The sequence below is a fragment of the Carica papaya genome, chromosome 3 (assembly GCF_054855325.1).
Source record: "Carica papaya isolate Zhongbai chromosome 3, ASM5485532v1, whole genome shotgun sequence".
Classification (NCBI taxonomy): domain Eukaryota; kingdom Viridiplantae; phylum Streptophyta; class Magnoliopsida; order Brassicales; family Caricaceae; genus Carica; species Carica papaya.
The window spans coordinates 26,485,755-26,549,769 of NC_142311.1; the positions used below are offsets into that span (position 1 = coordinate 26,485,755).

At 35.0% G+C, this 64,015-nt stretch overlaps 2 protein-coding genes across 3 annotated transcripts; both read left to right on the forward strand.

Moving 5' to 3' along the window:
• The first annotated feature begins 8,274 nt into the window (after positions 1 to 8,274).
• On the forward strand, positions 8,275 to 46,832 carry XEG113 (xyloglucanase 113). Its single transcript, XM_088216364.1, has 13 exons — positions 8,275 to 8,593; positions 9,361 to 9,648; positions 9,795 to 10,000; positions 10,655 to 10,760; positions 14,474 to 14,730; positions 15,638 to 15,773; positions 17,085 to 17,179; positions 17,270 to 17,323; positions 24,163 to 24,276; positions 42,264 to 42,359; positions 42,440 to 42,559; positions 46,316 to 46,402; positions 46,499 to 46,832. Exons 1-13 carry the CDS (start codon positions 8,422 to 8,424, stop codon positions 46,664 to 46,666), a joined length of 1,899 nt encoding a protein of 632 aa, XP_088072490.1. The 5' UTR covers positions 8,275 to 8,421; the 3' UTR covers positions 46,667 to 46,832.
• A 4,086-nt stretch (positions 46,833 to 50,918) lies between these two features.
• On the forward strand, positions 50,919 to 58,748 carry ABCE2 (RNAse l inhibitor protein 2). Of its 2 annotated transcripts, XM_088216366.1 has the most exons (14): positions 50,920 to 51,164; positions 51,357 to 51,438; positions 51,714 to 51,835; positions 52,120 to 52,205; positions 52,289 to 52,386; positions 52,488 to 52,605; positions 52,683 to 52,772; positions 54,381 to 54,685; positions 54,779 to 54,974; positions 55,056 to 55,241; positions 55,357 to 55,626; positions 57,383 to 57,628; positions 57,967 to 58,087; positions 58,188 to 58,748. In XM_088216366.1, exons 3-13 carry the CDS (start codon positions 51,733 to 51,735, stop codon positions 58,084 to 58,086), a joined length of 1,818 nt encoding a protein of 605 aa, XP_088072492.1. In that variant the 5' UTR covers positions 50,920 to 51,164; positions 51,357 to 51,438; positions 51,714 to 51,732; the 3' UTR covers position 58,087; positions 58,188 to 58,748. The 2 variants fall into 2 exon arrangements, with proteins under 2 accessions (XP_088072493.1, XP_088072492.1); XM_088216367.1 differs by lacking the exons at positions 57,967 to 58,087; positions 58,188 to 58,748 and adding an exon at positions 56,549 to 56,652 and having other exon boundaries at positions 50,919 to 51,164; positions 57,383 to 57,521.
• Positions 58,749 to 64,015: the final 5,267 nt, after the last annotated feature.

Consider the following 64,015-nt stretch of genomic DNA (forward strand, 5'->3'; position numbering starts at 1 on the left):
CGCACTACTGGTACCTGCACGTGTTCCAAAAAATCCCAAATTAGACCCAGGGTCCCTTTCGACCAATATCACAATTCTGGCACGGCGGCTCCGCCGTGCTCCGGCGACGGCGACGGCGCCGCCGCTTACGGCGGCGATTCGCCTCGGGTTGGCCGTTTTCGGCTGTTTCTGGCCGAACTCGGCCACACTTACATCGGTCCCTGTGATAAAACAACCCTAGGGCCATCGGGAGGCCAAAAAATTACGAAAAACCGAAGCTTACCTGTGGCGGTGCTCTCGGGTACGGCGGCTCTCCGGTGAGGTTCGTGTTTTGGTGATTCAGCTCCGATCAACCTGTAGAGAAAAGAATGGTGATCACGGTGATATAAAAATTGCATCAAACGGAGGCCGGGAAGGGCCTCATCGGAGGTAAAAACCGAAGAGGGACGCGGCGGCGCCGCTGGGTTTCGACCATATTTTTCGGCCGTTTGGCCGGGATTTTGGCTCCGATTTGGCCACAGGGGAACTCAGCGTGGAAAAACGAGTCGGGGGTATGAAATTTACCTCGATCAGCGGTCGAAAATCTCCCCGGTGCGGCGGCGGGTGGCGGCGGCCGGCTCCTCCGGCGTCTGGTTCGTCTTCTCCGGCGAGGGCAGGCGGCTAGGGTTTTTGTGGTCAGGTGTGGGGGTTCTATTTATACCCTTTTGCCTTTTGATCTCAGCAGTCCATTTTTGATTGAATCTGGGCCGTCCGTGCGCGTGCATCTGGGCCGTCCGTGCGATTGCATCTGGGTCGTCCGTGCGCACGCTTGATTTGGGCCGTCCATGTGCGCGGGGATGCATCTGGGCCGTCCGATCGCGCGCACGCGGATCGCCCATGTGGCCTGTCCCCGGGTCGACGTGGTCTTGCCACGCGGCAGGTCCTGGTTGGCCAGGGCTGCTAACTTGGCCGCTGACGTGGCTGCTGTCGTGGCGCTCTCTTTTTTTATTTATTTATTAAACTTAATAAATAAAATTAATAATATAATAACAAAAATGCCCAATTGTTTGGGCGTTACATTAAAGTAAACGTTCATTTTGTAAGGAACAATGTTCTTGAAAGGAAGCTGAAGGTAAGATATATATCATCCCAAGACCAAATTATTGATTGCTTAATAAAAGTAGTAAGAGCGTCTTAATTTTATAGCTTACGAGCTAAACTTAGAGGGGTGCCAAGTTTGAAGGGGGATGTTAAGACTCCTCCTATAATTAAAGATAATCACAAGAATAATTACAACATTAACAGTGTCAAATGAGCTATTACTAGTTGTGATTGGACCACATAAATGATGAACAAATGATTGCAACTGTACAGATATTTTTACAGATTCTTAGGGAGTCGTTAGTTATAATTTTTTTCCTTTTTGTTACTAATTATTCTTGTCATCTTCGTACACTTGTAAAACATTGATTTATTACTTAAGTTTATAAATAAGAGGCTCTCCTATCTCAGCATTATTGAGTTGAGAAATTATTAAATATATCTCTTTAAAAGTTTTACTTTTACTGTTAATTGTATTTGATCACTCAACATTTCTCTCTTTTTCTCCCACTGTAGTTGATTCTCATTCATCCTTTTTCCTTTAAATTTCTCATGTTTCTAATCTTTTTTTTGGAGTTTCTAACATTAATAATTATGTAAATGAGCAACTTGATTTCACCGATTATTTAGTTTGAAAATCTTTCTTCATTTTGATTTTTCAAGGCTATGATATTCTCAATCATATCGACAGTATTGATCCATGCCCGATTGAAACTATTATCAAAGACAGGAAGTAAGTATAAAATCTAGAGATAATTTATGAAAACATGTTGATGCTTTTGTCCTTTTACGAATTCAAGTAACCATTTTTCCAACATCCCTTGAAGCTTTTTTAAACCCAACATCCTTTTCACTATTCAAGATGTTTAGTATCCTATTCAATGACTATTAAAGATCAAGCTCATGTTTGACCTCTTTAGCTCAAATCAAAATTTTATAGTACCTCAAAGTTTGCTTTATTAGTTAATGCATATCTCCAAAAGATGAAGACTTTGTCAAACTCCCTAGTGTTAATTTATCATGAGCTATCTGAAGATGATTTGGTTTTCAAATCTAGTGAGTCCTCCTGTTGATTATGAACGTCACGAGTATAAGTTTTTGAAAACCATACCCTCCTAGATTGAACTTCAAACTGCATTTTATCTATAAAAAATTTAACTTGTGCAAATAAAAAAGATCTTCCTTGGCAGCCAATTCTTTTATCTTAATTACTATAAATGCTTCTCAAAACTCTCATTCCAGCATGAATTAATCTTCTCAAATTATTTGTGAATAATTTCCTTCTAATTACAGGGAACGTGGTTGATCATGTGGTAGAGGTCGTAGTGAACCTATTAATAAATTTATAGGCTCTTATCAATAGTTTTCACATGGAACTCTTAGTCTCCTTTCTAAAGCTTAATCATTTTTTCACTTCCAATGTAATTATCTTTTTGTATATAATCATGAAAAGGAAAAGAAACCAACAGGGTATGGAAGAAAAAAAAAATCTACGAAAGGGAAAGGGGTATGAATGAAGAAAAAATAAAAAGATGGAATAAAGCGAGAAAAATAAAAGATAAAATTGGGGTCCCTTAAACCACCTCCCTAGAACGCCGTTGTTATGGGAATCCTCAAGGTCAACGAAACAAAGGGATGAAGGTTACTTAAGTTTCATTTTTTGTTCTTTCATTTCTTCTCTTATATAGATTTTTCTTCTGGGTTTTATATGTTTTGATGGAGGCAGCTAAGAGGAAGAATGACTGGCTAGATGTTTGACTCTCCAAAAGAGAAAGATGAGAGAGAGAGAGATCAATAGGGAGAGCAAGAGAATGAGGGTAAAACCTTGCCATGGGAACACAAAAGAAATCTCTACTTGGAAGTGATGACAATGTCACAAACCTACTCATACCATTCTTCATCCAATAGGCCTACAAAACATACATATGTATAGCTAAAAAATTTAACACAAAATCTAATATCCCATGTGATATATATAATATTTATATATACGTAACATGAGATCAAAATATAGAGTTTAACAAAACAAGATAATAATATCTAGTTTTCTCCCAGCTATTTCTATTATACAACTTTTATATATAACATTAGAAAGTAATACATTCGCACCTTGTGTGAATATCATCAAAATATTCTTTAAGTAAATAGCTATAACCCTCATTCATGTCATACAAATTATAATTCCACTGCATATTTAATATTTACCAGTTTCACTAGTTGAAAATATTATGCAAACGTCCGTACCCACCGATATTGGGGTTCGGGCTATTACAATTGTACCTTATGAAGAACAAAACAGAAGCGAGGAAAATAATGATTGATTTTTTTGCTTTAGTTCAAACATAATTTAGTAAAAGAATTAAATGTATACAGACTAACAATGGAAAAAAATTCAACATAGATGAATTCTTGCATCAAAATATATAATACATTAATGTTCGTGTCCATATACACCTCAACAAAATGGTATTATAGAAAGAAAACATCAATACATTTTAAATGTGACTCGTTCCTTGTGATTTCAAGGTAATCTTTTGATAAAATTTTGGGTTGACTGCGTACTACATGGAGTTCATTTTATCAATTATATATTTTCATTGGTCATCAATAAGAAAGCTTCATTTGTGCTTCTTTATAATTCAGTTTCTTAGTACAAACATCTTAAGGTTTTTGGATGCTTATGTTATGCTTCTAACTTAGCACCGAAAAAATACAAATTTAGTTCCACATTACACACGAAATGTGTATTTCTTGGATATTCTTATCACATTAAAAGAATATCAACTCTATAATCTAGATACTCAAAAAATATTTGTTTCGCATGATATTGAATTTGTTATGTCTTTCCCTTTTCTTCTTATTCACTTGAGTCTTCAGATGATTTTGCAATCCCCAACATCCTTGATTTTATAACATATTACAACAATGCCGCTTGGTCTGCTGGACATCAAGTTAGTTCAACCTCAGATCACTCTCAAGCACTAATCAGCCTTGATAATGCTTACTCTCCCTCACCTTCTTATAGTTTTGTTTCATTACCCAATAATGCACTTGAATTTTCTGCGACTATATATGATATATCACTATATCACAAGCTACAACAAGTTAATATTCCCCTTAGAAAATCTACTAGACTTAGGAAACATCCATCTCATTTGCATGACTACTTATTATATGATCATAAGTCTCAGAATCAGTCTAATTCATCCACACTGCACTGTATTTCTAAAGTGATTTCCTACAAAAACCTTTACCTTTCTCATAAACCATATATTCTTATAATGTCCCAAGAAATAAAACCTAAAAATTATTATTAAACTATTAAATTTCCATGCTGGAAAGAGGATATGAAATCTAAAATAGATGCTTTGGAAGAGAATCATACATGGGATATGGTCACCTTACCCAAGAACAAAACTCCCGCTAGTTGTAAATGAGTGTTCAAGATAAAAAGGAAAGCTGATGGTTCCATTGAGTGATATAAGATACGATTAGTTACCAAGGGTTGTACTCAGCAATCTAGAGTAGATTATTTAGATACATTCTCTCCTGTCGCTAAAATAACTACCATTCAGACCTTACTTATTGTGGTTATAACTAAAGCTTGGTATTTGCATCAACTTGACATTAACAATGCATTTTTACATGGAGACTTGAGTGAAGAGATCTATATGACTTTTCCTCCTTTTCAAGCTATTCAACATAATCAAATTTATAAATTGAAAAAAAGCTTATACAGTTTAAAGCAAGCTAGCAAATAATGGTACTTTAAGCTCACTACTGCATTGAAAGTCAGCGATTTCTTGAGGCACATTCCGATTATTTGTTATTTTTGAAGTCTTCTGGTACAAGCTTTATTGCTCTTGTTGTGTACGTGGATTATCTTATTCTCACTAGTAATGATATGTCTCTCATTACTTTTGTAAAAGCTTTTCTTCATGAAGAATTTCATATTAAAGATCTTGGTGAATTAAAGTTTTTCTTAGGGTTTGAGTTTGTTTATTCTCCTGAAGGCATTAATCTTTATCAAAGGAAGTACACTTTAGATCTTTTGCAGGATACGAGTTTTTTGGGCTATAAGCCAACATCCACTCCTATGGTGCATCCATTCGGTTAATAAAAGATGACGGTTCTCTTTTAGAATCTACTTCTTACTGAAAGCTAGTTGGTAAGCTTCTCTACTAACCAACACAAGGCCAGATATAAGTTTTTATGTTCAACAACTATCACAATTCTTGAATGCTCCGACTCAAGTTCACTTACAAACTGCTCATTGGATCTTACGATATTTGAAGGAGACACCTAGTTAAGACATATTCTTTCTTTCTCAAAATTGTGTATAACTAAAGGCATTTAGTGATTCGGATTGGATTTCTTATGCAAACAGTCGTAAATTTGTTAAACTAGATTTTGTGTCTTTCTTGACGAAGAAGTAACAACTTGTTTCTCGTTCTTCATCTGAAACAAAATATCGTGCACTCGCATATGTTACTTGTGAGATTCAATAGTTGTAATATCTTCTTTCATATTTACAAATTTGTCATGAACAAGCAGTTCTCGTTTATTGTGACAATTTATCTACTCTAAAAATTGCTGAAAATTTGGTCTTTCATGAAAGAACCAAATATATTAAGATAGATTGTCACATGGTTCGTCAGAAGATTTGTGAAGGACTTCTTCGGTTGCTACTAGTCTCTTCGTCTCATCAGTTAGTGGATTGTTTTACCAAGCCTCTTTTTGCTTCTCACTTCTGTGGCGCAATGGTCAAGCTGGGTATTCAAGATTTATATACTCTATTTTGAACGGTTGCTATTAAACATATAGAGTCAGTGTAAATTTTGTACAGAAACTTTATTGTAAATCTGGGGGTTTACTAGTGTAAATTTATACTGTGTATAAATAACATGTTTGTCCCAGTAATAAAACGGAAACTCATTTTTACATTATCGAAATTTTCTTCCCATTTTTTCTTTGGACAAGTCGATTGCATATTGAATCAATCTTCCTATTTCATAGTTTTTATTAACAAAATTTCATTACAAAATTATCCAGAACTTATTAGAAAAAAAAAAGAAAAATCTACGAAAAAAAAAGACAGAAATATGAATGAAGAAAAACCACTACCCTATTGATTATGAATGTCACCAATCTTAGTTCCGGAAAACCACTACCCTCCTTCATTGAACTTCAAATTGTATTTTATCTCTAAGAATTTTGACATGTGTAAATCAAAAAGATCTTCCTTGGCAACCAATTCTTCAACCCTTATTACTATAAACACTTCTCAAAAATCTCATTCCACCATGAATTAATCTTCTCAAATTATTTATGAATAATTTCTTTCAAATTAAAGGTGACATGGTTGATCACATGGTAAAGGTTGCAATGAACCTTTTAATAAATTTACAGGCTCTTATCAATAGTTTTCACATGGAACTCTTAGTCTCCTTCCTAAAGTTTAATCAGTTTTCCACTTTCAATGTAATTTTTATTTTTGTATATAATCATAAAAAGGAAAAGAAAACCAATGGGACGTGGAAGAAAAGAAAAATCTACGAAAAGAAAAGGCAGGGGTATGAATGAAGAAAAAAATGAAAAGATGGGATAAAGCGAAAAAAAATAAAAGATAAAAGATAAAATTGGGGTCCCTTTAACCACCTCCCTGGAACGCCGTTGTTCTGGGAAGAATTTTCTCATTTCCTTCTTCCTCCTCAAGCTCGACGAAACAGAGGGGTGAATGTTATTTTAATTTCGTTTTTTTCTTCTTTCATTTTTTCTCTTGTATAGGTTCTTCTTCTGGGTTTTGTATGTTTTGATGGAGGCAGCTAAGAGGAAGAATGATTGGCTAGATGTTTGGCGCTCCAAAGGAGAAAGATGAGAGAGAGAGAGAGAGGGGGGGAGAGCAAGAGGAGGAGGATAAAAGCTTGTCGTGGGAACACAAAAGGAATCTCAGCTTGGAGGTGATGGCAGTGTCAGAAACATGTGAAGATGACGATGCCTTCTAGAGCGAGCTCGAGGCAGTTGGGGATGATAATAAATGGTATGCTTTCGCGTGGAAGAGGGGAGAAAGAAGAAGGTTGCTGGAACATGTTAAGTTAGAAAATCTAAGCAGAGAATCTTGGCGCCAATGTCAGAAACTTGTTGAAGATAATGATGACTTCAGCAACTGGAAGCCGCTGCAGTGAAAATGATGAAGAAGCGGAAATCTTCTACCATAAAACAGAAGAAGAAGAAGAAGAAGAAGAAGAAAGAGGGAAAGATTTTGAATGGGTTTCAGTGAAGAAAAAAACAGGGACTGGAGTTTATTATTAAATTTACTTTTACCGTAATTTTGAACCAAATGATCGTTGAATTGTTGTTAATGAGAACTGTTGTCTTCAGTTTTGTTGTTATGTAAAAATTGATCATTTGGTGTTTTTGCTTGAAAAGTAAATCGAGTCACGGTTTCTTGGTCACATGTTTATATTTGTTTTCCTTTGTATATTATTAATGAAGTATTAAATATATGTATATATATTCCGTTTATATAATTAATAGAAATATTAAATTGTAAATTAAATTTTCAGTTTAGATCAGAAGTATCTTGGTTCAGATCGGATCAAACCAAATTATTTTCGGTTCAGTCTTTAGTTTAGATCTTGAATGGTTTTTTTATTTTAATTACCAATTCGGTACAATCTAATTTAAAACCATTATACACACTTAAATATAAACTGTTTAAATTTTATATTTTAAAAATATAATATATTATATTCATGCGTTTAACTTGACTAATTAATGTGTAAATCACAAATATTAAAATTATTAAAAATGAAACGTATACATTGAATTTGAAAATTTCTAATACTAAACTGTAATTTTCCTTAATTAATATAATTAAGAAACACTCTAATAAGATCTGTAACATTCTAATTAATTTGTAATTTAATTCATGATTTTATAAAATAAAAGTTATAAAATTTTTTTGGTCTTTATATTTTTTATTATATTTTCAATCGAACATTTTTAAACTTAATATTAAATTCACTCTTACTAAAAAAAATTTGGAAAAAAAGGGTTTATCAGCTTCATTAGCCACCCACTCCCTGCCTAATTTTATTAAAAAATAAAGAAAAAAAAAGAAGAATGACTGGAAGAAATCAGATTCAGATTTAAGCTGAGATTCAGACAGGAACATGGAAGTTGACCCAAGCTGGGGTAACAGTAGTACGATTCAGACTCACCTAATAAACTCGGACAAGGAAGTATTTGGCTTTGGGTACATATTTGATTCATCGGATCAATCGAAGGAGACGCGGATGAACGGAATTGTTTTGAGCAGTTAAGAGAAAAACAGGAGGAGGGTGGAAGAGAAGTTGAGAAATGGAGGGATGGAGAAACGCGTTTCGGGAGGTGTCGAATTCAAAACCTCTCTTCTTGACTATCTATGGAACGGTCATAGTAGGAGTCCTAGTCTCTGCATTTTATGTCTTCTCCGCCATTTACTCTCCCGTTACTAACTCCTCTTCTTGGTTCTCCTCTAACATTTCTTCTAGTATGCTCTCTCTCTTTCTCTGTATATACTTGAGTACATCAATTTAGTAATCTTAATGCTTCATTCTGCTTGGTTGGGTTGGATATTCATTGTTTCCCCTTATTTTCCATGACACTCGAATTAGGTTCTAGTGTCAGCGTTTTAAGTTTATGCATTGATTTTAGTTCCACTTTGCCCTTTTGAGTTGTTTCTTGGTTGAATCTGGCAGTGGATTTGTAAGCTTTGAATGTAACATCTTTCTCGCTTTTTACACTTTTTATACTATGTTTGACTGAAAATTAGTAGAGAAATGGAGAGAAAAGGAGAAGAAAGAACAGTATGGGCTTTAAAGGAAGATGCAGGAAAAAATTTTAATTTCTTTCAATTTTGGTGGAATAAAAAAATTTTAGTTTTAAGAGAAAAGTAGAGATGCTCACCATCTTCCATTTTTCTTTATTAATTATTATTTCTCATTCGGCGGAGCATTTCGTGGTCTTTCTCTTTTCTTGACCCTCCACTTTTCTCAATCCAAATGGGTGGTAATAATATTTCTGTTTTCATTGAAAAAGGTTCCGTTGCTTGTTGATGTCAAAGAGGTTTTAAGGGAAGCGTTTTGCTTTGTATTCCCTCAAAGATGGGTGTTATTGTTAGTTATGATAACAGAAGAAATATGCTTGAAAGTCATTATTTGATTATTTAAATAATCCACATGCAAGATGGTAATTTTTGTCTTCTTCTGTCTCTCCGTATAAAATCCAATACTAACTGGATAACCATTGTTAATTCAGATTTTCATAACAAAAGTCAACTGCAAAGTTTTTCTGAACCAAATGCAACCGTGGTACCTACACCTACATTGCAGCTTCAAGGAAAATGGTTGAGACCTATCTGGGAGGCTCCCCCACCGACTGAGAAAATGCCACCTCTAGAGACCTTTAAACTGACAAAAGAACTTGTCGAGGAGAGGGTGAAAGATAACGTTATAATAGTGACCTTTGGTAACTTTGCTTTTATGGATTTCATCCTTACTTGGGTCAAACACTTGACAGATTTGGGGCTTTCTAATCTTCTTGTCGGTGAGTGAACTCATACCTTCAGACGTCTAGCTTTTTTTGTATGCTTTGCCTTCATTTTCCTTGAAGTTCTTAACATTTGGGTAGCATGTTCTCATATCTTTATGTTCACATGTTCTGCTCTTGAGGACTTCAGATTTTTGTTGCAGGTGCAATGGACACGAAGCTGTTGCAGGCTTTATATTTGAAAGGCATTCCAGTTTTTGATATGGGCAGCCATATGAGCACAGTAGATGTTGGATGGGGTTCCCCAACCTTTCATAAAATGGGGCGAGAAAAAGTTATTCTCATAGATGCTATTCTCCCCTTTGGTTTTGAGCTATTGATGTGTGATACGGACATGGTGTGGCTAAAGGTTCTATTCTGAACTTTCTTACTTCATTTGTCCTATTTTTGACATCATTTGATAGGATTATTTTATTGTTTCAACTTCTTATTTCAAATACATGAATTAGTATGGATTACAGCTTTATGATTTAGTGGAAATAATACTCGACTAATGCAATGATAAATTGAACCTATTGTCTCTCATTCAATATATCTGAAATTCTTCTAATTGACAAATGATCATGTATACGGATGGTATCCCCTTGATACCATTATTAATATTAATACTACACTATACGTTTATTTCAAGAAAAAAAAAATTCTTCTAAATTGACCATTCAATGGTCTGTTGCTTTCCCAGTACTAACAGCAATTTTAGGACTAGTTTCTTTTAGGAGAAAAAGAGCACTGATGTATCAAGAGGGCACCTAGGGGGTGCCACCATGTAAATAAATAAACAACTTACAATTTACAAAGTTGAATTATACAAAGTATCCCAAGATCTTCTCCTCAGAGAAGAGGCTTACCTCTCAATAAAGTAGTTGAGCTTTGGAGCCATTGAACCCTAAAGCTATTGCCCTGGTGCTTTTATTAAATAAGGAAATGCAAGTAATATTTCTGCGATGTATTCTGTACTGTTGCTTGTAAAAATTGTCTTTTATCTTTTATGTTCCTAAAACAGAATCCACTTCCATATCTTGCTCGGTACCCGGATGCAGATGTCCTAACTTCAAGTGATCAAGTTGTACCAACAGTTGTCGATGACAGGTTGGACGTTTGGCAACAAGGTAAAAAAATAAAAGATATACTTTTGCCATATAGTTTTCCTATTTCAGTTGATTATTCCCTACAATCTTTCTCTTCATGCCTGCTTTATATGTATCATTATTGCATTGATGATTGTTATGCACAAGACTTGTTTTTATTGTGTTTGTTAACTTTTAGTCATTATGATAGTTGATTATGCGTGGTAGGTGCCCATTGAGAAAGCTTAGGAGTTAACGTCTTTGTGTTAAATTTTAAGAACTGATTGCAGTACTTATTCTATTTCAATGAATGTTGTCTGGTTCTTGGATGATTGACAGCAATCTCAAATCCACTGTCTTTGGGAAGAAAAAAACTTGTGCATATTTCACTTTCTCACTCCATTGTTTTTCATATCATGGTTGGAGGAAGAAAAATATGCATCCTGGATTAAAGGATGCATCTTGTATTTTATTTGAGAGAAAGATAAAAATATATTAGAAGGCACCTACGGGTGCCACCCATATATAAGGTAGGCCTTACATAATACCAAATGAAAACAAAATATCTTTACAATTATGTAGATCCTCTCTACAAGATGTTTTGCGATACATGAACTTCCTGAATCATTTAGCTAATATAGCCTTGTTCATAACCATAAGAGATCATATGTCACAGAACTGCGAAAGCACCTGGCCTCTTCACCAAATCTCAAGCCACAAAGTGGTAATGCCTCTAATCAATTCCCCTCAAAAGAAAGGGATATTGCATGGATCCTAGCCTCTTAGGAGCACCTAGAACAGGTGGCAAAAAGAGAAAGAAAATAAATAGGTAAGTTGGAGAGATTATTTTGATAAGAGCAACCCAACCACCTTCTTGGAGATACTTCTTCTTCCAACAAGAAAATCTTCTCTCCATGTAATAATTGGATTGCACATACCAAGATCCTTCAATTTTTCACGTAAGGCAAACTAAGATATTTTGGGAGGGAGGGAGGTAGCACAAAACCCTAGAATGTTAGTGAATTCTTCTGCCCTAACCCCATTGCTAGACGTACCATCTAAGACTTATCCAATTTTTTATTGAGGCCTGAAACTGCTCAAAGAAAATAAGATTTTGAAGCTCTTTTTCAGGCTAGCAAAGCAATAAATTATTATTAAAAAAATAGATGGGCAATCTCCTTTTTAAAACACCACTTCAAACATACAATCCTTCAATGAAATTACAAGCTTTGGCTTGTAAGATCATCGTGAAAAGCCGCCATAACCTAGATGAAGAGAAAGGGGGAAGGAGATCCTCTTGTCTAAGGTCTCTAGAGGAGTGGAAGAAACAAGAGGGCACCATTGACTTGTACAACAAAGGAAGGGGTAGATATACGTCTCAATATCCAATTGGAACATCTAGAATCAAAACCCATTCTTTCCAACAAATATAGCAGAAAAGACTATGAGACATGCTCATAAACTTTCTCAATATCAAGGTTACAGAAAAGGCCTCTTTTCCTAGACTTGATAATGGAACCCACTGCCTTATTGGCAATAAAAGTAGCATTAAGAAAATGATGACCATCCTCAGAAGCATGTTATGTTTCCCTCAGGACATGACCAATCACCCTACACAATCTCTTGGCAAGAACCTTAGCAATGACTTTATTGATGCGAACTCTTAGGGAGGAGACTAAGAAAGTGAAATTGAGGGAGCCCACAGATTCTATGGTCTTGAAGAAGTCATCAAAAAGCTTCATGGCATCACGCAGATGAACTCCCAATGATTCCAAAAAATCATAGAGAAATCATCAGGGCTAGGATCCTTGTCCCCATTAAAACTCAGTGAAGCTGCATGAACCTCATCTTCTATGAAGGCATACTCAACCATGGCCTCTCTGAAGCCCAATCTGTTAGAACTTATGGCCATCCAAAATTGGTACCTGTAACTCCTCTTCTGCGTACAAATTGCCATAGAAACTGTTGATGCCTTCTCTCAACCCATTCTAAGGATGCATCATGTAATGTTGCCTTGATGTCAACTTCCATGATGTTGTCAAGTATCTAGATTTGAATGGAATACCCTGTTTCATTTTTGCTAATGTTGAAGGCTACAAAGTTTATCTATTTTGTACTTGGGAATTGTTGGCTCTTCTTTTGGACGATTTAGCTACTTCTTCTCTCTTTTCCTTTTCTTTTTTTGTTTTGTTTTGGAGGTACCTAATGCTCCCTATTATAACCTCTTTATCTAAGTAATATATTTCTGTTTAAAGAAAGAGGTTAACAAACTGCAGAGGCATTGTTGATGTGCAACCCGAAGTATAACATTTGGTTCCTATCAATGTGAATTACATAACTTCAACTAGGAGCGGAAGTGAACTGAGTCTAGATACACTTCTTTTTTGAGCTTAGCTTCAGATAAACTTGAGGGACCTAAACTCCATATAGCTTTTTGTATCCTTATCAGGTATATGCAGGAAAGAATAAACAGAAGAGGATAGAATTTAGTATGGTAGTAAAAGATGAGACTGGGTATAGTGGTATGTTTAATATGAAAAGGACTGGGTGGTGCAAATTTTTTCAGCTAAATTTTTGGTAACCGATAAACAGTACAGAACATAATGTATCATTACTAAAATGTACTTCACGTGATATCATATTTATTTATTTTTCATGAATAAAATGATATTGTATGTTTTTTTTATATATATACATATTAAATCCAATATTACTTTTTTTAAAACTAATGTAATTTTATTTTAATAATTAATTTTTAACAAAAATATTAAACTATTCGTACCGATAAATTACTCGCACAAAGATAGTAGTATCTCAAATCTAACTGTTTTTCCATAATCATTACACTTTTACAACAAAAATTTTAAATTGTAAATAAAAATTATTAATAATAAATATATCAAGTGTTGTGGAATACTTCTAACCTAATTGTAGTTAGTATAAGATAATGAATCAAACTTTTATATGAAGGAAAAAGGGTGACTTGGGAACTAAAAAAGTATGGTTGTTTTGGTTTTTAGAGTTTTATGGTTTTTACCATCAGTTTGGACAAATTTGTTCCACAAAAAAGATGAAATAACTTCGTTCCATCATTTTTGCATCTTTTACTGTTTTGTTCCATGGTACAATAGGAGCCGACACTTTTGTAGTATCCGGTCACAAATATCTCGTGCTGCCAAACACTACCTAAGGGAACATATTTGTCAGATTTTCTTGTTTTTCTGGTCAATTCAAGCAGTTGTCATTTCCAGTCAGAATGCCATTGCTTACCTTTTAATAAAAACAGGAAACTTGTCTTAATAACTCCTATGGCTTTTGACGTTGTCTCAATTGATATCTTCTATTGCTTTGGCTTACTTTCCATAGAAGTGGAAGTTATGGCTGGGGATAACATCAAGATTAATTACTAGTCTAGAACTTTTCCTAGAGTTTTAAGCTCAGGATTCTAATTAATGCACATCCATAAGATTTTCAAGACAAGCTAACCATTACTTAGGCTTAGCTCATTTGCAAAGAAACTATTGAAGTAAGGTTGAAACATTCTGATGCTTGAAATATTCCAATCTCCTTAAGCAGATAAGGCCCGGGAATATGTTTGCTGCTTTTTTGCATCATAATGCGAAGTTACTTTACTTGTTGATATGCTTATTTCCAAATCATTATTTGTATCATACTATTATTATTCTAACCTACTGCGGAAGGGTGTCTTCTATTTCAAGAATCCCTTCGTTAATTTTTTTCTTAAACTTTGACAGTTGGTGCTGCATACAATATTGGAATTTTCCACTGGCGGCCAACAGAAGCTGCAAAAAAGTTGGCAAAAGAGTGGAAAGAAATGCTTCTGGCAGATGAAAAAATATGGGATCAAAACGGTTTCAATGATATTGTCCGCAGGCAGCTAGGACCATCTCTTGATGGGGATAGTGGGCTTGTATATGCATATGATGGAAATCTCAAGCTTGGAATTTTGCCTGCAAGTATATTTTGCAGTGGACATACTTATTTTGTGCAGGTAGAGTTATATTTAGCTCCTTGTATTCCGAAGGTTTGTCTCATCTATTGTTTGATATTGGACATTAGACTTCTGATGTAGAGTTATACTACTTGGCGAGTTGATTGAACTAAAGTATTTATATTACAAGCTTACCCAAGATCACAATCCATGAAATTACTATGTGATAGTTAGGATGTAACCCACATTGCTTAAAGCACATCTTTTAATGAGAGAATTAAGCATATTGAGTTTGACAGTGATTTTATTCATGAAAAGCCCTTCCAGAATGTTATTCTAGATACTTATATGAAGTATACTGACTAGCTGAATTGTTCACAAAATATTTATTGGGAACTCATGTGAAGTTCATTTAGAACTAGGTTGGTACATGTCATATATATGCTCTAACTTGACATGGAGGATTATCTGTTATCTTCTATAATAGTTTCTGAGGTTGTTCTTCACCTATACAGTTAAGTTCCTCTTATAGTTTTTTCTTTTCTTGGCTTAGGGTTTTGGGATCCCTGTAACATATATTTTCTTTCCATCATATTGTTGAGATATAGCGGATTCTTCAATATGTGATGTGATGAGACATGTCAAAACTTAAATAATAAAAGGACTGCATTTGTATTGACTTTTAATCTTTTGTACACGGGTGGTGCCCCCTTGGCACCAACACATTAATACATTTCTTCTCTTATATTTCAAAAAAAAAAGGACTGCATTTGAATATAATTAATAAAGTTAGACCTATATCTATCAACTCAAGCTCTTGGAATAGTTGGTCAACCAACTAATTATTTAGCAATAATTGGTCAACCAACTCAAGCTCTGTCAGACTTGATTTAAAATTGCTTAATCCTTATAAAATTCAGCATAAATCTCAGTGTGTCTCCTAAGCGCGCTAATCCTATATTGGCAGGCCATGTATCAGCAACTCAGATTGGAACCATATGCTATTCATACCACTTTTCAGTATGCAGGAACTGATGGAAAGCGTCACCGGCTGAGGGAAGCCATGGTGTTCTATGATCCACCAGAATATTATGATGCCCCAGGTAAGTTTACAGGCACTTACATTAGCTGGTTAATCTTAAGTTATATTTTATTCTCTTGAGGTCCTCTGCTTCAGGATTGCTTAATGACCTGGGATTTTTATGAACTCTTATATCATTATTAACCTTTAACTCTGAGGACAAGCGAATAATATAATTTTCTCTTCAACACAAATATAAAAAATTTTGGGTGTGACGATCTTCCCTTGCTACCCTTTATTTAAACTTTTATAGCCTTCCATTACATCATAGTGCTCTTATCTGTCACTTTATTAATCAACTTGATGGACATTCCTCTTGGAGTCAATTCTTCTTTAGGAGCTTAAGTGATCGTGAGTGAAATGATACACTTTCTTTATTCATATCCTTGAGCCTTTTATTGCCTCTTTTATCCCGATAGTAGAATTTGGACCTTGGATTCTTCAAGTGTTGGCTTAGGAGGACTTTTAACCCTCAGCCTTTCTACAATGTTTCTTCTGTCCAATAATTTCTTTTTTTTTTTCTCATAAAGAAGAAAAACACGAACATTTCTCATATGATACTGGGTGATTCCTTGTGTGGCTGTTGTTTAATCCAAAGCATGGAAGACATTTTGACGTTGTTTATTTTGATTCTACTTGTTTTCTAATTAGTTTCTCGAAATGTAATCAATTTATTTTCCATTTTTATTTACTTTTAGTTTTACTTCTAAATAACCATGCTTTACTAGTTTCTAGAAGTGCTTCTTTTTCATATACTTATTCCTGTAGATTGGTTATATTCTGCCTTTACTAACCTTTTCTTTTCCTGGCTGAAGATCTAAGAAGTAACATATTCATAAAGTTTATTTTGTTCCAAAAGTAGAGGCATGGCAGTGTTAACTGACAACATATACTTGCTCCAGTGGCAAATGATATATATGCTCTATTTAAATTTGACACTCAGACAACAGGACTGCATTTTGTTCAAGTCTACCCTATTTTTGTTATATTCCTAGATTAATTATTGAATATATAGAATTTTTATTTATAATTTACATAGTTGATAGATAATTGAACAATTCCACTCGTATTCTCAATTCTAAATGGTAAATTTGAATTCTCATTTTCCAAGGGAGGGGTCAAAAAATTTGAAATTAAAATCAATTATTCTTCTATTTATTATTATATTTCATTACTATTCAATATAATTCAAGTTTGAACTACATACAAGTGGAATTTAGCAAGTTTGGACTTCAGATGGATGTGTTAAACCATCTACTTCGAATTAACTCTTAAGTTGAATTCCATTATGAGAATTTTGCTTATGTTTAACACTTTTTGACAAACTATGCAGGAGGTTTTTTGTCATTTAAGCCATCAATCCCTAAGAGCTTGCTATTAGATGGAGAGCACAATATCGAATCTCACTTCTCTCTTGTTAATTACCAAGTATGCATATGCCTATCTTGTTCCTTCTCTTCTCTTATTTTTGATGCCACCAAGTTATTCTCATGATATATTGTTAATAATTCCATGCAGATAAAACAAATAAGGACAGCACTTGCTATTGCCTCATTGTTGAACCGTACTCTGGTGAGAAGAATCTAAAGGCTTGACTTGTTCATCCTTCATGGTTTTCTAGTGACATAGTATTGTGATATGTGGTATGATTACAACCTTCCATGTTGAGAGCAAGATAGTCTGGGAAATAATGGCAATTGTACTATTAACTTGTAGATTTCATAAAAAATGTGTGGACTGATTATATCTTAGGATTCTAGTTCAAAAAGATTTATTTGAAAGGGAACTAATATTAGAAATTAGTAAGCATTCTTGTTGTCATGTTGGAAATTAGTTCATAACCATCAAAAAACCTTTGAGATAGATTGGTGTTTATGAGTTTTTATGGTCGAAAGCTTATGGTTTTTTTTTCTTTTTGGGGATTTCTTTGTCTGCTTTGCTAAAGGGGTTTTTTTTCCTCTCTTCTATTGTGGCATTTTCCTTTCTTATTTGTTGTTTTCTACTTTCATAGGAGGATTCTCTTTTTTTGGATAAAATTTATCAGAGAATTCTTTATCCTCCGCATTTGTTACATCTCTCTCTTTCTCCCAAAAAAAATAAAAAATTCTTCTCATCATTAGAATCTTACCATCATTGCCATTGCACTCATTGGGCTATTAGCTTTCTCTTTAGTCCTAAATCCTTTCTATAATATGGATATCATGGTTATCAAAGTCAAGATGCATGGAATACATCTTTGGCAATTGAAAAATTCAGTGTTTGTATACCAAAAAGATGGGCACCAACATATATAGGGAGCATATGCAACATGTAGAACATCTATGACAAACAAACAAAATTAATTTCAATGTACAAGACTTTTAACAAAATCGAGCTGAGGACAAGAGAATTATGTGATCCATGGGGCAGAGAAGGGAATAAAAATGGGATTCAGCGTAAATGAACTTAAATAAAAACGCCAAGTGTTTTGCAACAAAGAGTTGCCCTTGCTCTTTGCACAAAAATTGAGAGAGTGATGAAGAATCTCCCTTGGTCTGGTGTGGATTGTGGGGAAAGCTTTTATAGATCATTTAGTAGGATGGAAGATGTGTTGTCATCCTAAGAAGTATGAGGATTAGGCATTGGAAACCTTGTGAATAAAACCTATCCATATTGATTGAATGGTTATTGGCTTTTTATAGAACCTAACACTTTGCGTAATGAAGTGATTAAGAGGCACTTTGGGCTGCAGTTTAATGGTTGGGATTCTAAAACCAAATTTTCTATTTCTGACAAGAGCCTGGAGAAAGATATCTCCAAACCATATGAATCTTTTCTTCTCTTGGTCAAGTTGAGGGTCGGCATTCAGGCCTCTACAACTATGAAGATAAAACCTTTTGCCAATGTTTATCAAAGGAGGAGAAAACTTAGATTCTTTGTCTAATAATTTATTGTGTAGTAGTGTTGTAGTATATTCAATAAATCTGCAGTAATATGTCAATAAATCTGCAGATACGTGTATTAGAGTGTATATAGGGTGGGAGTGTGATCCGGATTGAGTAGAAGGTAGGATTTGATAAGGAGAGGCAGTTAATTAACTAGAAATCCAGGTAAAATTTCAAATTTTAATTGCCATAAGAGGTTCTCTCTAATTGTAGTAAATTCTGTTGCTGTCAATGGAGGATTATGTATGAAAATTATTGAAAGGAGTACATTCTTACTTAAGAGATCGTCAGATTCTCTTTTAACAAGACCTAAATTTCATTCAAAATAGATAAAGGTAAAAGAACTCTAAAACATTTATTAAATTCGGCAGATTCTCATGTTCATCACCCCATAACTAGAGCCATTAATAGACTTTAACAGTGGGCAATGGATCTCACATTTTGTTTCTAGAGGACCCCTTGAGTTGATTATCTAGCTACAGAGTTCTCTTGTTTCCATAAGCTGCCCCGTTGCCATATTACTGCTATCTCTTACTAACATTGGCGCAAATTGTTGAATTATTCTTTTGTATAAACTTTAATTTCATGAAGGCGTTGAAATGTTCTCTTTGACTCAACTTATTGAATTTGTTATTTTCTCTTCATGCCCTGACTTAGAGTTGACAATAGTGTGGGTATTTGGCAGCTCCTCTTGGCCCGTCCCACCATCCCATCGCTCTCCCTTAACATCACCCTAAAACTTCTTTTGCACCCCCACTCTATTGGTGAAACCTCTGCCCACTATCCGCCCATTGCTCCACCATGTTATTCTTTTTTTTTTTTTTAAATAAAAAGTTTGAAGTATATATTAACAAAGTAACAAAAGGGTAACCAGCCATGTACAATGATTAACATTCTAGTTAGGGTATCAATGACAAAGCCAAAATTCTCATCACTTGTTATGTCATGCCCCATAAACATAAACCCAAAAAGTGAAACCACCCATCTCTTAACTATACATCGAATTTTCTTTATCCTCAAAAGTCCTAAGATTTTTCTCTTTCCAAATAAGCCAAAGCACAGTTCAAGGGACTCCACCATTTTATTCAACCTATAAATTTACATAACTGGTTTTCATCGTGTTTCTGTCGGTCTTAGCGTAACTGGTTTGTTTGGAAATATATGGACTCATATTTTTCCACAACAGCATATATTTTGTGTCATTGCTCGTTGCTCTGCTTCAATTTACTTAGATGTGGTCCAAGTGGGTTCAAGTGCTTGCAAAGCATATCGGCCGAAACAAATACGATTACCTCGATGAGATATTCCTTTCAATCTTCCTCAATGTTGTTTACGGAATCTGGTTCATATAAATTATTTTTAAATTAATTTTAATTGGATTGAGAATAATATGATAAATTTAACAAAAACTATAAAATGTTAAATATAAATATAATATAACTTTTATGCACTAAAACAATACGAGAAAATGTGAATGTGACAAGTGAGTGGAATATGAATGTGACAAGAAATATCAAAGATTGGGAGATAAAAGTGTATAAGGCATTTCGTCAGCTGTTGTCTAATGTTCATTTGATTGAGAACAGGAACATGGCCGTGTGGAAACTGAAGAATGATTGGGAGTTTGCTGTTAAGTCCTATTATAATTGTAACAACCCCGGAAATTCATAATGAAATGTATATTAAAAATATCAAGTGCGGAAGCGAAGTCAAAATTTGAATAACATCTCTTACACTAAAACCAAAAACGTGCTCATAAAATATAAAAGATCAAACTACCTAAAGGAGAAACTTGAAAGTAAAAGCTACGAATATGACTATGGAGTCTTTAGGCGTCCCCTTCGTCGTCCTCCTGCGGAACCGGCTCGGGAACGATGTCCTCTTGATCTGAAATGATTAAATAAGGAATGAGCTACACTAGCCCAGTAAAGACATCACGATATCTCACCGTCACGGAGGTAAAGGTGGGTAGAAAACACAAAAAGACCAATGGAGCATAATTTACAACAAATCCTTTTATTAATAATAAAACCTTTACCATTCACTTACCTCGGTGAAATTCATAAAACAATATACGAAAGCAATAACATCATATCATCATGAAACCGTATATATAAACTGTATAACATAATACCTATCAAGCTTTTCGTAATTCAATCGTTACACAACATATTTTCCTCATTTACCAGCCCACTAGTATCCATGGGGATCCCGCTACCCGTTAACCCTCAACACTTGAAATCGTATTCCAGTGCCGTCCCCATACCCCGTCCGGTATGGGCGTCAAAACTATAAACCTCATTACCCCGTCCGGTATGAGGGTGAAACGGGCCGTCCCCATACCCCGTCCGGTATGAGGGTGAAACGGGCCGTCCCCATACCCCGTCCGGTATGGGTGCCAAAACCATAAACCTCATTACCCCGTCCGGTATGAGGGTGAAACGGGCCATCCCCATACCCCGTCCGGTATGGGCGCCAAAATACATAAGATCTCCATACCCCGTCCGGTATGGGAGACCACAATCCCGGTAGGGTTCCCTATGGACTCGGTCCGTCCACCATCTCCCAGGATATCTAGTCAGGCTGACCACATTATACAATTACCCATTTACATAATCTTTCATTCTCTTTTCCCTCAGTCAACATCATCAATCCACATACCAACAAGCAAAACAGTAATTTATGCCAAACAGACAATATACAGCATCAATATCCCAGTCATTCAATCCATAATCAATAAAACAGTACAATATGCACACGAAACTATAAAATGAAAACATCCAACCTCATGCTGCATTTAAAACTGTAAAACAGACCAAATAACAGTTAACCGACAAACACACTAGACTCGGGCTCCATTAGCAACCTTAAGCAATTTCACACATTCGTTGATTCATGAAATACCATTTTATCATTTATTGAACTTTAAAACTGTGATAGGAAATAGGGTGAGGGGTCCTTACACGTTTCGGGGTCCGAACACGGCTTCACAGTGCGCTTACAGGCTGTCCCCAATTTTTCCTGAATTTTTCCCGGGGAACTGAAACGCACTACTAGTACCTGCACGTGTTCCAAAAAATTCCAAATTAGGCCCAGGGCCCCTTTCGGCCAATATCGCAACTCCGGCACGGCGGCTCCGCTGCTTGCGGCGGCGGTTCGCCTCGGGTTGGCCGTTTTCGGCCGTTTCCGGCAGAATTCGGCCACACTCGCATTGGTTCCTGCAATAAAACAACCCTACGGCCCTCGGGGGGCCGAAAATTTACGGAAAACCTAAGCTTACCAGCGGCGGTGCTCTCGGGTGCGGTGGCTCTCCGGTGAAGTTCGTGTTTTGGTGATTCGGCTCCGATCAACCTGTAGAGAAAAGAATGGTGATCACGGTGATATAAAAATTGCATTAAACGGAGGCCGGGAAGGGCCTCATCGGAGGCAAAAACCGAGGAGGGGCGCGGCGGCGCCGCTGGCTTTCGGCCGTGTTTTCCGGCCGTTTGGCCGGGATTTTGGCTCCGATCTGGGGAAATCAGCGTGGAAAAACGAGTCGGGAGTATGAAATTTACCTCGATCGGCGGTCGGAAATCCCTCTGGTGCGGCGGCGGGTGGCGGCGGCCGGCTTCTGGTTCGTCTTCTCCGGCGAGGGCAGGCGGCTAGGGTTTGGGGTCTGGTGTGGGGGTCTTATTTATACCATTTTGCCTTTTGATCTCAGCCGTCCATTTTGATTTAATCTGGGCCGTCCGTTTTTGATTAAATCTAGGCCGTCCGTGCGCGTGATTGATCTGGGCCGTCCGATCGCGCGCACGCGGATCGCCAACGTGGCCTGTCCCTGGTCGACGTGGTTTTGCCACGTGGCAGGTCCTGGTTGGCTAGGACCGCTGACTGGGTCTGCTGACGTGGCTGCTGACGTGGCACACACGTTTTTTTTTTTTCCTCTTCTTCTTCAATTTCCCCGGGCGCTACAATAATCATCTGGTATAAAGAGATGCAGAGGGATTGGTTAGGTTTCCAGTTAATCAAATCTGGAAGGTGAGCCGCATGGGAAGCGGGACGAGAATGCATTCTGACCATTGATAAACTGATGAGAAGGGGTTTTCTGGTTAATGTTTGTTATGTGTAAGAAAGCTACTCAATCTTGTAATCACATTCTTCTTTGGTGTCCAATGTTATACAACATTTGGACAATGGTTTATGGTCTGTTGGGGATTAACTAGGTTATTGCAGGAAATATTAGAGATGAATTATGTGCATGGGATGGGATATATACAAAGAACAAATTTGTAAATCTTATTCTTTTAACTATTTTTTGGTGGGGAAGAAATGGACCATAGAGCTTTTGAAGGGTGTTAGGGGGAAATGGCTAGAATTAGAGATAGATGAAACATGGTTTTGGCTCTTTGATTTTGGTTCAGGACATCTATAGATCAGAGGATTTTGGGAATGTCCTGGATTTACTAATTGAGATATAAATATCTTACAAATGGGTGGCACCCCTTTGGTACTGTATAATTATCCTTCATTCTTTTTATGTTTTACAAGAAAATATGAATGATGTATGTAAATACAGAAAAGAATAACTTAGTCGGAAAGGGGTAGCTGGGTGGGTATTGGGTAAGTGGGATTTCATTTTGTGAGTAAAAAGTTCTTTACCTATTCTCACCCCGGCATTTGTATTTTCACTCTATTGAGGCACTCAATCAAGGTGGGCTAGGGAGGGGTGAGGTGAGTAACTGGGTCTCTTAATCCCATTATCATCCCTATTCTGATTGTAGAGTTTGGCCTTGAGACTCATAGGACATTTTTTCTTAAAAATCTTTCGGTACTTTTTAACTCATGACCCTTTTATATAGGATAATTCCCTTTGTCAATATTTTTGGAAGGTTGTTGCTCCCTTCAAAGGGTACACGTTTTGTTTGGATTGCTGTTCTTAATAGGTTTAGTATTAATGATTTGCTACAAGGTCATTTTCTGAATCTTGCTTTGTTCCCAAGGGTGCATGTGATGTATTTTTGCAATGCTAAGTACCATAGCTATCTTTTTTTTCCTTTTTTTTTTTATTTCACGTGGCTTAGAATCTTTAAGCTCACTTATTTGTTACTCTTAGTGTTTCTTGGGTTTCTAAATCTTTAAGCTCACTTATTTGTTATTTTTAGTGTTTCTTGGGTTTCTCCTTCATATCCTAGGGTTTTATTACTTCTTTTCTTGTTGTGAAGAAGAAATATGATAGATTGTTGTGGGGCCAAGATGATGTATAAATAACTAATCATTATTAGGTGGGGCAAAGATGACGCATGTTCCATGTGCAAAATAGGTTTACACTTATTTTCTTTATATGGTAGATCTGATGATGGTATTTATATTAGTACATCAATTGCTTTGACCATTGATTTTTCATCTATTAGCATTTTATATATCTTTATATGACATAAAATGTTAATTATTGCATTTATCATCTATTAACATTTTATATCTCTTATTGGCAAATTATGTCTATTTCAGGTTATGCCTCCATTATGGTGCAGACTGGACAGGCTCTGGTTTGGACATCCTGGAGTTCTGGTGGGATCTTTGACCAGACAACCTTTTCTCTGCCCTTTGGATCATGTATTTGAGGTACTTCTTTAATGCCAGTGCTGATTATAACAAATGTCATCCTTATATTCTCAACTAGATGAGATTAAATGTTTTGCATTAACTATATTACATGAGACTAAATGTTTTCTATAACTATTGGGTCAAGAATGACTCCATAAGGACCAACTTTCCTTTCTGGCAATTCTGAAGGGTGAATGCTCCTCTCAAAATTACCTTCTTTGCTCAGGAGATAGAGTGTGGATGTATTCTCACTATTGACAAATTAACGAGAAAGGGAAAGATTATGGTGAACGACTGTTCTCTATACAGGAGGATAGAAGAGTCTTGTAATCATATCCTGCTTTGATGCCCAATTGTGTGCAAGCTATGGAGCATGGCGTATGAGTTCCTAGAAACTAGTTGGGTAAGGGCCAGTACTAAGGGATGAAATTTGGGTCTGAAAGGGTATTAGTGGCGAGAAGAAATATGTAGGTTTCATTCCCCTTGCTATATTTTGGATAGTGTAGAGAAAAGAAACATGAGAGTTTTTTATGGGTGGAAATTCATTTGGACAGAGTTAAAGATAAATGATTCCAGACTTTGGGACTTTTAGTTATGGTTCATCCTCTGTATCCTATGAAAGATTTTGGGAACCTTATTGACATTGTAGGAAGTTAATTTGTAGGAAGTTAATTTAATATTTACTGTAATTAGGAAAGATTTTTTTAGGAATATTCCCTTTTTTGTTAGAATTGCAAGTAGTGGGGCGTGCCACCACTTTTGCTGTAAGCATCTTTTTCCAGAATTCTCTATAAGTAAGCACATTATTGTGCTTGAATAATTAAGGAAGAAGTTTTTTTTCCCCTTCATTTTTAGGTCTACCTTTATGGTATCAGAGCTGTCATTCTGATCCTTGCCCATTATTTTTCGGGTTAGCCATAATCGCAAATGGCTTCTGGTGGAACGTCGTCTTCTCCACCCGAGGTCTCTTCGGGGCCTTTCTTCCCTTCGTCACTCAACCAAAGCCTAGTTGAGCAGTTTTCATCTCTGATTACAGGCCACAAACTAAACGGCAATAATTATTTGCAGTGGTCATCTTCAGTGTTGCTTTTCATCTAGGGCAAAGGCCGTGAGTAGTATCTCACCGGTGAAGCAACGCTGCTCCTGGCAACCGACCCCAATGCGTGAACATGGAAGATGGAGAACAGTCTCGTGATGTCGTGGCTGGTAAATTCCATGTTGCCGGAAATTGGAGAAAATTTTCTCCTTTATGAAACAGCTTACGAAATCTGGATGTCCGCAAGAGAGTTCTACTCAACAAAGGAGAATACTTCAACCATTTTTGAGATTGAGTCCGCCGGTCCATGATCTCCGACAAGGTGAGTATATTGTGATTCAATACCATCCTAACTCGCAGTTGACAACAACTTGATATGTTTGAGGAGCATCGATGGAGTTGTGCGGACGATGCAAAAGCCTTTCAAGTAATTATAGAACGCAAGCGGATTTTCAAGTTCTTCCTAGGTTTGAACTCTTATCTCGATGACGTGCGCGGCCGAATACTGGGCTTGAAACCGCTGCCCAATATTCATGAAGTTTTTTCTAAGGTCTGACGAGAGGAGAGTCGGAAGAAAGTCATGATGGGAGAAGAACATACTGACAATTGCAGCTGAGAACGCGTCAGCCCTCATGACACGCTGGACAGTCGAGGCAAGAAAGGTCGGCCCTTCTGTGATTATTGTAAGAAGTCTAACCATGTGCGGGACTGGTGCTGGAAACCGATCATATGACTGGTAATGCTTTCATATTTCAAGATTACAGATCGTGCACTGAGTGTTTTACAATTAAAATTGCTGATGGATCTATCTTGAAAGTGGTTGGAATCGGGTTTGTTATTATATCACCAAAGATGACTCTACGTTCTGTTCTCTTTGTACCTATTTTAGACTGTAACTTGCTATCGGTAAGTAAGCTATCTGGGGAACTTAATTGTGTTGCTAAATTTGGTTCAACGTTGTGTGAATTTCAGGACTTGGACTTGGGATGATCTGGTCTCTACCTACTTCAAGCTACCCTCTCTAGTGGACAAACTCAAAAAGTAGTATGTGCTAATTCAGTTTCTACAAGTAGCCCTAGTAGTGATAATGAAATTATGTTATGTCATTTTCACCTAGGACATCCAAATTTCTTGTATTTAAAAAGAATGTTTCCTTCATTATTCACAAATAAAATTCCACTTTCATTTCAATGCGAAGTTTGCCGGTTCTCTAAACATATTCGAAGTTCATTTCATGGTCTAAAATATAGAACTTCAAAACCCTTTTCATTAATTCACAGTGATGTTTGGGGTCCTTCTAGAATTACTAACATATCCGGAAATAAGTGGTTTGTATTCTTTATTGATAACTATACTAGAATCACTTGCGTGTTCCTTATGAAAGAAAAATTTGAAGTAGGTGCAATTTTCAAAAAATTCAGCATCATGATCAAAATCTAGTTCGGTACTACCATACAAGTATTGAGATCCGATGATGCATGCGAGTATTTTGAGTCAACCCTTAAAAACTACTTTGCAGAAAATGGGATAATTCATCAAAGTTCTTGTGCCTATACTCCTCAACAAAACATCGTAGCCGAGAGAAAAAACAGGCACATCCTTGAAGTTGCGTGATCCATTATATTCATCTCACATGTTTCAAAACAGTTTTGGGGGAAAGCCGTACTTACTGCCACCTATTTAATAAACAGAATGTCTTCCCGTATACTACAATTTCAAACACCCTATGAGCTTCTTTCATAGTCTTTTCCAGACTCTCACATTCTAAATTCTTTACCACTTAAAGTCTTTGGGTGTTCTGCCTATGTTCATGTTTATTCTCATCTACGGAGCAAACTTGATCCTAGAGCTCTCAAGTGTATTTTTGTTGGGTATTCTTCCAATTAAAAGGGATACAAATACTTTTTTTCCGGATACTCGTCGGTTTTACAACACCATGGATGTAATCTTTTTCGAAAATCAACAATTTTATACTAAAAGTGATATTCAGAGGCAAAAAGTTACTCAAGAATATCACCTTTGGGATGCCATCATATCTTCACCTATTCCAGTCCACTCAAGCCCTTCACAGATGCTATCCACACAAAATGAGCCTGAACCAAAATCTGTGGTAGGAACTAAGGACAAATTTTCTGCAGTAAATGAGTTACGTGTCTATACTAGGAAGAACAATACTTAGAAAGGGAGAGTATAAGAAGAGACCGAACAATGAGTTCGTGTCTACACCAGGAGGAACAAGACTCAGAACGGGAAAGTACGAGAAGAGACCGAACTCTGTCATGACTCAACCTTGTTTCCAACTATCCAGGTTTCACCAAGTAATAATGCTTCAATCCCTACTACTGATGATGATCTGCCTATTGCATTGAGAAAAGATATCAGATCTTGTACTAATTATCCTATACAAGATTATGTGTCATTTGCCAATTTGTCTTCAGAATATCATCCATTTGTGATAAACTAGATAAAAGCTCTCCAGAACCGAAAACTGTTCGTGAAGCCCTTTAAATACCAGTATGGAGAGTAGCTATTCAAGAAGAGATGAGAGCTCTTGAGAAGAATGAGACATGAGAGCTGACTGAACTGCCCCTAAGAAAGCATCAGGTAGGATGTAAATGGGTTTTTATATCCAAATGTAATCCTTATGGTAGTATAAACAGATACAAAGCTCGCCTTGTTGTAAAAGGATTCACACAGTTATATGGGATAGATTATCAAGAGACTTTTGCCCCTGCTGCCAAACATTATACGATACGGATACTGTTTTCTCTTGCATCAAATATTGATTGGCCCTTGTTTCAACTAGATGTGAATAATGCATTTCTTAATGGTGATTTGGAAGAAGAGGTTTATATGGATATTCCTCCAGGATTTGAAATATTTGAGAGCCCTCATAAGGTATACAGACCGAAGAAATCACTCTATGAACTCAAGCAATCACCAACAGCATGGTTCGAAAGGTTCACAAGACCAGTAAAGCAAGTTGGGTATGAGCAGTGTTAGTCTGACCACACTCTTTTCATCAAGCATGGTGATTCAAGTAAGAAGTCAATTTTGATTGTATATGTTGATGATATCATTATTACAGGAGATCACTGTGAGGAGATCCAGAGACTAAAAGAATATCTGGCAAAAGAATTTGAAACCAAAGACCTTGAAGCACTTAAATACTTCCTAGGCATGGAAGTTGCGTGATCAAATAAAGGAATCTCTGTAGCACAACATAAATATGTACTTGATCTCCTAAAGGAAACAGGGGTGCTTGGCTGTAAGCCAGCTGACACACATATGGATTCTACTATAAAATTTGGTTCTGAAGATTGTGACAAACTTGTTGATAGAGAGAGGTATCAAAAATTAGTTGGAAAACTCATATATCTGGCACACACAAGACCAGACATCAGTTTTACAGTTAGTACAGTGAGCCAATTTATGAACCAACCGACTGAGATACACATGAGAGCAGTGTACAGGATTCTGAGATATCTCAAAAAGACACCAGGACAGGGCTTATTCTTCCAGAAGAAAGTGACTAGAGAAGTTGAAGTTTTTACAGATGCTGATTGGGCAGGTTTAAAAACAGATAGAAGGTCTACATCTAGCTATTGTACGTATGTTTGGGGAAACTTGGTCACTTGGCGTAGTAAAAAACAATTAGTTGTCTCTCGCAGTAGTACAGAATCAGAATTTTGTGCTTTCGCCCACGGAAGATGTGAAGGAATATGGATAAGATGTGTGCTCCAAGAACTAAAAATACCTACTGAAACTACTATAAAAATTTGGTGTAACAATCAATTAACTATCAGTATGACCAAGAACCCAGTTCATCATGATAGGATCAAATATGTGGAGATCAATCGATATTTCATCAAAGAGAAGATAGAAGATGGAACCATAGCCCTTATTAAATTCCAACAAATCAACAAGTTGCTGATATCCTCACAAAGGCACTACCGAGACCAATATTTGAGAATATCATATCCAATCTAGGTTTACTTAACATATATGTAAACTAAATTGAGGGGGAGTGTAGGAAGTTAATTTACTATTTATAGTCTGTAATTGAGAAAGATTTTTCTAGAAATATTCCATTTTTTTAGAATTGCAGGTAGTGGGGTGTGCCACCACTTTTGCTGTAGGCATCTTTCTTCAGAATTCTGTTACAGAATTCTCTATAATTAAGCAAATTATTGTGCTTGAATAATTAAGGAAGAAGAAGTTTTTTTTTCCCTTCATTTTTAGGTCTACCTTCAGACATCTTTGTTGACATGTAAATATTTTTGTATGCAAATTGACACACCCTTGATGCTTAAAATTAATGATACGCATCATACTTTTTATTTCAAAAAATTATTTTTGTTCTTAAGTTGCATATGGTATTAGAAAAAGAAAGTTCTATTGAGGAATTGGAACTTGAGGATGATAGAACTGAGAGCAAACCTATCTCTACAATGGGGGAGATCATTAATTGTCATCTGTATAATGAGGAAAATGGTGATTGTCCATTCTAGAGAGGCTTTGGTTAGAGTCAAATTAGTGGGGTGCAAGCTTGATGGGTGTAGAGACCTTTTGACGAAGATGAAGTGAAGAAAGCTATGTAGGTTGGGTCTTGATTATTTCTCTATTGCTTTTTTTTTTCTAAGAACTATTGGGATTTTGTTCAAATTAATTTGATGAAGATTTTTAGGAGTTCTACATTAACGTAAAAATTGGAATAGGTGACGAATTCTAGTTTCATTATTCTAGTGCTCGAGCAAGATAACTCTGCATAAGTCTGCTTATACGGTGATTTACTAGCTGCTTTCTTTGAGATGGGAGAAGTGCTGAATTATACTATTTGCGTAAGTCAAAGTGTCTTTATTTTGGGGCAGGGGGGAGGGGGGGAGTAATCACTTGATGCTTCTCTCATTGCCACTGAACGATAGAAGATGCTAAGAGATTAAAGATTGGTGAGTTGCAATATTTTCTTCGAATAGAGGTTACTTAATTAGAGAAGAATATCATCTTTTTCTAGAACAAACCATATTTTAGATATTGTAGAATCTGATATGTTGGGGTGTAAAGCTTGTGGGTTCTTCTATTGGAGCCAATCATATATTGCGAGTAGGTGTTGGGAAACCAGTTGATCATGATCAATATCAGAGATTGGTTGAGCATCAACTTATCTCTTTAACCCACCAGCCCAGACATACCTATGATGCGAAAGTGTAAGTTAGTATGTGCATGTTCCTTGGGACTCCCCTCTAGAAGTTATTCTTCATGTCTAAAGTATCTTAGATATGCAGGGCCCTCTGTGCCAAATAGTTATGGAGGTTTATTATAGGCAGGGAGAGTCAGTGGAAGAGAATTCTTTATGCTTACTATAGGCGCTTGGATGGGAGTGGATGACAGAAGACTATAGGGTTGTGCATGGCTATAATCATTGGAAAGGTATAAAAAAGGAACAGGATTCTTGATGGTCTACGTTCCTTTCAAGTGGGAAATTATTGCAAAGTGTGATTCTGGATGATGTGTGGTTCGGAAATAACTCCTTGAAGTATTAATTTCTTGCTATTTTCTCTCTTTCCAAAAACAGATTTGCAAAGAGGGGATTTTTTTTTTTTTTTTGTTTTTGGGAGGAAGAAGGGTGTGGCACATTCCTCTCACTCATAATCCCAATCACTGGGAAGTGGAGGAATTCAATTTTCTTTCTTGATTGGATAAAATATTCCGGATGACATAATAACAATGATGAGCCGACTGGGAAGCTCTCCGGGAATGGTATATTCTCAGCTGGTTCATACTATCTGGCCTTGAATAAATAAGATCTCATCTCTAACAGGTCACACCAAAAGTTTGGAAATGCAAAGTCTCACCCTGAGTGAACTTTTTTGTTTCTAGACATAGCTTGGAGTCGAATTCTTACCATGACAACTTGAGAAAGAGATCGTCAATAGATGCCCCTTTTGCTTGCACGAGAATGAATCCCCCAACCATGTATTTTATGGTGCTCAAAAGGAAGAAGATTATGGGACACAAGTAGCTTGATGGGCTTAAGTTTTGTTGTTACTGGTTCTATTTTCTTTGAACTTCTCAAGTTGGAACTATTCCAAGTTAATAATAACGACAAGAATCTAATTGATCTCATTCCCAGAGAAAATAATAGAAGAGTGTTTAATAGTCGTGTATCTAATTTTTCTAGGATAAGATACAGATGGCTCAAGACCTTATGTCTTCTGTTCAAAGGTCATCCTCTTTATTTTCTAGAGGATTTTCTATGCATTTTAGACATTTTTGACCTTTAGTATTTTTAAAATTTTCTTTCTTGCATTTGTACTTAGGCGGCATACCCTTATACCTTTTGCCTATAATATCTTCTTCTTTTTCCTACCGAAAAAAAGGTATCTCAAACCTGCACCAGAAAAGGGATAACCTACCTCTAAGCATGTCAATCTAAAAATATACGTCTTTACAGATAGGATTGGATCTCCTGATGACAGGAGAATTATATCTGGTTATTGCACATTCAGAGGAAAGAATCTGGTCATTTGGAGAATCTAAAAACACATTATAGAAACATGGTCAACTGGTGACTGTAGTAGCATGGTCAAACGTGGAGGTAACATGATCAAACGAGAGGTAGAATATAGAGCTTTGGTACTGGTATTTGTGAGCTACCATGACTTTAGAAGTTGGTGGAAAACATATGATTATCAATGGGAAATGTCTTTTCTAATTTTGCGACAATGACTCGTGGTAGAATAACACAATCCTGTAAAATATGATTGAACAAAATGTGTAGAGATTCACCAACATCTCATCAAGTAGAAAATAACAGATGGGATTTTTTACTCTCTCATATGATCTTAGATTTGATCTTGTGTAATTTAGTTCTTAAATAATATTCAGACATTCTTCTAGGTCAACCATGGTTATGATCAACATGTCCAAAATGACCAACATTTCATCTTATTCTTTGTGCAAAGAGTGTAATTTGGAAGCTTACAGATACAGTAGAAATGCATAAATATTGGTGCTTGTGAGTGCCAGATGCCAAATAAAACCGCGGATGCATGGAAAAAAACTTGAAATGTTGAAATCATCAACATTGGGTCTTCAATGGGCTGCTGGAGGAAGAAAAAGAATATTTAGGAGATGTGTTTGGACATTAAAATTTTGAGATTAATCAAGATCTTTCACCTAAAAAGAGTCTTATGGAACTTCAGTGCAAGGAGGAACCTAAACCAACTACAACTAATGGTGTTCAGCTTAAGGATGAACTTGTTGCAGAGACTTCTCAATTTGTAGATTTCATTTTACCTGCAGGGTTTTGTGTTTCTAACCCCTCGTGTCTATTTTATTTTACTTCTAATGAGTATGTTCAAGTGCTCAAAATTAATGTGATGGTAGTACAGAAGTGTTTGCTAAAGTGTAGGGATGCAAGGAAGTCAAGTTTCCTTCTAAATATCTTTTTTATAATAAAAAAAAATATCATTCCAAAGGTACCAAGGGGGTACCGCCTAATATATAACAATTACAGCTCAATCAAATGATTTAGAACCATCCCCAAATCAAAAAGATGAAACCATCTATTCTTGATGCTATTAAAATCATTTTCCATCTCCTCAAAAGCTCTTGAATTTCTCTCTTCCCACACAACCCACATTAAAGATAATGGAATCAGCATTAAATATTTTTTCTTCTCACACAATCTAACCCAAACCCATAATTGATCCTTAACCGACCCCGCTATAACCCATTTGATTCCCAACATTCCATAAATAGAAGTCCATAGATCATAAACCGGCGGACACCACAATAATAGATGGTTACAAAATTCAGCATAACATTTGCACAGATAACATCTTGTCACCATACATCTCCCCCTCCTCATGAGCATATCTATAGTTAAAACACTTCCTCTGAACACTTCCCATACAAAAAAGCCAATCTTGGAGGTGCTTTAGTCTTCCACACTTGCTTAAACAGAAAAACAGATTCAGCTTTCACCTTTCCACCCCGAAGGTGACAATATAAGGATTTCACAGAAAAAATCCCATATTTCTCCAACGTCTACTGTTTATAATCATCCAGGCCACCCACTTTTAATTCAGATAATAAAAGATATAGTTGCTGAAATTCATCAATCTCCCAATCATTCAAATTTCTCTTCACGTGTACATCCTGCCAGCTATGGTCTCCATTTTCCACATACGCCTCCCTTACCGTCATATTTCTGTTCTGAGCAATCTTGAAAATTCGTGGAAATCTGTCTTTTAAGTCTAACATTTCCAACCCAAATATCATCCCGAAACCTTATCTTTAAACCATTTCCAACACACCATCTAGTACATTCCTCAAATGTTTTCCTACCCTTTAATATATTCTTCCATAAACTACAGTCATGGGCTCTCCCATCCACACTCAACTCATCTCTCCCACCCCTTGCACCCCATCTGGCCCCCACCACTTTACACCATAATCTTTCACCTTCCCTACAATTTCTCCATAACCATTTTCCTAACAAAGCATTATTCATTTGAACAATAGATCTCAAACCCAATCCTCCACATTCCATAGGGATTTTATCTCCTCCCATCTTACTAAATGATATTTCCTTTTATCCATTTCATCACCTCATAAAAATCTGCATTGTATTGTTTCCAGCTTTTTTGCAACCTTGGATGGAATAGCTAACACTGAAAGATAATAAATCGGTAAATTAGCTAAAGTACTTTTAGTTAGCGTCAATCTTCCGCCATTTGACAGAAAATTCCTCTTCCAGCCCACCAGTCTCCTCTCAAATATCTCTACGACCGTATTCCAAGTTCTAGAGTCCTTGTATTTTGCGCCCAAAGGAAGACCAATGTATTTCGAAGGCAAATCACCCTCTCTACAACCCAGTACATCCGCCAACTGTCTCTCCTCTCTCCCATCCCCAATTTTTACAAATTCCGACTTTGCCATATTAATTTTTAGTCCCGAAACCATTTGAAAGCATAGAAGTATACATCGAAGATGAAGCATGGTCTCAATACTTGGTTGACAAAAAATGATAGCATCATCCGCAAAAAACAAATGCAGTACCTCAATTTTAACATTTTGTTTTGCCAACCAATACCCATTTGACCATATTAAGTTCCTTAGCACTTTCTAACAATCTACTAAAAGCTTCCATGACGATAATAAACAACAATGGTGACAGTGGATCACCTTGTCTTATCCTATAAAAAGGAAGAAGCTCCCCGTTAATCATCATAGCAAACGAAGTGGTGGAAATGCACTGTTTTATCCATTTCCTCCACCGATCTCCAAAACCCAATCTGCCCAACATATAGTCCACAAAATTCCAGTTTACATGATCATAAGCCTTTTCCATTTCAAGTTTGCACAATATACCTTCCCTTTTGTTGCTTATCAATTCATCAACCACTTCATTTGCCACCAAAACAGCATCAAGAATTTGCTTACCTTCAACAAAAGCATTTTGACTCTCCCCAACCACTTTCCCAAGCACCTTTGTCAATCTTCTAGCCAAAACCTTTGATATTAGTTTATACAAACAGCCCACAAGACTAATAGGCCGATAATTTTTTATACTTTTTGCCCCATTAACTTTTGCAATTTAGGTAATAAACGTAGAGTAGTTTTTTATACTTTTTGCCCCATTAACTTTTGCAACCAAGGTAATAAACGTAGAGTTTAAAACTTTGACAAAGGACCCTGAATCATAAAATTCTTCAAAAACAGCAGCAATGTCTCCTTTAAGTACATTCCTGAAAAAACCTCATGTTAAATCCATCCGGTCCTGGAGGCTTATCTCCATTACACAAACAAAGTGCCTCATGGATTTCCTTTACTGTGAACCTTTGTTCAACAATCCTTCTATTTTCCTCATTCAGAGTACTGAATTGAAGGTTATCCAGTCTTGGTGTCCATCTAACATCTTCCTTATACTGTTGTTCAAACTGGTCTTTTGCATGCTCTCTCATCTCCCAATTTCCTATTATAATTCTATCATTGCTTACTAATTTTTCAATATAATTTCTTCTTCTTCTGTAATTTGCTAACCCATGGAAATATTTTGTATTCCGGTCTCCCTCTTTTAACCACTTTTCTCTAGACTTTTGACGCCATGAAATTGCCTCAAGATTCAGTTTGTAAGCAACCTTCCTCCTGAGTTCCTCTCTTTTAATTATGTCCTCCCCAACAGTACTGCACTCCTCAAGTTTATCAATTTCAGCAATGCCCATTAACCACTTTTTGAACTCCATATCCAATCTCATATCCTCATCTATGGCCCATATTCTTATTTCACTTTTAACAGCCTTCAATTTTTCCGAAAATACAAGGTTAGCCTTTCCCTGCACTCCATTCTTCTCCCATAATTCTTTTATCAATTTTCTGCACGCCTCAACTTTTGACTACTTGTTGTCAAATCTAAATGGTACGAGGCCCCATTTAATTCCATATGAAGAAAGACATATTGAAAAATGGTCTGAGATTGGTCTTCCTGGCACTGACTGTTTTGCCCCAGCAATCTTTAGGAAAAAATTGTGTGAATGAAAAGCGTGTCAGTTCTTGAACATGAAGGATTGCATTGCATATTAGTCCATGTCCACTGCCCCCCCCCCCCCCCCCCATCAAAGGTAAATCTACCAGATTAAGACTATCCACAGCCTCCATAAATTCCTCAATTTCACTAACACAGCTGTTGTTTCCTGATCTTTCCCCTTTCTTAAGAATCATATTGAAATCCCCCCCACCACCCAATTTTTCCCCCATCTTCTGCTGCAACTATCTAACTCTTCCCATACTCTTTTCTTTTCCTCACCCGTAACCCTGCAATAGACCCCAGTGAAAGTCCACTCCTCCATTTCTCTTTCACAACATTCAAATAAACATGTGATTGATGTCATCCCCACCACTTCTTCCTTGCATTTATATTTCTCCCCCCTCCACATCATAAGTATTCTCCCTGCTGCTCCGCTCCCACTGCCAGCAAAAAATTCCAGCAAATGTTGTTCTCCCCCCACACATTCCTTACCTCTTTTTCCTTGATAATCTCCATTTTTGTTTCCTGAATACAAATCACATCCAGTTTCCACCTTTTAATATACACTCTAATGACATTTTGTTTACTTCTATCATTCATCCCCCTCACATTCCATGTAATTGTTTTTCCAATCATGATTAATTAGTTAATCCATTTCCTTCCCCCCTCTTCTCAATCTTTGTTCTGCAATCATAATTAATATTCGATTGGAACCTCTTAAGCTCCCTACTACAACTATTCCCCTGTTTTTTCTTCCCCTTCATAGCAGGCATCCTACTCTGATGATCCGATCCATTCCTTGCTTCCATTTCTTCCATCAACTCCATCACTCTATCTTCAAAACCCAAAAATGACATTCCAAGCAGCTTACTAATTTTTTGAACATTTGATTTAACCCATGCTGAGTGACTCACAGAGTCATTTACCATCTGGGGCAGCACCTCACAAACTTCAACCAGTGTTCGATCCTTATTTCTTCTAGACTCCACCATATCAGTATACTAATTTCTTTCAGCCTCATCCGCATTAAACAGAACAATCCCCAAACCACTTCCATTTGATTCAATACCTACATCAGATCCGGCATACCATCCTCCACACTTCCGATCCTCGTCACCACCCCAATATTCATCATAACTATCTCCCTCTTCTGTCTTCTCCTGAGGATCTACAATACTTGCAAAAACCTGCTCTTCTTGACTTACCAATACTTGTCTACCTTCCACATCTAAAGTTGCATCTTCATTTGAGTCAGAAACGCCAATATTTCCTGTCTGAATGCCCGTCATCATTCTTGGGGACGAAGTGTTCTCTTTGAATTGTTTTTTTGGTCTCCAAGTCTCATAGGGCCTATATCTCCTGTCTGCCTTCTTACTAGTCTTGGGAAAGTCCACCCATTTACCTTTTTCTGCCCATGAATATTTATTTTTTCCAACCTGTCCCTTCATTTTTCCACTCTCCGACTCTTCAGTGCCCCTCCCATTTTCAATCACGTATCACCCATCCCCCACATTTTGAATTTTGTCTCCTTCTTTACCCGACTGGGAATTGGGTTCTTCCAACCCTATCCGGTTTTCTTTGTTGTCCTCGCCACCCACCACCTTAGCATAAAATTTGAAACATTCTATCTATGATGTGATTTGCAGGATGTTGCCACAATGAGGACACGGGAAACGCGAGCTGGTTACTTTCATAAGTATCTTACCACTCACCCCCATATTCACTCCATCCACAACTTTCTATTTCTGCACATCTGGATTCGATAATGGCATTCCATTCAGTTCATAAATTGCTTTCATCATCCTCCACCAACCACTAGCTTCCAAGCCCTCCGGAATGAAGATTCTTCTTCTTTTTTTTCCATATTCCTCCATCAACACCAGGAAACGACCACCTCTATTTCTTCCTAGCATCGTAGAAAGGTTGCGTTGATGACTAGAAAATTGTTTTCCCCGTGATTTACCACCTTTCTCCAATAAAAATCTGCAAAAGCATCTACAATCTACTTGATGTCGTTGTTTTCCAGAGCAATCACAGCTCAAAAACCCCTTCTTTTCTCGCATATACGAATCACCTCATTGTTCTTTCCACTACCAATCACGTCAAAAGATTTATGATCAACCTAGAAAAACTTTTTTCATGCATTTTCCATAGTCCCCAAATACTCAATGATTTCAAATAAAAACCTTAATTCCAGCCCTTCAGCCCCAATGACTCAACAGAAAAAAGACCCCATATCAAAGAATCAACAGTTGACCCGATTAAAAAGGGAGGTATGGCCGACCCAACTGTCGATAGACCTCACACAGTATTGCCGATAGAGATGAGAAGAGGAGAAATAAGGAGAAAAGGTTAGATTTTGGACAAGTTAAGAAGAGAGAGTAGAGAGGAAAGGGAAAATTAATTCTTCGCCACAAACTATCTCTCCCAGGCTGATATCCTATGAGGAGAAATAACTTAGAGGAAATATTAACATATTGGGACTCAAAAATGTACAATAGCAGATGTTCCCAACATTTTTCCTTTTAAATATCTTGGGGTTTCTTTGGAGCCAAATACAAAGATTAAATCTCTTGGAAACCAGTGATCGAATTGTTCGAAAAAAAGCTTGCGGGTTGGAAGAAAAACTTCCTTTCTAAAAGGGATAGGTACACCTTAATAAAAAGTATCTTGGCCAATCTTCCAATTTATTATCTTTCTACCATTACAATTTTGGTAAATGCAGCAAAGATGTTGGAAGCCATACAAAATAGGTTTCTTTGGAGTGATGAAGATGAGGATCGAAAATTTCATGTGGTAAAATGGAATGATATCAAAAAACCGATCAACAACCATGGAGGGCTTGGTATAAGATCCATGATTATATTGAATGAAGCGCTCCAAGGAAGTGGTTATGGAGATACTTAGGGGAAGAAGACTGAATCTGGAGAAAAATTGTGAATTCTCAGTGGGGTGAGTACATGGTAAAAAGTTGTGGCAGCAGAATCTATACTCCTCATGGGAGAGGGTTGTGGAGAAAAATCCTAATACAATGGCCTCGTTTCCAGCAATGTATAAAGTGGAATCTTTGCAGAGGCAACAAGATCAGTTTTTGGGAGGATGAATGGCTTGGTGAGGGTTGTCTTATGAGGAGATACCCCAGGATATATGCTATAGCTCAAAATAAGAAAATAGCTGTTGAGGAGGCTTACCGAGTCACTAAGGAGAAAGTAAAATGGTCGGTTTTTATTTCAAGGAACTTGAATGATTGGGAGATTAGTGAATACGGAGATTTATTGAAGATTCTAGAGGCACAACAGTTGAAGACAAACGATGATCTGGTTGTATGGAAACTGGAAAAGAAGGGGGAATTTTCTGTCACTTCTTACTGTAGGTTTCTGTGTGCTAGGGATGATACTGATTGCTCAAGCTTCCCGGCTGTGCAAATTTGGATGACCAAGGCTCCTCCACGTATTGCATTTTTCGCTTGGGAGGGCTGTTGGGAGAAGATTTTAACTATTGACAAATTCAGTGTTAGAGGGCAGATTTTGATAAATGGTTGTTACTGCTGTTTTCAAGCAGAGGAGACATGTAATCATCTACTGTTGTGGTGTCCTATGCCTTACAATCTTTGGTGTATGGTACATGGTCTCTTGGGGATTGAGTGGGTTATTGCTGGGTCGGTTGGTATGGAAATTTGTGCTTGAGATGGTTTATATGTGAAAAGAAATATTGAAAATCTAATTCCACTTACAATTTTATTTGTCCTTTGGAAAGAGAGAAATTTTAGAACTTTTGATGGTGTTGAGAGTAGTATGTACAAAATAAGAGATAGGTGGATTCACTATATTTTGGGTTTATTTTGTTAGGTCATGACATTATTAGTGATGAGAATTTTTTGGAATGTCATAGATATTTTAACACTATTGTAAATTTTTGTACATGGGTGGTAGCCCCTTTTTTTGTACCATATTAGTGTATACTGCATACTTTTTATCTAAAAAAAATGAGTATATTCAAGTGCAAGTTTTACCCCTTTCTTTTGGTAAATGTTCAAAATCCTGTCATTGGATACTTTGAAACTTCAAAACTCATAGATAACTTTTCTCCAACCAGAAGAGAATGATGTGAAATAGAGTTGATTTAGAATTTGTAAATAAATTAAGAATTGTATTTCCATATAATCTACAAGTTATGGTACCTAATATGGGTGAGATTAAGACTAGTAGCTTTAGGATTTTACTTTTATTGTCTGGAACAAATGAAATCCACAAAATCTTGTGGAATTCATTTACAAGTCCTATTTTAAGAAGTAGAATCGTCCCAAATTGAAGAATTCATTTGGAAATGAATTCCATGTGGAATTGATATGGTACTCTTCAAATTTGAATTTTGTGATGAGTTCCATAATTTGATTAAAAGGACTATTATATGTTTATTCCCTCCCTTGACACTAAACTCTCACAGAATTCGAGGAAATCTAACTTTAACTCACTTTTAATATATCAAACAAATTTTGTTGCAAGATTGTGTGTATGTGTATACATGTAAGTCTCAGTAATCTATCTTTTATTATCTTTCATTTTTTTACTTCATATGATTACTTCTCCAGTTTTTTAGGTCTATTAAGATATATGTTAATAGAAAAAGTTATCTCATGATTATATAGTATTCTATTATTATTTTGCATATTGAGACATTTAATAGAAGATTGAATCAAATGAAAAAACTGTAGTTAAAATATATATGTACATATATTTATTTATTCAAAAAAATTTCTTTTTTATTTGCTGAAAATATAAATTTATTTATTCATCAAGCATAACTGAAATAAGATTAAATAGCTTTAGAATTAATTAATTATATTAATCAACAGTATAAAGGATATGAATTTATATTAAATTTATTAGAAATGGGGTAATCTAATCTACATAAAACAAAATGAAATATCAAAAATAGAATTCATTTCTAAATGAAGTCCATTTCTGTCTTTATTTATTCCAAACTAAGCCTAAATTCTTTAAGTATTAGGTTTTCTACTAGAACACTTCAGTTATAATCTATGTTGTTTGACTCTCTAGTTTGTGTCAAAATTGGTGTGGACATAGGATCCTATATCTGACAATTGATGTGCAAATGGGACACGTGGTGATATAGAATTAGAGGTTCTGATATATTATAAATTGAAGCCGATCGTGACTCCTAGTTTAGGAATTCAGAAAGAACAGATAATTTTTTCTTTAACAAGAACTTGTTCTTCAATGTCCAGATTAACGAGTTTGTATAATAAATACTCAATTTGTTTATATCACTAATTCATATCAATTCCTTTCTTTTCATTACAAATTAGAATACGTTTTTCTGTTGGGTTCTAAAACTGCTTTTTGCTCTATATATGGTACTGTCTCAGCTTCCTGTAGGCTTACATTAGTTGTATTATTTTCCATTAGTTAAACAAGCACCCAGTTTTTGACTCTTATTCAAGGATTATCTTATCTTGGATTATAAAGTTATCGAGCTAAACACTTGATAAATAACTGTAGTGGACACTTTTGCCCGAGCCCATGCAATAAAGATTAGGTTAGGATTTTATATCTAAGCACTGACAATATCTTAATAAGCCGTGATTGAATAAAACATTCTGACAATTTTCTCCATACCTTAGCTGTCTGATGTGATCATATCTCATGTGTGATTTAAGGAACCACCTTATCTTAGATGCTTAAGGAATCTTAAGTATAATTCCTAGTTAATTTTCTGTTATTTTTATCTCTATTCTTAGGTGTGATATCTAAGAACCGTCAAGTTTATCCCTTGCCCTATATCATACAAACTCTGGTCCATGGTTCTCAGTCTCCTTGGTTTGTCCTATGTTATGGGGGGCACTACTATCTCTGAATTGTTGGTCTGGGAAGGTATTAGTGGCAGGAAAAAAGCCATTAGAATCATTCCTCTCACTATATTTTGGGTTATCTGGAAGTAACGTAACAACCGTTCTTTCGAGGGGAAAGAAGTTGACTTTAATACCATCAAGGATACTTGGTTTCATTATTTTGGCTTTACTATCTTAGGACATAATCTTGATTGTATGGATGATTTTGGTTACATTGTAGATATGTTAATTGACATGTAAATTTTGCATATGGGCGATGTCTCCTTGGCACCTCATTAATATACAAACCTCAGGCATTTATTTCAAAAAAAGAAAAAGAACTGTCAAGTTTATCCCAAATCCCTCAGTAGTTGAATAATTTATGATCTTCAAGAAGTCTAAACTTTCAGCTTAGTAAAATTTTGCACATTTTCGTGGAACTTCAAGTCGATGGAAACTCTGACAGACATAACTCGTATAATATGAATTCAATCTTTAATGTGGAATCCGTTTGCAAAAGCTTTTTTTTTCTTTTGTTTTTTCAAATGTGATTTTCTCATAATACAAGGAAAGGTGCACTGCAGGTTAATGTCATGCTAAAAGAACATCCAGAGGAGTTTGGACCCAGAGTTGGTATCAGAGAGTATTCTTTTCTGGACAATCCTTCATTGCCCAAACAAGTAATCGAACGTAACTAAAATATTACCTTTTGGTGTTCGGTAACTGTCAGCCAAGACTTCACTTCTGATGTTTGTTCTAGGTTAAGGAATCATGGCTTGATGTTCATCTTTGTCAAGGAGGAAGCGACGGTTGTCGTGCATCAAATGATACAAGCCCATTGGGGGTTCTCAAATTTCCAAAACATAGCAATCAAGAAACGGTATTGTGATTCTTTTACTTCAACAAGCTGACATGTTTGTGCATGTGATACATACCTGTTCAAAATAATCATAGTCCTTTATCCCGCTTTTGAATGAGATGCACATCTGCTTTACCTTGCTGATGCTTTAGCATATGAACATTTACATTTGTATTGGTGACCAGCTACTGAAATAGAGAATTGGTTTACTGCTCTTTAGTTTTCTGTCAGGTAGCATGTAAGCTTACATGTTTATTTACTTATTTATTCATCCTGATGCTATCACACATTGTAGGCAAATTGAGAAAAAAACCTTAGGTGAAACTTTGGTTTTTGAGGCCATTTAGTGTCAGTTTCAATGAAATGTCTGGTCTGAATGTTTTGAGATATGGAATTATGTAATAGCAGTGCAGATGTGAAACCGATTTTAGTGGAAACCTTTTAGTAGGTGGGTGGGACTGACGGGGTAAATTTGCAGGGATCCAGGGATATTAGTTATTGAAGTTGTTGTCCCATTTTTTTTCATTATAGTTCTAGTTGTTTGCTAATTTTCTTGGGTGTTTGAAATCCTGTACCTATAAATCTAAGTTGACAGTCTCAAGAACTTGGAAGTTTGTTGTTCTTATCAATCTAGGAGAATTGGCTTGCGTTTCTGGGGCACCATACCCGCACCATACCCATCATCCTTGGTAGGTAGGTCCTTTTTTTCTTTTATTGAAAAAGAAATATTATTGAGAATGGAGAAAATAATTACAAACAAAGGGGGGATGCTAAGGTATCTTCCAACAGAAAAAGCAAAAATAAAAAACCAGTAGAATGAAAAGATGCATAATGAAAAGATAGCATCCCACCTCTTTGGAATGTGGACAAGGCCCCTTTATAAGAATCATGGGCTTTAGCTCAAAGAGAAGCAAGGAACAAAAGCATAACCTAAATAAATGAGCTGACTATTGAAATTCTAGTACTCTATTATCGTTGATGGATCCAAAATCCAAGTAGTACAAAACACAAAATACTCCTTACCCCAATCAAAACCGTGCAAAAAGGCCAAAAAGAATGATCTCCAAGTCAGGAAGAGACACCCCCATAAGACATTAGATGGAAATAACCTATTTCAAGTCTTCTACGCCATCCAACAATAAAGAAATAAGTGACTGGTTGTACTTTGAACTCTGAAAGCACATCAAACAGATAAAAAGCTCTATGGCACGTGCAAGCCTGAAACAATTCATTTGTATTCATCGTATTCAGGATTATGATTGTTGTTGAGAAAACATTGTGACCTTTATGTATTGTTCAAAAGAAAATATACACATGTTTGTAGGAATTACTATGACAGGCAAAGGAAAACCATGAGTAGGAAAAATAAATATCTAAGAAAAATCTATACTAGAAATTAGCTATGTAGAAAATATATATTATATTGTAGCAGTGATTTAAATAGAACTCTAACCATGGGAGCTTCCACTTTCGAAAAATAGAGTGAGAAATCTGTGCTGTGGTTGGTAGGGCTGTTTGTAATAAAAAAGGATTTGCAATTGTAACTCTTGAGGAATTGAGGCTTCAAACTCTATGTTCAAGACTACATCAGGGATAAAAAGGAATCAACTAATCAAGGATACAAGATCTGACTATTCCCAGTCATTAAGATTCTAAAGGAAAAAGGGTTGCAAGATGCATGACTATCACGATAATTCATAAAATACAAATTAGGGGCATTGCCTCTTGTAAATAGTCTATAAAGAGGGGAAAAAAGAAGAAGAGGAGCCTATATATGTTTTGTTTCTCTTAACTACTATCATGTTGGATCTATTGATGGTGGTAGTGGTAATGGTGGCAATATGGTGATAAACTATTAATAATTGATGGTGGCAGTTGTTGGTCTTGATATAACAAAACGGAGACCCAAAATCTGATTGATCCCACCCATGAGAGAAAGAAAAGGTTAGGAAGCATGAAGGAACTTGGTGTATGTAGGGGTATGGATTTATTCAACATGGACGCATGGTATTAGATTCAGAGGTTAGGGTTACACATTCTGACAGCATATTATGTCAAACAATAAATTTTGATGCAAAATATCATGTGCATGTGCTTGACCTACATTTTTAACTTTGTAGGTTTCTCTGTGAATAGCCCTGTTAAAATAAAATAAAAGCTTGGGTTATTCTTCTTTATGTTTAAAATTTTGAGATAAATGATGACAAAAAATTCTTTTGTATAACTCTATAACTATAATTTTCAAGGTAACTAAGTTATGGTGTTTGTATTTCAGCGTGTATCCTACTGGTATTTAGATAATGGTAAGTAGTAAAATGGTTATATAATTAGCAGATAGGTCCATGTGCAGTATTATGTATGTTATGTGTGTTTATGTGTGGATTATTTAAATAGATGTAGGGGCTGCAGTAGGTATTTATGTGGTATTTTTACCAAGTAAGATGAATGTTAGTAGGAGAAAAATAGGGAGGAAACAAAGGGGAAGTTGGTTGTCTGGAATTAACTTCCAGATAACTGCTTCTAACTGCTGCTTCTTCATGATGTAAAAAATCCTATGCTGTTGTTGTTTAGTTTTTTGCTGAAAAGTTATCAAAAAAAAGTTTCTTAAATGATTGAAACTCTAGTAGATTGTAAGTTCTCTCCTATCGAGTCCTTACAGTAGATTAAAGATAAGTAAAGGAAGGAATACGAAAAAACACTCTAAAAATTTCACATATCTGTATGTAAGTGAACCCATAAATAAATCCTATAACCGAGACGATAACAAATTGGTAGCAGAGCCAAAAGTTATGTGGGACTTACACTCTCTATTTGAGTCTTTTGTGAAAATGTACCAAGAAAGAAGATCAGGTGCAGGATCACCTCAAGTTTGAACTTCTAGCTGGACAATTGGAAAAATTATCTACTGGTTGCACAGTAAACCAGGAATAGAGGGAAGGCATCGTTCAACTAGAAGAACATCAGTGTGGAAACCATCCTGCTGTTGGAAAACCGACCGGCAATGACGGTCATGATAGAGCAATGGTTCTACACTTCACCAAACTCAAATTTCCTCGGTTTGATAGCTCCAGTGACCCACTGTCATGGTTAGGTTGGTATGACCATTTTTTTTTATTCAATCCGAAGATGCAGAAGGACTTCAAGGCTTCTGGCTTTACTTTTCCATGGGCTTCCCCATTTCAATTTTCCTTTGGATACTGTTTTACATTTTTCACATCATTCAGTTCTACAACTTGTCAATTTTAGAACCTTGGAGCTTTCATATTTTCTTGGATCACTTCAAGTTCTTTGGATTGTCTTCTGTCTTTCTCTTCCTAGACTTCATAGTTGAATCTGTGATTGATGGTTAACTCTAAGCAGAAAATCAGAGTTTTGGATTGTCAGATGGTTTCATGTTATTGGCGAAGAACATGTAGAGAACCTGAATCTGAAAGCTAGGCTACACCAGAGAAAGTTTTGGCTTTTTACCTCCCATTTATAGTGCAACTAATAAAGAGTGACAGAATTCTAGATTCCTTTGGAGTTATTGGTATCTCCTCAAAACAATGCTAGCTTACCTGATAGCTCTGGTGCCATTGTGGAAACTTCAGATTTGCTTTTTAATTAATTTTATCTGAAACTTCGCTGGTTGGCTCAAACATATTCATTAAAATACTTTTCTCTCTTGAGTTCTCTATGGTATTTCAGTCACACGATATTAGCAGTGTATTTCTTGGTCTTGCTTATGTCTTGATGGAGCTTGCTGATTATGTTGAAATTCATTTGTGTAATATACAGTTTGAGACAATATTCTCCTCCTTCAAGGATTTCAAAGTGATTCAGTTTTCTTCAATGCAAGATGCTTTCCTTGGTTTTACTGACAAGGCAAGTTCCTTCTCTCTGGTTATATGTCAGTAGAATTGAAAGAATACCAAAATGTTTATGATAGTTTGCTGATTCTATTGATGAACATTAATTCAGACAAGGGAAGAGAAATTCAGGAAACGCGTAAAGCGTTATGTTGGTATCTGGTGTTGCGTGGAGAATCACACTCCAGGTCATATATATTATGACATGTACTGGGATGAGAAGCCTGGATGGAAACCGGTACCACCTCAAACCGCAGCAGATGATCATCCACATTGGTAAGGCCCTTCCTCAAAGCAGATTTGTCTTTGTCAACTTGCTATTAGTTCAAACAGGACTCTGTGGAACATAAGACGGTGGAAACTTGTGAGAGAGAATGATTTGGTTCCTGACAGATTGCCAGCACCAAGTAGGTTGAATTGATAGCTGCTCTCAAATGCAAAGCAAAGGGCCTTGTGCAGCATAGTATTTAATAGACTATTAGTAAGAAGCTAGTCTTCCAAATAGAGAAAGCCTTCCATTTCCTGATCATCTTGGGAAAAAAAGAAATTGAAAGATTTTTCTTCTGGATTGTTTTAACTCTAGAAAAGAAATTTTGACATCACTTATTTAACTCTTCAACAATGGAAATAAAAGGAAATGGAACAACTGCTTTTTTTTTTTTACCAGAGAAAATTTTGGTAAATGTTTGACCTCATTTCTTAACAAAATTAATTAATTGTCTTTGAAGTTTATTTATATTTTAACTCATTCATGTGGTTTGACAACCGTTGTACATGCATTGATAAACTTAATTATTTGGGAGATGACAATGTAACTATTCAGAGTATCAATTTAGAGGGTATAAATGCTTCTCCTTTATTTGTTTAATGGGTAAATTACTAAACTGATTTTTAACCTAATCTATAAAAACATATATGGTATTAATTAAGAATAGAAAAAAAATCACCATTTAAATTGATATGAATCAAATATTGAGTGCCTCAGTAAACCACCTAAAAGTAAAAAAATTGTGACCATTTAGATTTAAATGGTAGATAGGCTCTTGGCCGAAGTCTCTTTGATATTAGAAAAAGAAGGCTTGTCCTGAGGATTCGAGTCCCCCATCAGCATTTCATGCCTCCATCTAACTTTTTTTTTTCTTTGCATTTCTTGTATCTAACTAGTTTTATTACCGAAAACAAAAGACACAGAGCATTCTCGGTCTTAAATAAAGACAAATAGACTAATTCTATCTTTCTTATTTGTAATATATGTTTCTCAACTAGAGACATTGTATTATACGTTGTGTTGTACTAGATTATGTGTGATACTAATTGTTGAATTATTGTTGTAATAAAGTCTCGTACAATTTTTTAAAAATATTTCTTTAATTTTTTTTATATAAATAAAAAATTAGATCAAATTTTTAATTTATTTTAATTATTTCAACTAGAGAAATTTATCCGTTCAAAATATTTCTTTTGTCTAAAAATATAATAAATTCGTTAAATTTAATTCAATTTAATCACTGTAACACTATCAAAATATTAGTGAGTATTTTTTTATATATATTTTTTCAAATTTTTGAATGCCCTTATGAGTCTATTTGTATTTTTCACATCTTTTAGTTAAACAAAAGAAAAAGTGGATGAAGATGATAGTTTATTCTCAATATTGAATCTTATCACATGTATATCTTTTGCCCATAAAAGACATTTTATCATGATTGTGTATTGATCATATTCAGTGGTTATTTAAAATTAGCCTTATTTAAAAGAAAATTATTCTTTAGCTTTTCCTCATTGGATGATTGTTCTTGGGGTCCTGAAGAAATAAGATTTTTGAACTCAATCTTTCTCATAATAAATAGAGTGATTAAAATACAAAAATTAGTTCATCAACCATCAGCAGTTTGCACTATGTTAATGTGATTATCACTGTCACAAGTGGCATCTCATTTATGTTTATTTGAACTATAAATTTATGTTTATAAAATTTTGCAAACTCGAGCAATATGTTTGCTTTTTTCATAAACAGTGCACGCAAGGAAAAATTCTTGTCTTTTACATGTTTGATTTTTATTTATTTTTTAATTTCTACTAAAATGCTTCCCATTTTTCTTCTTAATTCTAAATTTATCACTTTTTTTGAAAAACAAAAATCAAATATATTATAATTTATAGAAAAATATTTACCTTGTTACCGGTGACGACTTCATAACTCTTTTAGCCCATGAGTGCATCTTGACCCCCTTATTCATCCGTTAGCCTAAATTCCATTGTTAAGGCTTCAAGAATAGTCTCTTTTTATTTATGTCACATGAGTTTTTAAACTCTTTCTAAGATGATGACAATTTGTTATTAATTCCTTAAATAATAAGACTATTACTAATCTTAATAGATTTCCATCGAATATTGCTAATTATCGTCACAATGTGCTGAGTCCACTATCTAATGGACTTACCACCATTCAAAAGCAAAAGAAATTGACCTAGAACTTATATTTTCATACTAACTTCTTCTATATCATATTTGTTTTATAAAATTTTATATTTTCTTTAGTAAAAATTATCAAAAAAAAAGTTCAAAAGATAGTATCGATTAGTATCCTTATTTTTCCCATATTTGTCTATCTTTTAAGATGAGTAATAAATTAATTGTTTATCATATTGTTAGTATAAGTTTCCTCTAATCTTTCTTACTATACAAATTGATATATAGAGAAGAATGAGGTATAATGCTACATTTCTTTTCTATTTCTTGAAATGAGCTCCATCAAAATGGGATGATTTGTTAAGATCCTAATGTTTCCTTTAGTTCTAATATCATACATAATCTCCATTGAGCTCTCCTTACAGTTGTTGGTGACATTATAAAAGTAAGGGAGAATACAGAAACCAATATATATCAAAATAAAATTTTAGTCAAGACTGAGGTATAAATATCTTTCTATTTTTAAGGATATTCAAGTTATCTAAAGTTGTATAATACATGAATATATAAAAGATGAGCTTAGAAACCTTGACTTATCCTCTCAAGAATATAACAATTTAACTATATTAGTGTGTTTGGAAATCTAATCATGAACTGTTAAGTTGAGTTTAGAGCTTCACCAAAAAGTAGGAATACTTCTTACTCTTTTTCTAATACAAGTAAGGATATTTCTTTTTCTTGCACCTGTACTCTTTCTCCGTACTTCATTTTCTTTCTTATGTTGTGTAAAAAAAATAATATCCTAAAATTTATTTATAGGTTATCTAAACCAAAATGTAACTATTTAATTTATGTTTATTAATTAAAATTGATATATATAATAAAAGAATGTAACTAGATGAATAGGTATGTGACACGTAGCATAGTGAGTGGTGAAGTGAGGTACGTATGGAATAAGTAAGTGGTAGGACATCTAACAACCAACTCAACTAGGATTTCTTTGATGAAGGTTTATAAAAATACACAAGGTAAATGTCACAATGCTATAATAAAGTTGATATCAAACATCATTCTCATATTTATTAAGCTTGTTTTTTTTTTACTTTCTTTACTGACTTGAGTATTAAAGTGTTTCCATTGAAATAAAGCATGGTAATTACCATATTATTCATTTTTGTAGAAGACAAACACATTGATCTACCTTAATTATTAACTATTCCTAATCAAGCTTAAAACAAATTTTAATCCACCTAATGACTTTTCTAACTACCTATTCTAATGTCCCAACTGTCTCTATTAATTTTGGGTTTGGAATGCCCTTCATCTTTATGAGTAACATTTTATACCATTTAAATTATAGTCAACTTTAATCTAACCAAACCTCCTACCCTAAAGAGACATCAAACTTTATATTTATGACTGTTTCCTATGGTTGATTCCATAGAACAGAAATCTTCTTCATATTCAATTACTATTTAATTAAATTAAGTAATTTTATAAAACTGTTATTTTATTTTAATAAATATATTGTTCTTGTCTTTTTAGTATTATTTAATACTAATTTTTGTGAAAATTTTAATAATATTTTTTTAGTAGAATACATATAAAAAAATATATAATTTACAGTTTCAACTTAATTATTTTTACTTTAGAAGTAGGTGAAGTTTTTTAACTTTTAAAGCTTATAAACCTTTAAAAAATAATTAAAAATACATTTAAATATTACATTTTTATTTAACTTATAAGGTATCTAAAAGTGAAAAATGCTTATAAGTTCAAATATTTATAAAAATATTAAAAAAAATATGAATAAAAAATTTAATAATTTATACAGAAAGAATAAAAAATAAAATAGACTTTATTCTGTAATTTAAAATAAATAAAAATATTTAAATATAATTTTATATTAATCATTCACTTATTTAACATTTATTCGCATAATAAAATTCATAAACAAACGATAAAACTTTATTAAGAATAAATTAAATCTTAAATTTATAATTTAAAACTTTAAAATTGAGCTCTAAAGTAAAAATTAAATATGAAATTTAGGGATAAAATACCTATAATACCTCTGTAAATGAGATATTTACTTTTGTATCCTTTGGGACATGTGTATGCCACGGTCTACCGTCTCCTCTTCAGTTTTCTGCGGCCACGCTAAGCTCTCTTCTCCTCCTCCTCCTCCTCCTCCTCCTCCTCGTTACCTCACTGCCGTAAATCTTCTGTGGGACGGCAATCTGAGTTCTCTCTTCCTCTTCTTCCTCTGTTTCCATCTCAGATCTACTCTTCTTCTTCCTCATCAATTCATCAAAACCTTTTGAGAAATCGGCCTCAACTTCTGTCGAGCTCAGAAGCATCTACTGGTAATCCTCCTCTACTCTACTATCTTACTTTTATCTTCATAAATTGGACGTTGTAAACTGGTATCTGCCCCCGTCGTGGTGGAGGGAAATCAGTTGGTGAGGCGTGGGGCGAGGGAAGGGTCCCGACCGGCCGCTTCGTCTCCGTCTCTGGCAAACCCTGATATTACTCTCTTATTTTCTTTTTACAATCAGTTCGTGTTCGTAGATTAGCACTCAGTTATCAGCGCCTGCTCTTTTTGCACTTCTCCATATCTGAGCTGTGAATCTTGGCCCTGTAAGTGATCCCGCTAAACTTCTCCTTGTATCCTTCAAATCTGTGTCAAAAGCATCAGTTTGTTTTGTTAAATTTTATTTGTTTCCTCAATTGAAATGATGAAGTTTTCATTTATGTTTTACTCTAATTTCATTGATTTGGCGTTTTATTTGTTAATTTATGATAATAATCCGTTACGTTTTAAAGGAAGTGAAAAGAAGGGGGAATGAGCACCCTTTGTTGTTCATATTGTTGGATCAGCGTTTCTCACTCTGGTGTTACGTGTGTGCGTATAGGTTATAGGAGCAGAGAGAGATGGCAGATCGCTTAACGCGTATTGCTATTGTGAGCCAAGACAGGTGCAAGCCCAAGAAATGTCGCCAGGAATGCAAGAAGAGTTGTCCTGTTGTCAAAACCGGTATCATATGTTTCTTTTCTCATGTTTGTGTTACATCCTTCGTTCATAAAATAAGTATGAAGTTTTGTTTATTATATTTTAGTTTGTGATTGAAAGGTCCTTGCTGGGAATATGCATGATTTTATTAGGACATGAGGGTTTTGTACTTTTCTCTTGGTGATCAATGGTTGCTATTTGTGTTTATTTCACATGAATGTGGATCCTTTGCTTTTTCATTTTTGATTTTCCTTTTTGTTTTAAAATTCCAATTATGTGTTCCTTGTTCCCTTTCTTTTTCCTCTCAGGGAAGCTATGTATTGAGGTTACTCCTGCGTCCAAGATTGCCTTCATATCAGAGGAGTTGTGCATCGGTTGTGGTATCTGTGTCAAGGTGTGTAACTCATATTTGTTCAAACCTTTGTCTCTGTCTCAATATTTATATTTGTAAACTGAGCTTTGATTCCATTCATGCAGAAATGCCCTTTTGAAGCAATTCAAATCATCAACCTGCCAAGAGATTTGGATAAAGATACAACTCACCGCTATGGCCCCAATACCTTTAAGTTGCACAGGTTTTCAATATCTTTATCATTTTCTTGTTAAACTGCTTTGCTTTCTAAATGGTGACCCTTTTCTTCTTTATAATTGGGATTGTGATAATATCTTTTTCCAGATTGCCAGTCCCTAGGCCTGGGCAAGTTCTTGGTTTGGTTGGAACCAATGGCATTGGGAAATCTACCGCACTTAAAGTTTTAGCTGGAAAACTTAAACCAAATTTGGGTCGTTTCAATGTGATACACTTTCCTCTTCATCTATGATTGCTACTCGATGTGTACATGCTCACCCTTCTGATGATTTTCCTTTCCAGAACCCACCTGATTGGCAGGAAATCTTGACCTACTTTCGCGGATCTGAGCTACAGAACTATTTTACTCGCATATTGGAAGATAATTTGAAGGTGATCTGGACACTTAATATGGCTTTTTTTTAAAGTATAGTCACACATAGAAATGGATATGCATGCATTGGCATGTATTATTGACTTCAATCAATGTTGTTTTGGTTATGAAACGTTATTGTAGGGAGTCAATTAAGTATTTTGTATAAGATTAGGTGCTTGTTAATTGATGTTTCTGTCGATGGGGAATGTGCGATTACTACTTATTGGTAGAGTACACAACATGTTATGTTGTTATGGACCTTGAGTTGTACAAGGTCTTCTAGATTTTGCTTGCAAACATGCACTTTAACCTAAAAACTTAGTTAGGGAAATAGTATCTTGTGTTGAAACTAATAATAACTTTAGGTGGACTTTATGTTGGTTGTGTGATGTAGGAAAAAATTTGAGCTAATTTGCCTACTTAGGGATATTTTACTTATCACATTCCCTCCTAAAAATTGTGATAAAAATTCCGAAAAATAACTGGGATCAACACCCAGGATTCCTTATGCATAATATCTATGCTGGTTTCTAAAGTATCATGGTTAAGACATGATTGAATCACACAATGGAGGTATTGAAGAAACTCAAAATAATTTATTGGCTCATGGCTGATCTTGAAAGAGAATTGTATATCTACTTATAGAGTTTTAAATTTAACCATGATCTAGATGTAGTTAACGAATCCTAATAGGAACAATTTCTTTTTTGACTGATTTTTTTTAACTTAACTAATAAAACAGTTAAAACTTTAAAAAGAATTTAAACTGTGAATTAAATTGTAAAAGCTAATAAAGATAATATTATCTATGCTATTGGAATAAATTATAGAAATTGTAGATTAGTTAGAAATGCAATTCTTAAGCATTTTAGAAAATCTAAGTTGGATCTATTCTACGTCATTCTCCCCTAATTGAAAAAAAAAATTAATTAATATCAATTTGTAAGTGTTGAAGAATCCAAAAACACATTCTTGGAGCTCTCCAAAAAAAAAAAAATTAGCAAATGCTGAAAATGGTCATCCTTGTCAAAAGAACGCGGAAAAGACACAGTTGATTAGGAGTATGAAATCCAGCAGGGAAGACATATTCTTCAAATTGATAAATGTGTCTCTACTATTCACCCTTGAGTCAAATTTTGGTACAACCAAGTGTCCCTTATTTCCTCCTTGAACTAAATATCTGTGCTGCTTTTGTTCAAATTTACTCTACCCCAAAACTAATAACTCTTTCAATTCATCCCAAATAAACTTCTATGTGCAGTATATGAGTAAAAATACTTATATGCACTGATTTTCAGCCATTAATATCATGTCGTTTATCAATTTTAATGACCTAAAATAATCTTGTAATTAGGACCTTTTAGAACTCCATAAAATAGTTGTTAAAAATTAAAAACTCCATAAGTACCTTTGTAATTTTTTATGAGATCAGACATTAGTCAGTATGATTATGTGAGAATTTTCTTAATATCCTTGATGAAATCAACTCCTTAAATGTGATACTTAATAACCTATTTTCTTTAGTGATGTCTAAGACATGTTAGGTGTTATATTTAATATACAGTTTAATCTTTAATTTTTCCTACGTCACTTTCTCTGCTGATGTAATTTTTTTTCTTAATCAGGCCATCATAAAGCCTCAGTATGTCGATCACATTCCAAAAGCTGTTCAAGGCAATGTAGGGCAGGTTCTTGACCAGAAGGATGAGAGGGAGATAAAAGAAGAACTTTGTGCTGATCTTGATCTAAACCAGGTGATTGATCGCAATGTAGGGGATTTGTCTGGTGGAGAGCTGCAGAGGTTTGCGATTGCTGTTGTTGCCATACAGAATGCAGAGATATTCATGTTTGATGAACCTTCAAGTTATCTTGATGTCAAACAGAGGCTTAAAGCAGCACAAGTTATTCGATCTTTGCTGAGGCCTAATAGGTTTAATTTTCTCATTATATGTTTTTTTCTTTTCAGATGCTTATGTTACTTCTGTTATGAAGATACTTACAGAGTTTGCACTTTGTATTTCAGCTATGTAATTGTCGTTGAGCATGACCTTAGTGTGCTGGATTATTTGTCAGACTTCATCTGCTGTTTGTATGGTAAACCTGGTGCATATGGAGTTGTGACCCTTCCATTTTCCGTGAGAGAAGGAATTAATATATTCTTAGCTGGCTTTGTGCCAACAGAAAACTTACGGTTCCGGGATGAATCTCTTACCTTCAAGGTATATCTTTGGATTTTATGTGTAATGCTTCTTGATTGGTTCTGCTATTTTGTTTGTCACTCATACTTATCATTATCCTAGGTTGCTGAGACTCCCCAGGAAACCTCTGAAGAAATTGAGACATATGCGAGATATAGATATCCGACCATGAGTAAAACTCAGGGAAATTTTAAACTTAAAGTGATTGAGGGTGAATTTACTGATTCCCAGATAATTGTAATGCTGGGTGAGAATGGAACAGGCAAGACAACATTTATCCGCATGCTGGTAACTTTATCATTTCTTTGCTTTCAGTTTTGATTGTAGTATATAGCCGATTTTGGTCTTTAACTCTCTTGACTGTTGGAGGAAGTTGAGTTATTCATCTTGGTTAAATCAACAGGCGGGTTTATTGAAACCTGATACAGTAGAAGGTTCTGATGTGGAGATACCTGAGTTCAATGTTTCTTACAAACCACAGAAGATCAGTCCAAAGTTTCAGTCTACTGTTAGACACTTACTACACCAAAAAATACGTGATTCATACATGCATCCTCAATTTGTATCAGATGTGATGAAGCCTCTTCTTATTGATCAATTAATGGATCAGGAAGTTGTCAATCTCTCTGGTGGAGAGTTGCAAAGAGTTGCATTAGCTCTGTGCCTTGGAAAGGTGAATATTAGTAGTGGACATTTAGATTTTTAATTCTCTACAACTAACTGCATTGCTATAAAACATCAGAATGTTATACAAAAATGTGTCTGCATGGTAGTGTTTGTACTTGCATTTTATTATTCAGGAGCAAGCGGTTTAGGCTGCTGTATAGAAATACTACCCCATTTTTAGGAGTTGAATATGCCTTACTATACACGGATCGGGTTTGATCTCAATGGAAATCTTGTTTCATGTGTGCTCTGAAACATATTATATAGTACTTTGTAGTACAGGGGTATTCTGGTAGTACTTGTGTTATTTTCCTTGAACAAGCTGATTTAAGCTGATCTTATGAAAAATGCTCATCTTTTCATCAATGCATTAGATTTATGGAGCTTTGTGTGTATGAGCATAATGTTGAATAATACAACTGTAAGCTGGGGACCTTTGTACCCTGTTAGGAGTTTTAGGGCCTATTAGGGTGGGGAATCATCGAGCTTGTAGGCAGTCATCTTGGGCAATGCATGTTTCCTGATATTTAAATGAAAATTTTTGTTTTTTTTTTCGTTCTTAAATTTTGTTATCATTCTTCATATTTCTTCATATTTTTTTGTGATGCAATGAAAAATCATATTTCCTTTTTTTATAGATAAAAGTATAGAAAATGTATTGATATGTAAGCGCCAAGGGGACACCACTCATTTACAAAAGATTTACAAGTCAATAAACATATCTGAAATTGACCCAAAATCATCAAAATGGACAAGGTTATGTTCTAGAACAATGGAATCAAAAAAATGAAACCATTTGTCCTTGATGTTGCCAAAAATATCTTCTTTCCCTTTAAAAGCTCTATTGTTTCTTTTTTTCCAAATAACCCAGACTATGGTGAGCAGTATAAGTCTGAAATTCTTATTCTTCTTGCACACCAATTCCCCAGGCAAACAGTTCATCCTTGACGGAAGCAGCCATGGCTCAGCATATACCTAATAGTCCATAGACCATGGTCCATAACTTGTAAGTGATGGGGCACCAAAGCAAAAGGTGATTGCTAGACTCAGCATTGTTCTTGCAAAGGAAACATCTGTTGCTTAAAATAATGTCTCTCTTCATTAGATTATCAATGGTCAATATGCAGTCTTTAGATGCTTCCCAAGCAAAGAAGGATACTCTAGGTGGAGCCTTAGTCCTCCAAATCATTTTTGCTGGAAAATCCATTCTCTCCGAACAGTTGTGGCCAGCTAAGTGTTTGTAAAAAAATTTGACAGTGAAGGAGCCATTGCTGTTCAAAGACCATATTAATTTGTTATTGTTGAGCTGGATGGTTTTCAAAAATGACAGCAAGTTCTCATACTCCTTTATTTCCCAGTCTTGCAAATTCCTGTTGACCACAATATTCAGCCATTACCACTATCGAAGTCAAAAGTCTTCTCAATGAGCCTGTGTTTGTCCTTAGATATAGCATAAATGAGTGGAAAACGGTTCTGCAGATTGGTATTACCGCACCAAATGTCAGACCAGAACCGGGTTTTGTTGTCCTTTCCGATCTCCCATTTTGAGCTCTCAAAAACAGATTTGCTGATTTGTGCGATGAAAAATTATATTTCTTCCCCAGTTTTTCATAAAACTGCAGTTACTTATAGATTAAAAGTACATACCAGTTTTTGCTGCATTCATTAGATATTTGCATATGTTTTGGTTGGGTACTCTATTTTGCATTACCAAAACTTGTGATTGTCTTGGTGTTGTGTAATTAATTCCTTGGTTCATGCAGCCGGCGGATATTTATCTCATTGATGAACCAAGTGCTTATCTTGATTCCGAGCAACGTATTGTTGCTTCTAAAGTCATAAAGAGGTTTATCCTTCATGCAAAGAAAACCGCATTTGTTGTTGAGCATGATTTTATAATGGCAACTTATCTGGCAGATAGAGTTATTGTCTATGAGGGAAAGCCATCTGTTGATTGTACAGCAAATTCTCCTCAATCATTATTGACTGGGATGAATCTCTTCCTATCAGTGAGTCCCATAAACTTTTCCCTTCTCTTTGATATTTTTTTTGCTTATTAGAGGTAAATGAAGGAAAAATGAAGCAAAAACAGTACAACTGGATCTTATCAATTATTTTGGAATTGGTTGTGGGAGGCTACTGGGCCTTCTTATGTTTTAAGTTCATACTACTAGTTTATGAAAAGATTGTCCACAAATGATATTCCAAAAAATGAATATTGTTGCATTATGCCGTTTTTGCTCTTAATATGTGAACAGTTTCTGATACTTAATTCCCCCCAATTTTCTTGTCTTTATCCAAATGAGCGCTGCAAAATGATTGATACTCACTCCTGCCTGCATTGTAGCATCTGGACATCACATTCCGGCGGGATCCAACTAATTATAGGCCACGGATCAACAAATTGGATTCAACTAAGGACAGGGAGCAAAAATCTGCTGGGTCGTATTACTACCTGGACGATTGAGGTGATAACTATTAACAGGTTTAAGTTGTTGATCCCTGTAGCATTAACGTTACTTGTGACTGGGAGCTAATTAATTGTCATTTTAATTGCCGTTTTTTCAGTTGTGCAAAATTATAGGGTACCACTGCAAGGGTCTATTAGATTTGAATGGTTGTAATACTAGGAGGTAAAGGGAGAAAAAGCTCAGTGGCTGTGGTATGTTGTTGATAGATGAGAAACCACGTCTGTCTGTTTGCTCGAAGGACATTGCTGGCCATCCATGGAGGCTGCTACAGTAGAATTCACTGATATGATGCTTACTGTCTACCAGTTTTGGTTATGACAATAGGCAAGTCAATCTGAACTCTAGTTGCATAACATCTCTGGTATTTCATTAGATGAACGAAATAGAAAAGATTCATACAAAGAAAATAAGTTATTGAGGACGAGCATGCTTTTTTCTTTTGTTACGTTGTTTATATTACTGCTTCCTTGTGAGTTGCAATTCCATTGTGTCTGTGGCTATCTTGTGTCTCCTCCTCTTGTTAGGGTTTCTCCATGGATTAATATCCACCTTTAGGCTTTATTTTACTTGCGTTGAATGATTTTTGACACCCTACTCTGATGACATTCTGAAATTTTAATATTTTAATAAACTATGTAACAGGGGCTATTTCTTTTTTCTTTTCATTTACTTTATTAAATTTTGTCTCATGCAATCTTGCCACGTGTTAGTTTACGTATTTACTTCAATCTTTAATTTATCATAAATTGGATTCAGAAAACTGTTATTGGCCCGTCTTTGTTGGGTAAAACTCGTGGTTGTTGATGGTAAAAATTTTTGTTAAAATTTTCTTTTTTTCTATGTTTTATTTTCATTATCATAAGTTTAGTTGATAATTAATTTGTTAAAAAACTAAATTAATATGAAATTTTAAGAATCATAAAAAAAAAAAAAAAAAAAAAATAGTAAGAGAGCATGAAGTGATACAGGAGTAAGGTATAGTTTCGGAAGAAATTTGTTTTCTTGGTGATGCTTTAGATACGTGCCTTTTTTCTTCTACCAAGCATACAATTCATTAATTTGTCAAGTATATTCCATGTAACTTAAAAGAAACCAAAAACTACCTTAGTAAGAATTGAGGTAGGAGTTTCCTATATATGATCTGCTCAAGCATATTAATATATTCTTCTAAAACGAACAAGAGATAAGCACATCATGTAGAACAAAGAGATAGAAGATTGCAAAAAAAAAAAAAAAAAAACTCAAGGAATTCACAGTAAGGAGCTAAGAACATTTAGCTCAAATAACACAACCATGTAAGAAATGGAGAGATTTTGAAACAAATATGATCTCACTACGGATGTGGCAAAGTAAAAAAAATAGAGCTAAATTATTTATAAAAAATATTAAAATATCTAGAGTGACTAGACTTGAATACATGTTCTTCCCAATCTCATAAGGTGGTACAAACACATGAAAGTTTGTATCATCTACCTTGATATGTTACTGGCATTAAGGTTGGTGAAGATCACATCAATTAGTAGAAACTCGGTCTTTCTTGCATTTGAAATCCCACTAAATTAGTTAAAATAAGAAAAGTTATGGTAAAAGACTAAGAATTAAGTTTGGTGATTATGAAATTCGTTTGTAAAAACCTAAGGGGATATTTATAAAGGTTTAAGAAATTTAAATAAACTTAAAAACGATGTTAGTCACATATGTGCCACTCAAGGACGACATAATTGATGCCTAATGAAGGGGAGTTGGTGCATGAAATTTCCAACATGGTGTGTGCCATATCCTTAGACAATGCCATGCCTCTCCCAACTGCAATAGAGAAAAAATTATAAGTAAAGGGAAAGAGAAAAGGAAAAATAAGTGGAAGAAGAAGAAATGAGAGAAACGACCAAGCATGAATTGTGAATAGGCAATACATTTATAAAAATATGTCTATAAAATTTGTGAAATATTAATGAGATGTAAGTCAAGAAAAGATAATGAACAACTAGTCATGATCTTTCTCGACCACAGGCTCATGACCCTCTTTTTTAGCCTCATCAAACTCTTCTTTTTCTTCATCTTTTTTTTTTTGTCTTTTTATTCTTCTTCATCCTCAAAAGCTTTTGAGCTCCTCATGGACTTTTCTTCCTCCATATCACAAGAAATAAGCAAGGCTTTCACACACAAGCAAAAGATTTTACACAAGTATTATTCTCTAACAAAAAAGAAACTAACAATCTAAAATAAATTAAATTAAATTAAGTGATTTTATTATCTAAAGTCTAGTAAATCAGGAAAGACACTAGAGATATACCAAATTCTTGACAATAATATTCTTAGAGGACCAACCTTCATATTATAGTAGTTGTGCATATATAATATTTCATTTAATATTGCAATAATAGTGATACTATATATAATGTGTTATTAAGCATCCTATGTGATTACATGCATATATTAGAAATGGCAATTACTTTCATTATATAAGTTAAAATATGCATGTACTATAATAAAAAATCTTTACTGAAAATATCTTTTAAATAAAACTGCTTATTAATAAGATAGAATATAATATTTAAGCACTTGATGGTTATATAAATGAAGTACATAAAGAAGGATATTAACTCTGAAATATATAATTTTAGACATGAAGACAAAGGAATCTTGAGAGGTAGATTTAATTTGAGAAGAGAAAAATAGTAAGATTATTTGGTTAAACCTATTTTAAGCTTTTGTTCTTAGTGAGACATGCACATAAAGATGGGTGGCACATGATTATATCTGAAAAGAAAAAATTATATTCCACATGACCTTGAACTATAAATGTAAAGGTCCGGAACTTAAAAGAAAATAAATTCATGAATTAAATGTGGAAGCGAAACAATAGAGTTTAAGGTTTACATTCCTTGTACAATAATTTAGAATTCCTAATAGAGTTGCGGGAACAATCCTTCTAAAAAGACAAACAAAATTAAGAAAATAAATAAAAGACAATATGTTGAACATTTTAGGACGGCTTTTACTAACTTTTGAAGGGAGTTCAGGTGGTGAACTATTCACAACCCTTTTGTTGATCGGGATCTGGGTCTTATTCCTCTTGATTTGAAATAGTTAATGAAATGGTGAGTTACACTAAACTAATAAAAATATCACACTACTCATCGATACAAAAACTAAAGATTGGTAAAAATCATAAAAATAACTAATGGAGCTGTTAATTTAAGTAAATTCATTTATTACATATAAAACCATTTATTACATATATTTACCATTTGCAAAATTTCTAAAATCGACCTATAGAGACAATAACTCAAATAATATTCTAATATTATATTCAAGTGAGTAAGAACATTAACTTTCCCTCTTTATTTACTTACTGGTATCTTTGGGGGCCTATAGGGATGTCCCACTACGCGTGAACCATTATTCAACATTGTTAACTAACTAGCCACCCTCATACCCCATCTGGTATGAGTATCAAGAATACTATCCCTTAATACCCAATCCGGTAAGAGGGTGAAACGGTTCGTCCTCATACTCTATCTGATATGAGCGCCAAAAATACTAATTTTCGATACCTCGTCCGATATGAGGTAACGTTCACGTTAAGGTTCCTTATGTACTCGGTTCGTCCACTATCTCTCAAGATATCCAGTAAGTCTACCATTAATTCATTCACTTAATCAATCAATTTTCTATTTACATTTAATTTTTAGTTTCATAATTTAACCGTAAATCAACGCAAGACAAACAATACATGCATCAAGAAAACACAATTGAACTATTTTATCAATTTCAGTATATTATTATGCATTTAAAGTTGTAAAATTAAATAATCGATTAAACAGGACAAACAATACATGCATCAAGAAAACACAATTGAACTATTTTATCAATTTCAGTATATTATTATGCATTTAAAGTTGTAAAATTAAATAATCGATTAAACAGGACAAACAATAATAAATAATCAGTTTTGACTTCATTAATAACTTGTAATTAATTCTCAAAGTTTTTTAAATTACGCAAAATACCGTATTATTAATAATTAAACTTCAATTCCATAATAAGGAATAAGGTGATGGATTCTTACTCGAATCAGTGTCCGAAACTGGAAATTTTCTACTGCACTTACTGGCGGTCTCCAGGTTTCTTGAATTTTTCTGCTAAGATTAAAACACACTTCACTACCTAAAAATACCCCCAACAAAATCCCAAATAAGTGTTAAGAACCTTTTTTGGCCAATTTCAGAATTCCGGCACGACAGCACCGCCGTACTCCATCGATGGCAAGTTACCTCGGCTTGGCAATTTTCGGACAGTTTTGACTGGTTTCGACTGATTTTATACACATTCCTGCGAGAAAACATATTAGGGAGCCTCGGTTGGCATAAAAAAAGTAAAAAAAAACTCACCGACGGCGGAATTTTTTGGTGCGGCGGTTCCACCGGCTCACTTTCACGACTGAGTGTTTTTCTTCGGACAACCTTTTTTGGCAATCGAAGATGGCTCCGGCGCGGCAACGAGCGGCTATCGGCTCCCTTCTCCAGCTATTGGTTTTTCTTCTCCGGCAAGAGGCTGACGACTAGAGTTTGAGTTTGGTATAATGCGAGATATTTATACTTGTCTCCTTTAAATCTGGATCGTTCATCGTGTTTGATCTCGACCGTCCGATCGCGTTTAAAGAGAAAATAAATTTGTACTATTCATCGTGATTTGATCTCGACCGTACGATTACGTTTAAAGAAGGAACGAATCTGAACCGTTCATTGCATTTAATCGCGACCGTCCGATCGTGCATGAGGAAGGAACGAATATGGACCGTCCACGCACGCGAGAACGCATTTGGGCCATCCAATCGTGGGTACACGGATTGCCAACGTGGCCTCTCACGTGGCACCGAGTTAGCGTGCCTTGTTACGCAGCGCGCTCCAGTTCGTCGGGGCTGCTGACTGAGCAGTTTTACGTAGTGCAATTTTTTTAATTATGTTTTGACTTCTAATTTTCGATTTTTCTTTCAAAAATACTCTCCGAACCTAAATTTTTATCTCTTTTTTCTAAAATTATTTTTAATTTTATCTTCAACTTATTTTTTTTCTAATTTTACATTAAACAAAATTTATAAATTTAAAAATTATATTTTTATATATTTTTTTTAAAATTTAAAATTATTCATGAACCAAATTTCGAATTCGGGTATTACAATAAATAATTTAAAAGACCCATCCTTTGATTAATTGATTTTTGTGTAAGATAAAATTTGATGTGTTTTGTCGAAGTAACTTATGAGGCCCAATTATGAAGATCTATAGAATTGCTTAAAGATATCTATTTAAGAAATAAATAAATAAATAAATATTTCAATTTACTTAAAGCGTCATTATTATTTTTTATTAAAAAATAAATAAATGGTTACACATTTAAATAAAATCATTACAAAAAAATAATACAAAATATATACATTATTAACTTTTATGTTTAAGTTTAAAGGAATATAAAAAGGCTAATTAAATATTTATTTAAAAGAAGTGAGTAATTGAGTAAACTAACTAGCTAAGAATAATAGCAACCTAAAAGTTAAAATTATAATGCTCATCTTTTACCTGTAAGTATTTAAAAACTATTTGTAAATGCCAAATAAATAATTTCAAAATTTTATAGCTACACAGGGGTTAGTTAGGTTAAAATAAAATAAAATAAAATTTAAAATATTGATTTCATTTAAAAAATAACAGAATATTGATTAAAGAGTGGACCAGATTTCTACTCTTTTACATTCAAGGGCATTTTGCTTTTTCATTCATAATGTCAAACATGCAGATTGTAGGAACCTATGAAATTCTCTTTTGATGAAAGGTACCCTTCTTTACTACAAAAATGTAGACCTCAAAAAGATAGAATTTAATTCTTCAGAAAATATATATTTAGTGTTTAACAGTTCAAACT

Coding starts and splice junctions, on each gene's coding strand:
- XEG113 (XM_088216364.1), top strand. CDS start 8,422: ATGGAGGGATGGAGAAACGCGTTTCGGGAGGTGTCGAATTCAAAACCT. Junction 8,594..9,360: donor CTCCTCTAACATTTCTTCTA/GTATGCTCTCTC, acceptor TTGTTAATTCAG/ATTTTCATAACAAAAGTCAA. Junction 42,360..42,439: donor ATCCTTCATTGCCCAAACAA/GTAATCGAACGT, acceptor TGTTTGTTCTAG/GTTAAGGAATCATGGCTTGA.
- ABCE2 (XM_088216366.1), top strand. CDS start 51,733: ATGGCAGATCGCTTAACGCGTATTGCTATTGTGAGCCAAGACAGGTGC. Junction 52,606..52,682: donor CAAATTTGGGTCGTTTCAAT/GTGATACACTTT, acceptor TTTCCTTTCCAG/AACCCACCTGATTGGCAGGA. Junction 54,975..55,055: donor ATGAATCTCTTACCTTCAAG/GTATATCTTTGG, acceptor TCATTATCCTAG/GTTGCTGAGACTCCCCAGGA.